We start from the raw sequence: 60,948 nt of genomic DNA, 5'->3' as shown, positions 1-60,948 counted from the left end.
GATAATTGAGAGAAATCTTCAAACTATACCTTTATCCCACATTTCTTTGCAACTTCAGAAGTCATATTCAACGCTGCTTGATGTTTTTTTTGTTTTTTTTCCTCTAATGCATTACAGAGCTAAAATTAATGTGTCGTGAGCTGGTTTGGCAACACAAATGAATGTGGAAGCTTCCTCTGAGAGTAAAACTGAACAAAACTCTTTCCCTATGGACATTTTAGATGTTGTGCAGTTTATATATCTTGGAACTGAGTACTGAACCTGAAACAAACAGGAAAGAAAGTGTTGCTCGCCATATAAAAAAAAAACTACTAATAATGAATGAGTTTCACAGTACAGTCCACAAATGCATCATATTTTGATCACTGATGCACCACACGGTTTTGGCGGCACAGAACTCATATCCAAAACTGACCTTGATTTAATCATGAAACTCATCCTCCTGCTACTGTCTGTGGTCATCTTGGACTGTAGGTCTAGTTTAGATCTCCATGATGGGTCGTGGGTCTGTTCGGATGGTTTCTGGACAAAAGGAAAAAACAATGATGCACAATTTTGTCCATTTTAGACCGCGGTTAATATTTCACTTCATAGGAACGAAACTTGCTATTAAAACCACACAAAACAATATGAACATGATTGGAAAAGGTCTTGAAGTGAAATGGTCATATGAAATGGTATAGAACATTTTGGGGGGTACAATAATAATAAAAAAAATCAGCGCAGATGAAGAACAGTACCTAACAAAAGAAATTATGTCTGAAAATACTTTTATAAACAATATATACAAGCACTCTCTGTCGCTCACGGATATTTTCTCTTTTTCAGATCATTCTCTGTAATCCCTAAATCAAAAAAGATGATTGTGTGTGAAAATCCCAGTAGATCAGCAGTTTCTGAAATAGGTACTCAGTTTGTCACCACCAACCATGCCATTAAATCAGCTTTCTTCCTCATTATGATGCTCAGTGTGAACTTCAGCAGAATGTCTTGACCATGTCTATGCCTATGCATTAAGTTGCCGCCATGTGATTGGCTGATTAGAAATATTTGCATTGACAAGAAGCTGAAAGGTGGCCAGTGTGTGTGTATGTGTGTGTACTACACATGTCCCTTCATCCCACCAGTAAAGTATAAAACATTAAAGAAAAAAAATTATTGAAACAAAATACGGTAACACTTTACAATAAGGTTCATTAGTTAACATTAGTTAATGTATTTACTAACATGCACTAACCATGAGCAATACATTTGTTACTGCATTTGTTCATCTTTGTTATACAGCTGTTCATCATTTGTTCATGTTAGTTCACGGTGCATTAACTAATGTTAACAAGATTTTAATCAAGTATTAGTAAATGTTGAAAATAACATTAACAAAGATTAACAAATGCTGTATATGCTATTCATTATTAGTTCATATTAACTAATGTTAACTAATGTTAACTAACGAACCTTATTGTAAAGTGTTACCCAAAATACATTAGCCTACATTTATTTTATTCATTTAAAAATGTTTTGTTCATGTGTTTTTTTATTGCAATTTATATATAATTTCTGGGTTTATTAGTCTCTAAATTAACAGCTTGTGTTCTTTTGTTTTTATGCAGAAACAGTTTTAGGTTTTTTTCAATGTTTTTCGACACATCTGTTCATCCGCTAGCATCTAATCCAAGGGTTAAGGACATAGAAGAGAGTCGATACAATGTTTGCTCATCTCTGTCTCCTGAAGGAAAACCAGCTGAGAAATGAATAATTCTAGCAACAATCACATAATCAGAAGAGATCTTATAATGAAAAACCGTCTCGGGTCTCATTAAACTCCCCATATTAATTAAAAGTCTATTCCCAGAAAGAGACAGGACCAGGTACGAGGGCAAATGTGGTTAGCACATCCCATTAGGTGTGTAAACGCATTGATTAAGGTTGATGGGAGAGAAGCGGCTCTAATTGATGGAAGCAGATTGTTCTGGGACGTCCAGCCCCTGTGGACTCAGTCTGGAAGGTGAAATCTCTCACAGCATTAATCCTCCTCTCTGTCATTAATTCACATGCATTCACCGTGTCATGTTTGAGCGGACAGCCAGACTTAAAAGAAAACCCAACAGGCAACGCGCGCGCTGTGACATTAAACGAGTCATATAGACTAGTGTTTAGGGATTAGATTCGCTGTAGGAATGAAACACGAGGGAAAGTATTTGATGTATTACACTGTAGCGTCCTCTGCTGCTCGCACGAGGAACTGCACATAAACTAATGAAAAATGTTTGTTCTTGCAATAAATTGCGAAAAAGTTGAAATGTTTGAGCTGACGCCTTTAATACTCATTTTTATCCTAATGCTATATTAGTTAGTACCTAGACTAGTTAGCTATCACTTTTTATCAGACAAGTTCAAGTCTTATTCTGGACGTTTTAATTAGCCTATACATAAAGCGGCCAATCACACACTCAGGTTCTATATAGAACCTTAAAAGGTTCTATCAGCGCTACGTATTTAGAACCCCTAAAAAGGTTCTATACAAAATCATTTTTAAGGGTCCTTTGTAACCAGGAAAATGGTTCTGTATTGAACCTTTTGGGTTCATTCATTATCATTTGTTTTGTCCTTTCCAGATTAAATATTTCATATTATTGACAAACATCAAGATCCTAAAATGTATATATGAATGCATGTGAATGATCACAAAATTTAAGATATGGGGGTTAGAAAATGTCAATGTTTAAATCATTTTATGTAGTTAATCAATATCACACGAAGAGGGACGTTTCAGTTTTTCTCCTCCAAAAATCAGCATGATTAAAATAAGTTACTAAAACAGTTCAATAAACAATAATTTAATTACAACTACAAAATGTTGCAAAATAATGTAATATATGAATGAATGATAACCTATAAAGAACCTTTCTTGTCATTATAGAACCTTTACACTCTTAGAAGAAATGGTTCTATCTAATGGTCCCCCGCTTCATATATGGAACTCCAAATCTATATAGAACCATTTTTTTTTTTGGTAAAAGGTTTTATTGGCCAAGTACGGAACCCCAGGGTTCTATAACCCAGAGGAACCCTTTTTTTAAGAGTGTATAGAACCTTTTAGGGGTTCCAAATACGTAGCGCTGATATAACCTTTTCTTCTAAGAGTGTAGGTTCTTTGGAGTTGAGTAAAGATCCCTAAGCTTCATATATAGAACCCCAATGAACCCTTTTTTCTAGTTCAATCCACAGACAGGTTGGTTGGCAGTCTATTGTTAAAAATCAAAGCAAGTGGCTTTCATATAATTTCCAAGCATTTGAAACAATATTTAGCAACATTTGCTATCAGCCTTTGACACTATTGATGGATTGATATCATTCATTCAAGCCACATTCTGACCCATAGCCTACCATTTACATGGCAAAACAGATATTGAGTTACATCAGACCAGGTGACTTTAGTTTGCTGGTCTTACCCGACTCAGCTGCTGAACTCCATCCATGTTACACCTCGCTGTTTTCTCACACCATCTGCTATAAACTCTAGAGACCGCAGTGTGAGAAGATCCCAGAAGATCAGCGGTTCAAACTCAAAGCACTCAAGAGGCATATTTCTTAACAACTGAACATCTTACTTTCATGCATCCACCCGATTGGCTGATTAGACACTTGCATTAACGAGCAGATAAACAGGTGTGTCTAAACACGCGGAGTGCATATGGAAGAACACCTAAAACTGCATTAATAATCAGTTAGAGACATGTAATACCAAGTGCCATAATAAACACCAGCACAACACATTTTATATTTGGAGTTTATTTAAGGCTTTCAACAGTTGCATATATCAATCAGCATAACACATACTCAGCAAAAACAATAATGAGCACAGGTAGTGCGGTGTCTTATTGCATGCCATTCACATCCCATCATCTCCAGATGCTAAATCACATCATTTAAAGTCCGTGCAATAAAATTATGAAAATCATTTTCTAATAAGACCAGTTGCATGTTGATTTCAGCACTACTTTCATATTTTTTCAACAAAAAGAGTGACAAAATTATGAAAAAATATTATAAAAGGGGAAATAGATGCAACTTTTAACCATCTAATCTAGTGTATGATCACATTTAGTGTTTGGTATTTGATTCAAGCTTTAAAAAAGAAAGCTCACAGCCGTAACGTTCGTCATCCAGATTTAATAACTCTTAGAAAACGTTTCGTTTGCAGTCCTCACGCCTCATATGATTGTCAAACCAAAAACATGCACCCGTGTAAAACCTTGTCCGCAGGCCATGGAAAACATGCAAATAAAACATGAAGCCAAAAACATCGGTAGCTGCCTTGGATTCACAGAGGGAAATGAAGTGAAAGCAGGAGCATACTGACATATACATGACAGATTCAAACTGAAGATTATACAGCAAACACAGGAATCATTCATATTCACATCCCTCCATTACATTAGCCTGTGAACTATTATAACGATTTTAGAAATGCTGACTAAGGATATCTATAGTTTTTTGGCTATTGGCTGACATTTTTTTTTGCCTCGATGATGTCAGCTAAAAGGAAAGTCACTTTCTTAGGAAAGACAAACATTTTCTTATTTGGAATAACATTTATGAATCATTTACAGACCTAAAGCACGTACACTATTGTTCAAAAGGTTTGGAAAACTTATAAATATTATTGCAATATAAAATAACTGTTTTCTGTGTGAATATATTTTAAACTGTAATTTATTCCTGTGATCAAAGCTGAATTTATCTTCATATTATTGTGTCACATATGATGATTTGATGCTCAAGAAACATTTTTTATTATTAATGTTGAAAACAGTTTATATTTTTGTGAAAACCGTTATGCACTACTAGTCCAAAAATTTTAATTTACAAATTTAAAAAGACTTTTTTTCAGCAAGGGCCTTTATATTGTTACAAAATATTTACATTTAAAACAAATGCTGTTCTTAAAACTTTCAAGCCATCAAAAGAATCCTGAAGAAAATGTACAGTTTCCACAAAAATACGAAGATTGATAATAATCAGAAACGTTTCTTGAGCAGCAAATGATCATATTAGAGTGATTAGAGGATCATGTGACACTGAAGGCTGGAGTAATAATTTGATCACAGGAATACATCACATTTTACAATATAATCAGATAGAAAACCGCTCTGGTATATTGTAACAATCACAACATAAATGTTTTTACCGTATCAAATAAAAGCAGCCTTGGCTTTTGAATGGTAGTGTATTAAGAAAGTAAACAAGGTGGATTTTGATAAATGCAGTGAAATATGTAGATGTAAACGACGAACCAACGAGTAGTGTTCGCTTCATCATGAGGAATTCAATAAATAAATATATAAATAGATTTCTATTGGATTATCGTCACAGTTACTCAAGCCTGTTGCGTCGTCGTAATCCTCCAGTCAGATCTTCTGGAAGTTTCTGAGTGACGGTGACATCATCTACCCCGACGTCACCCGAGTCCTCGAGAGAGGGCATACTAGAGTCACTCTCAGCACCCACGTCTTCCTCTCCCGCTCTCTCCTCGTCCTCATCTTCCTCCACCTCAGAATCAGGTCTGAGCGCTCGGTGATCGAGTGGCTGCGTTTCATCGTGTGTTTGTGATTCCAGACGAGTTTCTGGAAGAGCTTCGGCTGAAGTCAAAGTCTCGATGAGTCGGTCTAGATTGCGTTCACATGACGGCTCTGAAAGAAATAACCAAGAGATTCGCGTTACTCAGCGGCACAACCAATCAGAAGCAGGAGCAGCAGCCCTAAAACCACACTGTGTGGATGTCATGGCATTACATAAAGCTCTTTTTCTCCTTTTGTGTGTGTGTGTGTGCTTTACACATTGCTCTTAAATGGGTGTATATCATATTACATTTGTGTGTATTATGTTAAATGTGTGTATTTAGATTTAGTATTCGTGGCTGTGTTTAAATGTGCTTTATAAATGAATTAAACTTGAAACTTAAGATTCCAACATGCACATAATCCCATATTCAGCATGATTTATTAACACATGATCTTCACCGCTCAACTCGACTGACAGGAATAACAGCATGACCTGCGTGATGTTGGCCGATTCAGTGCTTCTTTGTTTATCCCAATAATTTGCTTATGATATATATTATTTTCAAAGAGCTGCTTCATTGATTGTGGTCGTCTGCATTAGTTATGCATAACTAGAATTTGCATTTGCACAATACAACACAATGAGATACACCAGCAGCACTTACTCACGGTCATGAATGTAAACCTATATATAAAAGATTTACACATACATCCAATTAAGATTTTTTTTTTTTTTAAATGGAGCAAAATACCAGAACAATTTGATTTATAAATATGTTCAAAATACAGATTAATAAAATCCCATTCCCAGTGCTGTAATGCAAAAAATATATTGGCAACACTTTACAATAAGGTTCATTAGGTAACATTAGTAAATGCATTAACTAACATGAGCAATGCATTAGTTACAGCGTTTATTAATCTTTGGTAATGTTAGTTAATACAAATACAGCTGTTCATTGTGCGTTCATGTTAGTTCACAGTCCATTAACAAATGTTAACTAATACTACCTTTGATTTTAATAACGTATTAGTAAATGTTGGAATTAATATTAACTAAGATTAATAAATGATGAAGAAGTATTGCTCACATATTGTACATGTTAACTAATGAACCTTATTGTAAAGTGTTACCAATATATTTACTAATTAAATAAAGATAAAAACCTATAAATAATAGATACATATATTGCAGAATTTGAGTAGCTGATTTAAATAAAACAAAACATTAGCCTACTGCTTTGAACTCAAAAGTGTAATTTTGTAATGAGTTGCATTATGGTATTGAGATTGAGTGGGAAATAATAAAAAACATTCCTTAAATGTTGCAGGTCAATTTGACCCACATCTTTTAAAGCTCTGAAGCAGCTCTGAAATAACTTTTTGGGGGATTTTGGGACATTTAACATGCTGACGTCAACCTGTGTGTGTTAATTGTGCGGGTTTGTACACGGGAGCAGATGTGTTTACCTTCTATCCTGATGTTTGGAAACTCCATGCCTCTCTTCTTCATTAGCTGGCGAATGCACTGCAGCTGCGACATGATCTCGTTCTTCTGCTCCATGGCAACAGACTTCACACTGCAGCACGACAGAACGAATAAACAGCAGGTGGAAAAACAAGCCCACACGGAAGAAGCCCGACAACCAACCGGTCGCTATGAGCGTGCAAGCATGTTTCCATTTGCAAGCCGCAAACCCGCTCTGTTTGTTTTTGCATTACCACGAACAAAAGTCTGTGAATATGGTTTATATGCTCAATATCTCACATTTATTTCAAACGAAGGGGTTCAAACATGTGTTAGCTTGAGCTGCACAATTCTGGAGACAATGAAGAAGAATGGAGAATTACAATTTTTCTGGTTAAGTTGGAGATCATGAGTCTTCCACACTTCTGAATGGACCACTAAACAAAATAACGTGTCATTTACTGGAGGTTCTTACAAAATGTTCATTGCTGAAGTCTATTTAAAGGTGCATTGCGCATGTTTCATGTTAAAAATAGCCGTTTTTCAAACCCAACAATTGCCTGATGGGCTGAATGAGCCCTTCTCTGATCACTGCGATTGCCTCTATAATCCTGTACAGTAAAATAAATAAATAAATGAGTTTGAGACTGGGTGGGACGTCATGTGTGTTCACACTCGCCTGGCGCGTTTGTGTATTCGCCGCCGTTCTCCGTATCAGCGAAGACAACTCGAGCGACAAAACTTTAGTCAACTTTTGACAAAAGTAGACGATGGATTCAAAGAGACATGCTTGTAGTTCATTTCAAACCCCAACGCAAACTCCACGTAAGACAAAGAAAATAAAACTTGTGTCTAGTGCCAGGCGTCGGAATGAGACTAGAGTCGACATCGGGAAGTTTTCACCAAATTGAGAGATCTCCGGTCTGCTCTAGGGCTCAAACGGGATACAAAGTAATGACTTATATTGTTCATGAACGTGTTTCCGTAATAATACAATCATAAGTGGATACAATAAACACATAAAACAGTTCAACATGGAGTAAGATGCAAACAAAAACCGAAGTTTTCTACTACCCCCGTTTTCCCCTCACACACAATTTACACAAACGCCTTTCCTTTCATATATTTAAAATGACTTGCAGATTTATAACTGTATTACCTCTGAAGACATTATGACTGTAACGAAAAATTTGTGCGACTGGTTATGAACAACTCGTGTGTGTTGTCTGTGAACAGGTTGCAGTTTCGCTTGTCGCCAGAGGTGGCGTAGTTCTGCAAAAACTCAGACACTTGTGCAATGCACCTTTAAATATATTTTTAAATGAAAAATAGTATTTAAAAATATTTTTGAATTAATGATTCAATGACTCACTCATAGACTTATTTCACTACTGGATGAATCAGATGTTTTTAAACGAATCTCTTGAATGAACGATTCAATGACAAATTCATTTTTAACAGCCGTATGTCGCCACCAACTGGTGTAACGGTGTAATTGTTCAAAAGGTGATTTACTTCTGTAGACAGTGTTTATATCAGAACTATAAACTTTCATCCTAGTACTTCTGTGACAATTTGAATTATTGTGGTTGAAAAGACTAACCTATACATGACTGCTTTCTGAATCAGTGTGATCATATTTACTGTCACGATAAGTAGCTCTTACCAGTTTGTAAGCGGGTCCAGCTGGGTCAGTATGGAGTTGAGCATCTTCTCGGTCTGAGCTAACCTCTGCTCCAGCTCATTCAGCTGATTCTCTGGAAACAATGACAAACAATGCACTTTCTGAGTATATTAAATAAATGGTGGGATATTACAAACACAAATTTCAGCATTTTCATTCATGCACACAAACCTGTCTCCTCTGATTTCTTCACTCCTCGCGTTGTTTTGGCTTTTTGAGCTTCAGAATCACTTGCAGACTTTATCTGCAAACACAAAGCCTATTTTTAGGACCATTCATTTTTTATGCATTGTGCCATAATTTCTTTGACCTTTCGTGAATGCAGAAGAAAAATTGCTGTGTTATGCATAACAACAAAAGTCACCACCTTTAGAAACTTATAAGCGGCAAAGAGCCCGACTCCGATGGCGTAGATGGGCATGAGAGTGAAGACGTAGCCCTTCGTGTTGCTGTTGGATTTGTATTTGTCGCTTTTCATCTCCTGCTCCATGAGTTTCTTCATCTGATGCATGTTCTCCACATTGTGGGACATTTGAGGCGCTGCGTTCTTGTGGAACTGCTGCTGACTTTTCACGCTACCAGGACCCACACCAGAACCAGGACCTGCAGAACCACACACAGACTCACAATCCCTAAAATATACAACAGATTCTCCAGAGAGACAATGCAAAAACTATTGTGAACATTAAAATGATATCAAACACTGGGGTTTGATTGCTTGGTGCACAACACAAAATATAAATGATATCAAAAAATAAAACAAAAGTTTCCCAAATATAAGTTATATAAGTTTACAGAATGCAATATTTACATTTAAGTTTAGCATCTTTAAAAGCAGATATGCATAAAAGCAAATTACACTTTTACTAAAAAATGAAAATGATATTAAACATTAGGATTTAATTACTGGGACAAAAAATACATATCTAAAAATAAAATAAAAGTCACTCAAATGTATTTATGTACGTTTTTTTAAAGAACAGAATATCAAACATCAATATCAAACATTCAGATATAAGTTTAGTACGTTTGAATGTAAATACAGATAAATGCAAATGACAGCTTCCTCTGCTCTTTTACTAAACAAATTTTGAACATGAAAATGACCTTAAACATATGGGATATTTAAGAACTGGAACAACATACATATCTAAAAATAAAATAAAAGTTAGTCAAACGTGTTTTAGGATTTTAAGGGACAGGCTGCATCCTAAATTAATATATGAATATGTAAAATATCAATAAAAACAGATATGGATACGCGCAATGGATAAAAAAAAGCAAATATGGATAAGCGCAAATGACAGCTTGCTCTGCACTTTCACTAAAAATTATTTTGAATAGAATAATCATTGTGATTTGTTTGCTTGGTGCACGAGACAAAATGTAAACATCTAAAGAATAAAATAAGTGAATCAAATCTATTTTATGATTAAGATTTTTAACATATTTACCAGTAGATACAACTTTAGCATGTATGAATGCAAATATGGACAAATGCAAATGACCGCGTCCTCTGCACTTTTACTAAAATAATTCTGAACATGAAAATGATATTAAATATCGACTATAAATATACATACGATAACAAGAAACATTTTCTGAAGTAAACTAAAGGTGTTAATACAAACTTCACAAACCAGAGACGTAGTAAAATGTGCAGCAAATCAGCAAAGACAGTCAAAAGGCCACAATAAAGAGAGTAAACAAACACAGGTGTGCTCGTGCTCGCGCCCGCACCTCTCCTGCTGATCCGCGGGTCGAAGGACTGCGCGTCTCTGGCGCTGCCGCTGAACATGCGAGGAAACAGCACAAACACCAGCAGCACTGCGGTGAACGCCATCACGAGCTGCTGCGAAGACGACAACACCATCTCTGTATGGGAACGAATGCTGATCAATGATCCACCAAAATAATGTCTTCTTCTGTTTGTGTGTGACGAGTGCGCCATCACTGACCTCTACAGGACTGGCGTGACATTACAGCTTCACTCTGTTAGATTTTTTTAAATGTTAAAATCATAAACATGATTGTTTTTTCTCCGTTACCTTTGTATGTAAATATCAACATTGATTGTTGGACATTGTAACTACATAGGTGTCAGATCCGTTAGTCGCAGAACCACTTTTATTGGCACATTTTGCGTTTTGATCATGAAACCGACCAAATTCCAACGCTAGAGGGCACCACCAACTATATTGTTAAAGTCGTTATATTAATCAATTATGAAACATGACTAGCCTACTATAAATTATTAATACGTGATATTTTGATTATTGTATATTTTGTAGATTCAGTTATAAGTCATTTACAATTGATAAAAAGTAACATCATTTATTAAACATTTATGAAACGCATAGTTATGTTTAGTAAATGATTAGTTAATCATTAGCTAACCACAAATGACTTACAACTAAAGTGTTACCATATATGTTTCTGCACTCTAAAGCCTTTTCTGAAGGTCTAATTTCAGAGGCGTTATTTCTCATTTCTAGTTCAGAGAACAAGAATGAACATTCACAGTTTCGTTGGATCCACCTAACAAGTAAACAAACTCATTTCTGTATTAACTGAGTAACCGTTTATCTAATGCTATTTTGTTAAAATGCAGTTTATAAAATATAAAATAGGTTGTTAAATCAATAGCATTAGCATTTAACTTTCCCATGGCTTTATTAGCATTAGCATACAATGTTCCCATGGCTTTATTAACACTAGCATTTAGTGTTCTTTGCATTAACATGTAGCATTCCCATGGCTTAATTAGTAATTTCATGTTTCTTTTATTTGATGTATGCCTTTAGTTTTAGTTAATCATAATAACACACCTTTGCAGACACAGACAGAGTGGATTACATATGATACAGTCACAATGTAAATGAATCTGATGAGTGAAAATTGGTAGATGGCCTGACCTCTGATTTAGGACTGACATGTAAAAAAAAAAAAAAAAAAATTTTGACAAGCAAGATCCAATCAGGTGCTAGTTGGAAAAAAATCCACGCCCACTGTTTTGCCTTATTTAGTGTTTTGTTTCTCTGGAAATATGTCACAACACTGGAGAAAATTAGTTAGCAACTTTCGATTCACGAGACTTTAAATTCTTCATCCATTAACTTCTTCACCCACTAACCCGAAGTTAACCTGGTGAAAACCAGTTTTGAGGGTGAGAAGGGAGAAGTGGTTTAACACAGTGCAGTATGAAACCGAGAAAAAAAAAAAAAAAAAAAAGCAGAAGTGAGTTAGGGCAATGTTCAATAACAGGAAACTTCTCAATGGACTTTAAGCCCAGCTGCACTACTTCCTGAACTTCAGCCAGCTTCTTGTTTTCTGTCTGCCATTATTGGCCAAACTTGATTAATTCAGGTGTGTCTGATTATTGTTGCCATGACTACTGAGGTCAAGCACACCTGAATTAATCAATTTGGCCAATAATGGCAGACAGGAAACTGGAAGCTGGCTGAAGTTCAGGAAGAATTGCAGCTGTGCATAAAGCCCATTGTCTGTCAAACTCAGTTATGAGTGACTTGTTTCCAGCGAGCCCTTCTTTGAGGTCTCACATATCCCCTATCCTAAAAGAACTTCATTGGCTACCAGTGTCTTACTCAGCATCTTCTACTTTCAGTTTATATAGTGACATAAATGTTTAATAGTATTAAAGTGTAAAGTAAATTGTAAATTTAAAAAAAAAAAATAGACAAGAAACTTTTGCGTTCACTCGAGAAACCCAGAAGATATTGAGTGCAAATTGTTACATTTTGAGTGGATTCATTGAGTCGAAGTTTGTTTTTGCAGTGTGGCAATAGGGTTATGTTGCTTAACACCATGAGTAAGTTCTGTACTTATGTCAGCTGAGCAGTGTCATGGAATGTCATACTTTTTCATGTTCAGGTTTTTTGGCAGTTGAATACGCTCAAAAACAAAAAGTCACTCATAAGACGGGATGGTTGCCGCCCCATCCCTTAAACGCCCTGATAAAGTCTCCAGAGATTCACGGGCTGCAGCACAAGTCTCTCTGAACTGCAGAAGCCGTTGCCTTCAATAAAGGTAATGTTCCACCATTTATAACTGTGCATATAAAAAAACTGTGAAATTATTACAAATCTTTTATTTAGTATAGTATTTGAAAACTTTAGGCAAGAAATAACCAGCAAGACCTTTGTTTTATTCATGCACTGGTCCATTTTGACATTTTGCTTCGGTAACCTTTCCTCTTTTAGACTACTGGGAAAAAAAATCATCTAAAATATACTTTATTGTATAACACTTTATGATTTGAATTTGTAGATTTCAATTTTAATACTTATTTTTAACAGTATTTTCTTGATAAATAAATGAGTGATAAAAACAGATATTTAAAATTACCTCGGCAAAAACACTCATGTCAACAAAATCAAACAACAGCTTTATCCAATGCAGAGTAATACAGAGCTCTGTTACCATTTTGCAAGATGTAAACAACACCGGTCCAGAAACATTTCCTGTTTCAGTTTGTAAATGTTTTCTTTATTTCACATGTAAAGAAAAAAATCTTAAATATGTTTGTTTAACTTTTTGATTCAGTTTTATATGTTCTGTTGGTTGTATTTTTTTCCAGCTTTTATCTAGTGTTAAAAAACTGAAGTGCTTCTGGACCAGTTTTGTTTAAATCTTGCAAAATGGTCTATACAGTAATGCATTGACCAGAGAATGGTCACTTTCACACGCCCTCACACACTCACATCCTTTTTCTCAAACAGAGAAAAATAGCGAGGCATAGAGGACCCTGACCGACAGACAAGACCGAGAAGGTTAATTTAATATGGAACAAATTCTCAGATCTCAGATTCTGCCAATTTTATTACGAAATTCAAACAATAAATGCTTTTAAATGTGACAGATCGCCTTAGTTCAAACGGTTCAAACAGTTCATCTCTCTTTACTAGTAAATAAACACGAATGAGGTTAAAAAGAGGTCAATAGGTTAGCTGGAGTAGACTACAGTCTCAATACCTCAGGAAAGACATTTGACTGTTTGGGAATAAAACCTAACGAATTAAATTAAAATTGTAAAATTTGTATCAAGCAATAATAAAAGCAGAAGCCTATAGACAACCAATTATTGCACCATGCTGTCACTAAACTTGATAAAAAATTATGTGTACGCCTAATAAATGATTGTGATGCAAGTTTTTAAAACTGTATCCTAAAGTAAAAGTAGGCTACTAAATAAAATATTTAGCCTACTCAAGTAAAAGTTATCATAAACAATATTAATTATTAGACAATGTCAAAATAAAGAAAACCTGCCTAGTGTTGCGTTCAAGACAGGCATGCACTGACACCCGAGGGAGAAAACGGTTCACACGTGCTCGCGACTTACAAAGTGATCGAATTCGTTCTCAAAAATTTAATCAAATGTGCATTTGTGGAGTCGCGTAATTAAGTTATGTCTGTTTGTATATTGCCAGTAAGAAATGAAACCGCATGTAGATGTCCTACCTGTGGAATCGTTCACATGAATGACGCAGATGTCCAACTAATAAAGAGATCAACAGGCAAACAATACGATGCACATTTGCTTTCAACTGACTGTCATGCACTTCATTCAATGCATTCAATTCCCGTTTAAGACGATTCAGTGCGTGCAGGGAACTGATAATTCAAACTGATTCGCGAACCAATTTACACAGTTTTGCAAAATTGTTTGATCAAGTCTTTGAACAGAATCGACTCTAAAGAGTTATTCATTTGTGAAAGGCGCGCGCTCCAAAAGAGACAGAGCGCGCTTGGAATTAACAACGCAACATGTTTCTTAACATGTAGCCTATTGCATGTAAATGAAATAACGAGAGGCTACTAGAGTTAAAGTAAAAGTACACACATTTAAATATACTGTTAAAATGACTTGTGTCGTTATCACCCACATCTGCTGCAAGATTGAAACGCTATCATCCAACCTGGAATCTCACCCGAGGACTTTTTACTTATTTAATTTCCCCTAAAGACAACACTGATACACTAACTGGAAATGAGCAAGAGGCGTAGATATAAAAATACATATGTTATTAAAAAAAAAAAAAATATGCAAGACAACACCTAAAACTGTGTTAATCGTGTTACAATGAGCTTGTGCTCAAACTTAAATGTAGGAACGAACATCATCACAAAATCCTCTTCTCTTGTTCTACCCATAAGGGGTTCAACCTACCCACAGATAAAAGGCTATCTAACCCCCTTGCACATCCCCAGATCATATAGCTTCCTCTGCTGGCCCCATTAAGTATTACAGTTGATTCATTGCGTATAAATTTTTTACAATGATATCAACACATCCCCCTTTCTTTGAGATGGTTGAATTAGCCAAAAACAACCGGGCATGTGCTTGCACTCAAAACAAGAGACAAGTACATGACATAACCTCCTCCATATGGAGCAGATACCATGACGCTCCACACATGGGACATAACAGACTGTAAACTAGACATAAACCAACGAAACATAACCATCAACAGTGGAAAACAAGAAAACATAATAGTAGGATCAAGATGACACAATAAAAATAACAACTGATAAAACAACTGACATGGAAACGAGGTAAAGACAAGACAATACAAACACATGGCCAAAAAATACTCTCTCTCTCTCTCTCTCTCTCTCTCTCTCTCTCTCTCTCTCTCTCTCTCTCTCTCTATATATATATATATATATATATATATAAAACTGCACAAGTTATAACAAAAAAGATTCATAATTTCAGAATAGCCTACTTAAAACTGTAGAGAATAAATTACAGGCAAAACGTTTGTTTTATTCATGCAGGTCAATTTTGAGTTTTTGCTTTTGTAAGCTCTCTTTTAGACGATTGGGAAAAAAATCACCTAAAATACAATTTCAAGTGTTATTTTTATCAAACTTTATGTATTTGCATCTGCAGATTTCAATTTGAAAACTGCTAGATTTAAGTCAGAAATATGGTCGACATATAATTGGTAAAAAAAATAAAAAATCTGGCTGTTGACAGTATTTTCTTATTTATGGAGTGATAAAATTAGATATATTTTAAAATCACCTCTGTAAAAGTATCTAGGCCTAATGTCAACAAAAATCAAAAGAATTTTGAACCCCTTTATTCAATGCTCATAACTTCTGCAAATTATTTTGCTTAAAATTTGGTTGTATTCTAATTTTAATGCATTATTATAATTAACACATTATAATAATGATTATTTCCTAAGCAGAGGAACCGCTACGACATCTGAACTCAAACCACGATCAACTGCATGTTCACAATCTATTTCAGGCGGGTTTAAACTGTTTGGCGGGTGTTTATTTTATACTCAGTGAACAACGGTTGCTTATCTTAGGTAGGCCTATATGTCCAAAAACTGGTTATGTCAGCCTACTTTGCATCGTGTAGCATAATTTTGCGTAATGATTTGTTTGGAAAATGTATGGCCTGTTTGAAATGAAATCGCGTTTCCAAGCGCGCTGTCTCGTTTGGAGCGATGCCTCATTCACAAATGAATCGCTCTTTTTGAATAGGTGGAAATTTTATCAACAAACAATACATTATGATCAACAATCTGCTTCTGAGCTTGAAATCTAAGAACTTGTAATACTTCTTATATATAAGACCTTAAAAAAAATCTGCTAATGAACTGACAATCCGCTCATCTCTAGCTGGAGCACAATGATTGCGCCTGCAGCCTGGGGATGTCCAGGCACTGAAAGAGGGAATTAACTTCAAGAAAAACCCACAGGATGACAAATGTTACATCATTTGCAAAGTCAAAGACAAACCACGAGCGTTTAGAAACCAGTGCAAACACCAGGGTGAACTAAAGGACATGGATGGCAGGTGAGTGAACCTAAACTCATTCAAACAGAAATAATAATAATAATAATAATAATAATAATAACACATGAAAAGAAATTTGCTGGGAAAAAGCATGTGCGAGGACGTTCTTTCGCCTATAGGCTACACATAGTGTAACAGCCTAACTACGTAATTGTTTAATTGTGCAATAATTGGTTATGAAAGAATCATGTGAAAGATCAGTGTTGGGAAAGTTCAATTTCTACATGAACTAGTTCAAAGTTCAGTTCACAAAATTTTAAATTAACTTGTTCAGTTCATAGTTCATATCACAATTTCGAACTATAAGTTAGTTTCAAAAAAATTAACTAGTTCACAGTTCTTTTTTTCCCATATCATGCTGCGAACAATTTTTTTTTTAATTATTGTCACAGCCCACATACAATCACAGACAGCAATTATTTTAAATTATCGGAGGGCAAAGTTTGCACAGAAATGTAAGATTTTTCCCATCCTCACCGACCTTGACTTAAATCTGACAGGAATGGTGCAACACACGGACCGGGTCGAATCATTCCGGTTGCCATTTTACAACATTGGACGTTTTCAAAATAATTTCCCCCAAGTGCATCAACCAGTGAGTTGAAACTCATTATCATATGCAAAACTGTTATCCACTCACAGCAGTGGGCGTTATGGACCTTTGTGTCTTGAATAAAGATAATGCATCAAGATTAATCAAGATAATGCATTCTTTCTCTCAAGGATAGCTAAACTTTAGTCTAACTGGAAAATAAGGCCTTAACAAAGAAATAATCCCTTAAACTATTGGCTTCAATGATGTTTTAACTCGTTCTCAAACCCCAAACAAGTCCCTGTTTCATTTCTGGAAGCTGGGCTAAATGATCGAGCACTTTTACTGCATTCAGATATCAAATACAAGATATTAAAAAGTAGCCTACATGAAAAGAACATTTCAGTAATCACACTGGTAACTTCTATAACAAAGTAAAATCTCACAAGCCTAGGGAAGTCATTCCACTCATTTAACATTTAGAAGGAAAACTCGTGATTAATACCTTGATTATAATTACTTTATCAGAGCCGGACAGTATCGGAGTACTAAAGTACAGCACTTAAGTACAATTTTGAGGGATCTGTACTTTACTCGAGTATCATTTTTTATTCAGTATTCATGGCTCAAGTTGCCTACATTTGAGAGGGAAATATTGTACTCTTTACTCCACTGCATTTCTATCCATAACTGTGAGTACCCGTTACTTCTAAAAAAAATGAAAGAAATGGAAAAAAGAAAAATCTCTGAAACCCTCAATTTGTTGTTTCCGTCTCAAATGTGACAGCCTATCAGCAATCACCTTCAGCTTTCCGCCAAAGTCAACTCCATCGTCAGATTTAGATAAGAGACGAAACAATAGATGGAGAATGTGGCCACATCTCGCCAGACTATTTCAATTTTCTGAATTTTCTGAAATGTTCTTAAATGTTAAATAAAGCAACAATTCCTTTTAAATTCTCCACGGTATTGACATTAACATTTTTCATAACGCCATAGACGTTTCTGTCCATAAGTGTAAGCACTGTGGCAGAAGTAATGCAATATTGAGAAAATGTAGGCTACTCTTGATACTCAAGTGCTTTTAAAAACAAGCACTTCAAGTAGACATCTGACTGTAGTACTTTTACTTGTACTTGAGTCAAATTTAGCAAAGGGTATCTGTACTTTTCCTCAAGTAATAAATCTGTATACACTCTTCCGCATCTTCTCATCATTACATTGAAGCAGCAGTGGATTCCAATCCACCCTCTTTATAACGAAGTATTTTCACTTCATTACCTACCAACACTGGTATTTCTCTAGAAGCTATTTGAACAGTATCTGTCCTCCTGAGGAGGGTTTTGGTATGATGACAGCCGGATCCGCCCTGGTCGCCTGAGGGGTCATCTCCGCCCTTGGAATAAATGTCACCTGCGCATATATTTTAGCATATATTTTTAGTATTTAGTTACATATATAATAGATGTAGCCAAAGGGAGAATAGCCTAGTGTTGATGCTTTTCCTTGGATATGAGCGAGAGTGAGCCTGCAGTTCGTGCATAGCGTGGGAATCAGGACAACAAATTTGGAAATCCACTGTCTCCTCAAAAAAGTGTGTTTGCAAGCAGCGGAAAACCACCTTATGCATTAGTTGGCCTACACACACGCACAGTAAACCTGCGCATAATAGGCTAGCACCGAATTAATAAAGAACACAATATATTGACTCGTGTTGTTTTCTATCATGTGCCGTGCCTGTTAGTATGGAAAAGCTTTCCGCCACAGAATGAAAAACAAGAAAGGTAATTGCGACTTTTTATCTCACAATTCGGACTTTTTTTCTCACAATTGCGAGTTTACATCTCGCAATTTTGACTTTATTTCTTAGAATTGTGAGATATGAGGTCAGAATTGCGTAATAAAGTCGCAATTGCATGTTATAAAGTCAGAATTTCGAGATATAACGTCAGAATTGCGAGATATAATGTTAGAATTGCGAGATATAAAGTCGCAATTGCGTGTTGACTTTATGCACAGCTGCACTACTTCCTGAACTTAAGCCAGCTCCTTGTTTCCTGTCTGCCATTATTGGCCAAACTTGATTAATTCAGGTGTGACTGACCTCAGTAGTCACAGCAACAATAATTAGACACACCTGAATTAATCAAGTTTGGCCAATAATGGCATACAGGAAACAAGGAGCTGGCTTAAGTTCAGGAAGTAGTGCAGCTGTGCATAAAGTCAATTGCAAGATATAAAGTAAGAATAGTGAGATAAAGTCGCAATTGCGTGTTATAAAGTCAAAAATGCATGATATAAAGTCAGAATGAGATAAACTATTCTGAGGGGAAAAAAGTTTGTCTTTTTCCCCCTTAGAAATGGCCAGATAACTTGCAATTGCGAGTATATATATATCACAACTCTGAGATAAGATGTCAGAATTTTGAGTTTAATTATTGAGACATAATTAAACTCACAATTATGTTTTATAAAGTCAGAATTGCGAGATGTAAACTCGCAATTGTGAGGAAAAAAGTCAGAATTGTGAGATAAAAAGTTGCAATTCTGTCTTTTTTCTGTCTTCTTACTTAATAGCACGCAATTGTGAGATAAAAAAAGTCTCAATTATTATTATTATTTATTCAATGGCCCAGTGTTAAAGCAGCCAATATTGCAGACAGAGTTTAACTCCAACCTGATTTAAAGGATTAGTTTACTTTTGAAAAAACTTTTGCTGATAATTTACTCACTCCCATGTCATCCAAGATGTCCATGTCTTTCTTTCCTCAGTCGAAAAGAAATTAAGGTTTTTGATGAAAACATTCCAGGATTTTTCTCCATATAATGGACTTCAATGGGAACCAGACGGTCCAAGGTCCAAAAGACAGTTAATAACAGTTTCAGATGCAGCTTCAAATGTCTTTAAACGACACCAGACGATGAATAAGGGTCTTATCATGCGAAACGATCGGTTATTTCAAAGCTTATTCCAAAAATGTAACTTTTCTAAGGACAAATGCTAGCCTTGCTCTATTCTGTGAGGCGCGTTTGTAACGTCACGTAATACGTAATTACGTTCAAAAGGTCACGGGCGACGTAGCCAGAAGTACAGAGTCAGTGTTTACTAGTTGAACGCATAGGTTGAACGTGCAAACTAACTCAAACGCCGTTTACAAAAAAATGAATTAAAAGGTAAAACAACGATGTTGGACGATTTTGATTCTGTACTTCCGGCTCCGTGACCTTTTGAACGTAATTACGTATTACAAACGCGCCTCACAGAATAGAGCAAGGCTAGCATTTGTCCTTAGAAAAGTTACATTTTTGGAATAAGTTTTGAAATAACCGATCGTTTCGCATGATAAGACCCTTATTCATCGTCTGGTGTCGTTTAAAGACATTTGAAGCTGCATCTGAAACTGTTATTAACTGTCTTTTGGACCTTGAACCATCCGGTTCCCATTGAAGTCCATTATATGCAGAAAAATCCTGGAATGTTTTCATCAAAAACCTAAATTTCTTTTCGACTGAGGAAAGAAAGACATGGACATCTTGGATGACATGGGGGTGAGTAAATTATCAGCAAAAGTTTTTTCAAAAGTGAACTACTCCTTTAACACACCTGCCCGTAGGTTTGTAGTAATCCTGAACATATTGATTAGCTGGTTCAGTTTAATTTGGGTTGAAGCTAAACTCCGCAGGATGTTACTCCCTAGGATTAGACACCCCTGCCTTTTAAATTCATTGGGGTTGTAAAAATACGTTAAATTATTCAAGGGATTAAAGGATTAAAGGATAAGTTGCCAAAGATGATACTTGTCATTTTCTCACCAACATCCCAGTCCAAACACATGCAAACATAGGCTGGTTATTCATAACAATGAAAATGAACAAAGTTTGTGTAATGAACTGACCATATCAGTTTTGATGTTACAGCATACTACAACAAAATCAAACCTCATTAGTTCTTGTGTCATGACATTTGATCAAAAGACTTGCAAGAACCAATTAGGTTATTAGGATATCATGTAGTAGCCTAGCTAATACAATATAACATAATTGTAAACAAAGACTGACATTTTTATGTTTTCATCATACAAAGACATTGTATGATTTCAGAAGACCACATGCACATGCATAACAAATTCTTTCAGATCTAGTAAAAATTTCAGATCTAGTAAGAATAACATTATGGTAAGTCATTTAAAAAAAAAATGACAACAACGTGGCAGGACATGTTGACAGTTGACAGGACATGATTTTATTTGCCCACCTGACTAAAACTCAGAATCACTTTTCACAGTGAGCTGTAGTGTTATGTTGCTTAACCCGATGAGTACGTTCAGTGCACATGTCAGCAGAGCAGAGAAATGTCATACTTGTCATTTCAGACTTTGTAATTTTCAGGTTTTTTGTTGTTGAATACTCAAAAACAAAAAGTCCCTCAGGAGACATGATGGTTACGGGGCGCACCCATCACGTCTCATGAGGGACTCTTTGTTTTAAAAAAGTATAAAAAATGCAGATGCAGAACATTCCTCTTGTCTGTTAACACTGAATTTGTTTTTGTTTTTCTTTATTATCTTAATTTTTTTAATGTATGGATTTTAACTTTATATTACTTCAATATTACTTCCTATTACAGCAAGCATGCACGCACAAGAATCTTGAGCAGAAAAACAATCACATGCACATCTAGCTCCAATATTTCTGGCCAATGGAGAGGATCTAATATAGTCAAATATAATTCTGGGAATCCAAACAGCAGTTAGACAGGCAATAATGAAATTTTTAAAAATTCTTCAAGTTTTAAATTAAAAAGTCTTCTTAAAGTCCATGTAAAGTCAAAATGTATGTGTTCTGAGTTTGTCACACCACAGAAAAATGTGTTATTAGCCACCCAGGCAAATTTGAATAATAAAAAATCCACCAAGTAAATAAAACAAGCTATCAAAATCTTGAGAAAAAAAATGAGCAGTATACACTCTAAAAGTGCTGGGTTGTTTTAACCCAAATATGGGTTATTTGGGTCAAATATGGACAAACCCAGCAATTGGGCTAATTATTGGGCTAATTAATTATTATTTAATTACATTTTTAACCCAATGTATGAGTTTGTCCAAATTTGACCCACAATTATTGGCTAATCATTGGGCTAATTAATTATTATTTAATTACATTTTTAACCCAATGTATGAGTTTGTCCAAATTTGACCCACAATTATTGGCTAATCATTGGGCTAATTAATTATTATTTAATTACATTTTTAACCCAATGTATGAGTTTGTCCAAATTTGACCCACAATTATTGGCTAATCATTGGGCTAATTAATTATTATTTAATTACATTTTTAACCCAATGTATGAGTTTGTCCAAATTTGACCCACAATTGGGTTAAAAGAACCCATCATTGTTTTAGAGTGCTCTCAAACGCCTAGGGGCGTGTCCGCCGGCTGCGCTGAAACCACGCCCACTCGTGGGAAAGCTTTTAGCACTTACCTGTTTTATAGCACTTTGGGATTTACTTAAATATAAAGTGCATTACAAATTAAATGTATTAATGTTATTTATTATTGTTACATTAATATAGGCCTATTAATGTAGCATATATGCTTATAGGCTTAATGTAGCATATAGACTTTCGCGTTTGTGTCTATTTTTGATTTGACAACAATCACACCGGAAAACACAGCCATACAGTATAGTTCAAAACAAAATAATAATCAATAATTTCTGAAAATTGACTCTCAGTCTTGTTTCTCATGTCTTCTCAATAGAATTCATAAAAGTATAGAATATAATAGCACATTTCCAATAGGGGCACATTAACGCAATGTGACAATATGCCCCAACTGCACAACTGAGGTTTAAAGTTAGCGAAGTAATAACTATCAACTGTTAAACAACAGATTGGAGATTAAAATAGTATCAGATTTGTCAAATTTTAAATAAACACAAAAAATAGAGATGATAAAGTAACTTAGGCTACAGTAAGAAATGTTCTTTTGTAATGTTTTAATAAATCATATCTTACAAAGATATTGGAATTTTGGTGCAATTTTTCTCTATATATTGTTGAAATGGCAGCTAAATAGGCTACACAAGTTTCGTTATGTAAGCATGTGGAAAAACAGGTGTGTTACAACTATCCCCACTCGCCCCTATAGCTTGCTTAACTCGATGAGCAAATTCTCCTGTCACAGCAGTGACAAGAAATGTCATAATTGTCTTTTTTTTTTTTTTTTTTTTTTTGACGTTAAGGTTTGATGTTTGTTTTTGCATAAACTCAAGAAGAAGAAAATGCCCCGGTTACGCCCCGTTTAACATTTCAAGTCTCTCTGAACTGATAAAAGCCGCTGCCTAAACTCACTTTTACAGCAGAATCCAAGACACAGCAAAGGTAATGTTCCATCATAACTGTGTAGCCTATATACAAAAAAAAAAAAACTGTTCAAATTATAGCCCTAAAAGATTTTGAATAATTTCAGAGTAGCCACAACTTTAGGCAAGACATTACGCAAAACGTTTGTTTAATTCATGCACAGGTCAATTTTGAGTTTTTGCTTTTGTAACCTTTCTTCTTTTAGACTATATTGGAAAGAAATCACCTAAAATACAATTTCAAGTGTTATTTTTTTATCAAACTTTATGTATTTGCATCTGTAGATTTCAATTTGAAAACTGCTTGATTTAAATCTGAAAACGTTCGCGGAAGGGTTTTACAAAGGGATTTGTATATTATTTGCCGCATACATATATTTAGGTTTATTCCTTAAAATATGGTAAAAAATATTATTGGTTAAAAAAAAATTTCTGGATGTTGACAGTATTTTCTTATGCAGCGATAAAAGAGATATTTAAAAGCACCTCTGTAAAAGTAGGCTATTAAATGTCAACAAAATCAAACAAAAATTTTGAACCCATGCAGTTTTTCCAATGCTCATAATTTCTGCAAATTATTTTGCTTAAAATCTGTGTTCTAATTTTGATACATTATATGACATCTGAACTCAAACCACGATCATGTTCGCATCTGTTCTACAAAAAAGTGTGTTTCTACAGGCGCTTGTTTAAACTGCTGTTTGGCGGGTGTTTATTTTATACTCAGTGAACAACTGTTGCTTAGTAGGCTATGTATGTCCAAAAACTGGTTATGTCATAGGCTATAGCGTGTAGCCTACTCTATGTTTGGAAAATGTATATTGCCTGTAGGCTATGAAATAAAATCGCGTTTCCAAGCGCGCTGTCTATCAACAAACAATACATCAAAAATCTTATGCTGAGCTTGAAACTGAATCTAACTTGTATACTTTTTATAAGACCTTTTTATAAAAAGATCTGCCATTGAACTGACGATCCGCTCATCTCTAGCAGGAGCACAATGACATCCCAGGTCTCAAAAACAGTCCTGCGCCTGCAGCCTGAGGATGTCCAGGCACTGAAAGAGGGAATTAACTTCAAGAAAAACTCACAGGATGGCAAATGTTACATCATTTACAAAGTCAAAGACAAACTACGAGCGTGTAGAAACCAGTGCAAACACCAGGGTGGACTCTTCATTAAAGACATAGAGGACATGGATGGCAGGTGAGTGAACCTAAACTCATTTAAACAAAATTAATAATAATAATAAGAAGAAGAAGAGGAACACATAAAAAAAATTTGCTGGAAAAAAAAACAGGTGCGATGACGTTTCTTTCGTTAAAAAGAAACTGGAACTGACATTAATTTTCTTTCGCCTATAGCCTAACTAAGCTAATACCTAAATAATTGTATAATTGTGCAATAATTGTTTATGAAAGAATCATTTGACACTTAGTGTTGATAAAGTTCACTTTCGCAAATTTTAAAATGGACTAGCTTAGTTCATAGAATACATCACAATTTTTAATTAAGTTCACAGTTCCAAAAATGAACTAGTTTAGTTCTTTTTTCCATATGTTGCTGCGAGCTATTATTATTATTTTTTTTTAATTAGCCTATTGGTACAGCCCAATCACAGACAGCAATTATTTTATCGGTGGGAAATTTTTGAAAAGAAATTTAAGATTTTTCCGGTCCGTGTAACGACCAAGAATTCAATTTTCAGACCATATATGCAAATGAAAAGAAAAAAAATGATAAACGAAAACAGACATTCATTTTTCTTGTTTTTCCAGTTAGGCCTATACATTATCTGGATAGTTGCCCTTTTCTCCATTTTTTTTTCAGTTTTACTTTGTAACTTGAATTGTGACTTCAGAAACAAACATTTGAATAAATGAAATATAACCGAATTTCTAATTTTCGTCTTGTGGGCGGTATACGGGGGTGTGGCCGCGGACTAACTTAACTATCATTTCACTGACGCAACTGCTTTATTTACACTGCATGAACGTTGAGGAGAAGTTAAAAGACCAGACGACATTTTTCACCCGAAATGACAGTTTTAATTAATAGTAACTGAACTGAACAGTGCAGGTGAGGTTTAGTTCACTTCGGGTGAAAAATGTCGTCCTCCTGCGTGTTAACCCTTGCTGTAAAAAAAGGCCAAATTCTGACAATACCAAACCACCTGAAGGCACCGAGGTGGCGGTGCAGCAGGTGTTCTGACATTCCATCCTACCCGTCAGATTGTCCTACCAAGGCTTACTGCGCATGCGCACATCAATAATACGTCATTTTTTGTCACGCTGAACAACACGCCCGGCTTTGGCCCTTTCATCGTCCTTTCAAACATAGCCACTCCGTCCTTTTGTTCAAACAGGACATTATTCAAACTGGAATATACACTCGCAATATAACACAACATTTGTGCTTTTGTCAAGCTATAAACTCTTGTCAATCTATAAACTGTCACGCAACCAAAATCTCTCTCTCTCTCTTTCATACACGCGCACATCACAAACGAACACACAGTTTAAAAGCAAAAAAAAAAAATCATCATGTCGCATTGGTTTTAATTTCTTGTCCTCGAACAGAGCCCTAATCTGTTTATTTTTCCGTTACACATTCTTTGATTAAAAAAAGGAAAATCAAATGTTTTTTTTTATTTCATACAGAAATAAATTATTTATAATTCAGCTGAGAATAAAGTTAATGTTAGTTCAAATAAAAAATAAAAAAAAAATATGATCTGAAATATAGCACATTCATTTTAAAATATTTTAGGTCTAATTACCAAAAATACAATCTTGATTTAATTAAAAGCAAATAATACATTTAAAACGTATGGGTTGTATGCATTTTTGTAGGAAAAAAAGATATATATATCCAAAAAGACAAGGCCTTAAACTTTAACAAGGGTGCATCACTGGGGTGCATCATCTTATCACTGTAACAAACAGACACACACAGTTCTAGTTCATTCTCTCCGTTTCTTTCTGTTACTGTTCAGTTTTGTTCATGTGTGTAATTAGCCTTCTCTTGTGTTCTTCTGTCTATTAAACCCTGTGTTTCCTTCAATTCATGTTAAGTTGGTTGTTCTGTTCCTGTGATTCTGTTTTGTGAAGACTTGAGTTGCTTTCTAAATGAAGACTGCTGCACTTATCCTGTTTCATCTCTTCTGCAACCAACACTGACAGACAGTGCAGGAAGATTTACAGGAAGATATAGGATTCCCATTAGACTGTGCTTGTGTGTTTGTGTAACAGGACAGTGCGCTGCACTAAACACTACTGGAAACTTAACGTGGCCACCATGGAGTACGTCAACCCTCCAGATAGCTTCATGCAAGATGAACTCGGTAAAATCATTGTTATTTATGGAATCTTTCCATTCCACAAAAGGTTCTTTATAGTGGAAAAGGTCTTTTAGATTTTTAAAAAGAAAATGTTCTTTTTAGAACTGTTCACCGATTGGTTCTTTAATGACATCGCTGTGAAAACCCCATTTTGGAACCTTTAATTTCTAAGAGTTTATAAAAATTTGATGTCATTTTAATTCCCGTTAATAATTTAATACTGATGGGTGTATATACTATGGAAGTTCATACGTTTGTTCATAACTTGCCAGAACGTTAAGCCGCATTACTCAGTCAGAGTCAAACTGCTTTCATGTTAGCAGGAACTGTTATCATCGTATCAGTATTTGTCCGTGTGTGTGTGTGTGTGTGTGTGTGTGTAGAGGCAGTGCTGTCAGACACTGATGGTAGTTTAGAGCTGGTTGAGTTGAATCCTCCAGACCCCTGGACCGCAGAGCCGAGAGAAGCACAAGAGCTACACGCCGGAGAGATCACGGTAAATAAAAGTAGGGGGCTGGGTAAAGTTTAAGACGGCCTTTTTGAAAAAGTTTGCATTTTGCTTGAGGATATTTTGTACACTCCCAGTGACTGTTGCTGGAGGGGGACGTGCTTTCAGTAAATGTAAACTTCTAAAGAAATATTTTAAATGTCAACAATGCACCAGGATAGACTGAACATTCTTGCCATACTATCTGTAGAAAGTCAGTTGGCCAAAAAACTGGATTTTAAAGACCTTGGGCCAGTTTCAGAAAGACATAAATATTGGATGACTAACTTGTAAGACTAGTCTTAGCAGTTTATGCAACTCGCCCCTGATCAGCAAAGTTGCGCATGCAAAGACCCGTCAATGGGCATTTAGAAAAAACTGACATTATTTAGTTTGTGTTTATTAATGTTCAGACCGAAGTTTTTCTCATTTGGTATGGTTATTGTTCAGAACTGCTTTACTGTATATTTGATTTAGTCCAGGATTGGACATACTAGAGCTTTTGTCATCTCAGTAAGTAGTACCTTTGACAATAAAACAAAATTTACATGAATCAAAGTGTGGCTTATTTTGTTTCAATTTTAAGTGTTTTTATGATAAAAATGCAATACCCCACCCATTGGTATCATGGTATTTGGTATGGGGGCCCAGCAAGAAGGTTTGTAATTTTGGTGCTATAGGCTACGCCCCTGCTTGCAAAAAATAAAAGAACTCAATTCTAACGCGCTAAGGGTCAAATACACATGCAATTATGTCAAAATGTTCATCATGGGAGTATTCATGCTAACACAGCCGGTTATGTCTGTAATGCAAGCAAATATTTGGGTGTAAACCAGGTGTGTATCAGTATAATGGATCCATGCGTTTGGCCTTCAAAGGGATTCTCCACCGTTTTTTCATATTCCAACCAAGTGTTATTGGTGGTATATGATATTATCATCATTCTATATATATCAGTGGGGGAGAGGACTTTTCACGAGTGATGATATTACTGCGCCGAGTCGAAGTCGACTGTGGTATTCCGCCATACATTATCGTTATCCACTTTACACGCTTAGAAAAGCGCAACGTTTTATTTTGTCATTTTCACAAACATTGATAACATTAAACATTGATAATTGATAATAATCAGAAATGTTTCATGAGCAGCAAATCATGATGGAGTGATTTCTGCAGGATCATGTGACACTGAAAATTCAGCTTTGATCACAGGATTAAGTTACATTTTATAATATATTACAATAAAAAACAGCTATTTTAAATTGAAAGTTAAGTTCAATTTATCATGATTCTAACATGTTTTACCACATTGTTGGTATTCGATCCATAAATACTCTCTGTGTGTGTTCGTTTCAGCTGACATACATCACGCACGCGTGTATGGAGCTGAAAGCGGGGGAAAAGACGATGATGTTTGACCCGTGGCTCACTGGACCAGCGTTTGCGAGAGGCTGGTGGCTCCTTCATGAACCTCCATCTGATGCCATAGACAGACTCAGTCAGGCAGATCTCATTTACATCAGCCACATGCATTCAGATCACCTGAGGTACCAGTGTGCATAATTATATTCATTATATTAAATTATATCATACAAAAATATATATACATTTTGCATCTTTTTTTCTATCAGCTACCCAACTTTGCGACGTCTTTCCAAAAAGCGTCCAGATATTCCCATTTATGTCGGAGACACTTCACGGCCGGTGTTCTGGTGAGACTCAACTCTTCAGCTAATAATATTAATAATAATATTTTGTGTATGTAAAAATTGTAACGTGTAGGTCGGTTTAGTTTCATCATGTAGTTCCCTGTGCTTAAAAGGGCACGTCTACACGACAACGATATGCTTAAAAGAGTTTCTCCTTTGAGTTTTCCGTGTACAGATCATAGACAGTAAAAGAAAGGTACAGACGATCCCCATCCACACAGATCAGCAAAATTGACTAAAAACACTCTATTCTGTTGTCATGCCATTAGATGCTGATGAAAAACTATAGACTGAACACGTAATACGCATGTGCTTCACATCACTGTCTTCAGAGAATGGAGACCATTTTTAAAAACCATTTTTAATGGAGACCGGTTTTCATAAGTTTGCGTTTTCAGGCACTAAAAACACTGTTGATGTGTAAATGAACGGCCAAATTACGCATAAAAATTTCACGTTTTTAGTTGAAAACGGTGTCGGCCCTCAGTTTCCATTGTTCCTAGTTTACGCACCAGTTCTGCTTTAATTAATGATTAATCATATAATATGTGCTTTATTATGACATGTATAATATTACATTATATTATATTTTGCATGATATTCTACATCCTAATACCTAAACTTAACAACTACCAAACTATTAGTTAGCAGTGATTAGGCATTTATTAAGGTCATAGTTAGTTAATAGTGAGAATTGGACCCTAAACTAAAGCGTGCCCTTAGTTTTTAATGAACCCGTTCAGGAAATCCTGCGATCCGGACACCATCTGACTTGCAGAAAAACAGTTTGTTTGTGTTTTGTTGCAGGTATCTGGAGAAAAGCGGAGTGAAGTTAACAAACATCAACGTGGTGCCGTTCGGTGTATGGCAGAATGTAAATGATACGGTTTTTCCCTTTTGCTCTTTTTTACTTGTTCTACTTTTCTTGATCTCGGCTTTTGAATCATTTGACAGGTCGATGATCACCTGAGATTTATGATTCTGATGGACGGAGTTCATCCTGAGATGGACACCTGCTTGATTGTGGAGTATAAAGGTATTTTGCTACTCATTCAGACTGATTGTTCCTGGTTCTCCCCATAAAGCTGCTTTGAAACAATCGTTATTGTATAAAGCACCAGAGGTGTGTACTTTCTGAACCTTTAGATCTCTGTAAAGCACTATATAAATAATACATTCTTCCTCTGTTTGATGAAGGACTAAGAGCTTATATGTTACTAATTATCTTAAGTATGAAAAATAAGATTGAAGACAAATTAACGATGAGATGAATGGAGCGAGGTCATCTTCTGCCTTTATCAGAAGTTCAATAAACACTTTCTTTCGTTCAAGGGTGTGAAAGTGTCGCCCTCCATAATTATGTAAAGAGTAAGATAATGTGGAAATTGTTTCATGTAAATAGAAATGATGAATCGTCTACAAACAGATTATCTTCAATGGATAGTTTTTCTACTCAATAAAGCGGCTAAAGCTCCTCAGAAATGCACAGCATTGCTAATAGATTGGATAAACTCTAAAAAAAAAAATAATAAAAACACACACCTTCCAAGGTCACATGATCCTGAATACGGTGGACTGCACCAGACCAAACAATGGACGTCTTCCTCACGGTGTTGACCTGATGATGAGCGACTTCGCTGGCGGCGCCTCCGGTTTCCCCATGACCTTCCATGGCGGCAAGTACACTGGTGAGTTACACACACCGAACTCCCTTAAGTAGAGCCATTTCACTCGGCGGCCATCTTTGAAACGCTGTTTCAGTCATGCAAGCACAGCTCCTATCTCTCTTTGGGGAAACATTAACTTTTCCAAAATATGAATACATTTTATACTTGAAATCACCAATTCAATCTGACAACATCTGTCTCATGACATTTTGTTTCTAAACTCTCAAATCATGACAAAAAACTGCATATTTTAAGTGGAGCAGCCAATGCACATGTGCAATCATAAGCATGCTTCTCAAAACACTGACAGTTTGTATAGCAGGAGCTTTCTGACGGCAGCTGCAGTGGTGCGATGACTTTACCAATACAGCATCACAGTCCGGCCCACAGCTGAGAGAGCGTTGGTGCCGGAAGTAAATTTCCCATTAATTTCTCTCATCGACGTTTTGTAAAATCCATATCTAAAGAGTATTAGAGCATGTCTGAGGATAACCAGCTACGGCTGAAATCATAAGCATACAACATATCATTTCGAGTGAAAAAACAAAGAGAAAGTCAAGGGTACAAGCCTGTGTACATATTTTTATTTCCGAGCAAAGGAACTACTCCTCCCATAAACCACCGCGCCTCACTAAACTCGACTGAAGCCACCGTGAAAGAGCCTTTTGAGCGACTTCCAAAACTGACGACGGCCACGTGAACTTTTTCCTCCAGTAAATTTTATATAGTGAATGTGCAGGGAAACTCCTTTTCCTTGATTTACCGAAGCTTATATGTAAAACGCATTTGCAGGTCCACATGCTAAAACATTGAGCATCTGGCTCGCTCATAGCCCGTGTGTCCACCAAAGAGTTTTTCCACGTGCCTGGCGTATGATTTCAATTGTTTTCAATGGGAGCGCCGCATTTTTTAAACGCCATGAGCGTACCGAGGCGCTGAGCGTTTTTTTCACGCTGAAGCGCCGAGCGCCCAGCGTTTTTACTTGTCGCTGGGAGTTGAAAAATGTTCAACTTTGGATAAAACACAGCGCTCATCACTGTCACTTTTTACCCAGCCGTCCAATCACAGTGGAGGAAGGGCGGGACTAATACCACACCGACCCACTGTCAACATTCAAACCTCTGCGGATATTCTGTATCATAGCAACGAAACGTCTCAACGGAAAAAACGCTGCGCTGCCAAAACGCTCTCAAGCGCCCAAAGCACGGCGTCTTCAGCAGAGCGTCTAGCGTTTTCAGCTGACTAAAAACGCTTTGGTGGACACACGGCCATAGGCTGCGCTGCGGCAACTGCACATCCAATGGCGCGGGGGCGCCTCTGAGGTGCGACCAATGAACTAGCCCTACATCATTACGCGATCTTCAGTTACGCGGACCTTCGCGGGGTTTAACCTGATAGTTACACAACTTCCACCAATCAGATGCATCACTGATTGTGGGATTGTTCAGGATTGTGGGTAATGAAGTACTTATCCAAGACATCGCGAATTAAAGGCATTTATCTTAAAACAAGGTTAGTGCCCCATTAACTTTTGGTGTTTATATGAGCATATACAATCACTTAGTAGTACAGCCGTTGCTGGTTTTAAGTCTGTGATGTATGGTTACGTTTTTATCTCAACTGTCAACGGAGAAATTATATTGAATTTTTACTTCCGGCACCGGCTGTGGGCGGGACTGTGATGCTCTATTGGCTCTTTTATTTAGAAGGCGGGACTTATTCTGCCATATTGTTCTCCCATTTATAGTAATGACTGCTATATCTAAAGTCTGTGTTACACATGCAGGTTTATTTCTTCAAAATGTGCATTAAGACAACTCTCTAATTCTAATTTTCGGACTTTGACAGAAAGCTGGAAGGCGGATTTCATCAAGAATGAGAGGAAGAAACTGCTAAACTATAAGACTCAGCTGGTGAAATCCCTGCAGCCCAAGATCTACTGCCCATTTGCTGGATACTTCACTGAAGCTCATCCTTCTGACTGGTGGATATTAACGCATCTCTCGTCACAAAACCTTCCAGATAGTTAGTTACTAATGTATTTTCACTAACGAAAACATTAGTCAACACAAAACAACATTCACAAGCTATTTATGCATGTAGTGTGATGTCTGACTCAAACACATTACTATTACAATACTGTTCAAAGATATTTTTTTTGGAAAGTAATTAATACTTTTATTCAACAAGGGCGCTTTAAATTGATCAAAACTAACAGTGAAGATGTTTATAATAGAGACTTCTTTCAAAAACATAAAAAAAATATTAATTATGTACATAACAGTCATCAAAGTGAATTGTGAATTAACTCTCGAACATGATTAACAGGTACATAAAGGAGACGAATATCAAGAACAGCGCAGAGGACCTGAACGAATCCGTCAGGAAGAGCTGTCCAAACACCTTAACCTGGACACCGTTACCCGGTGCTGTCCTGGATCTGGCCCTCGCGCTAAATTACACATCTGACACATCTAAAGGGTATCATGGCTTAATTAGCATTAGCATGCAACTTTCCCATGCCTTTATTAGCATTAGCATGTAATGTTCCCATTGCTTTATTAGCATTAGCATGCAACTTTCCCATGCCTTTATTAGCATTAGCATGTAATGTTCCCATTGCTTTATTAGCATTAGCATGCAACTTTCCCATGCCTTTATTAGCATTCGCATTTAGTGTTCTTTGTATTAACGTGTAGCATTCCCGTGGCTTAATTAGTAATTTCATGTTTCCTTTATTTGATGATCTGTAAACTATTTTTTGTAAACATAATGACTGTAGTCTCTGACATTGTTTTTTACGTTTATTGTTTATAGTTTTTGAGCATGCATCTGTTTAATTTTGATTTGAGAATTATGTTATGATCATATTTATATATGCATGTAGCATGAGCCTCTGTAAATATGCCTGCCTGTTTTTCATTTTCTTTTCTGGTTTTAATATCATATCATACCCATAGGAGTGCCATCACTGAACCGCCCAGCACTGCGAAGATCTATAAGGACAGTTGGGACTTTGACTTGTATGTGGATGAACTGAATGCTTCCATTTCAAATGAAATCTTTAAAAACAAAAGCTGGATCCAGTATTATTATAACTGGGCAGGATTTAAAGGCTACAATCTGGTCATTCGGGTAAAAAATTTTTTTTTTTAGGTGGATCTCACACATACACAAAGAAACACAGATGAACTCTAACACTGAGTGTTCCCCATCAGGTCATAGAGACGGATGATGATTTCAAGCCCCGACACGAAGGTTACGACTATCTGGTGGACTTTCTGGACCTTTCTTTCCCAGACACGCGCCCGGAGAGAGATCACGCGTACGAGGAGGTGACCTGACTCAAGTCCTCGACCACAGGCTGTGTTGATGAGATATGCACTGTTTCTAATACATGAACCGTGTGTGTTTAGATCAAGAACAGAGTGGGCGTGATGAGACACGTGGTTTTGAACGGGCTGCTATGGGACGACCTGTACATCGGCTTCAATAACAGAATGAGTCGAGATCCTGATGTTTACCACCACAAGTAAAATAAAATCATCACAATATGAAATGGAAAAATACATAAGAGTGTATATATAAATATATGTGTGTGTGTGTGAGAGAGAGAGACCGTGTGCGTCTGAGTCTTCCTCGGTCACAAGCATTAGGCAAATCCAATGGTGGTTTACAGGTATCAATATGACAAGATAGGGGTGTGTATGTGTGTGTAGGTGTGGTTATCTGAAACATAAAATACAATAAAATGTATTAATAGACACATAGGCTTTGGTTAAATATAGTTGCATAAAGTTACGACCCGTAGTACAACCAAAAATCTACTAGTAGGAGCTCAACAACACTATAAATGATCCTGCATTAATGCCACAAATCTCCACACGACGAAAAGCACCAAAAACAGGCAACCTATGTATTAAATATAATATTTGCGGTTATTTGCAAAGCAATAATTAAAGTATATACAGTAAATGGCTACTTTATAGCTAATTAACTTATTTTCATTTATGAAATGTATATTTTAATTTCAAATAATATAAAAAGTGTTAGTGTTTACACTAGATTGTTTTACTTGTTAAAATGAGAACTGCATTAGTTAACATTGAGAATGAACAATAGCATTTATCAATCAGTTCATGTTAATCTCAATATTTACTACTATATTTAACCAACATTAACATTAACAAATGTTACTAAATGCTGTTATTTAGTTTCTGCTAGTTTTATTAGTTTATGTTAGTTAATGCATTCAGCGATGTTAACAAATGAAAGTTTATTTTAAAGTTTTACCATTTTAGTTTAAGTTAACTACAACAACACTGACGACCACTTTGCTAACATGACGACAAAAACATTTCAGATCAGAGAAAAACAAGCAGTGTCATTCATGACTATTAATGGCATTTGTTTTCCACTGGCAGGTTCTGGAATCACTTTCAGACAGAACTGCCACTATCAGCGCCAGACTGGCATCATTTCCTTCAGACGGCCAGTGAAACGAGATGGATCCCGCTCTCAAACATCGGGATACATCTGTTAGGTTTTACTATATTTGGCCAAGCAGTGGTTTGGGTGGCTCGCCAATGTATGAGATTTCTGCAATACATAAAATAAGTAGGTTTGACCAGAGTTCATGTGGGGAGAAGAAGGTCTGTAGTGTAGCAGTCCTTCAGCAGTGATGTTCGCATGTCGCCATTCAACAATCTTAAACCAAGAAACCTGTTAGGACCTCCCACAGGAGATCGATCTAACTTGCTAATTCACTCTGAGCAATGTTGATTATTTTTATTCATTCACACCAATCAGTTTCTATGGGCTATTCATCTGTATGGGAGTGGATTACATAGTTACAATGTAAATGAATCTGATGACTGAAAATTGGTAGATGTCCTGACCGCTGATTTAGGACCTCTGAAAGCCAATATTTGCACTCGAGTGTCGTTGTCGACTCTGAGTTAAAGTTTGACAAGCAAATTTATGTTGTCAGAGTTAATATAATCAAGAAATAGAGGATGGTTATTTTATTATTTTTTAATTTATTTTTTTATTTCTATGTCGATATGTTAGAAAATTCATTTATTTGTAAATGTTTGAAAATGTATGGGTTTGGTGAAACTTTTTGTAATATTAATAAGTAATAGGGCAGGCTTGATGCATGGATGCAAAGGGATTTGTCTATATTTGGAAGGATTTATTTAACTAAAATGGAAAGTCTCTCTAGGTGTTTCTATTTCTAATAGAGCTATTAAGACCATTAATCAAATTATTTTTCGATAATATATGGAGAAAACGTGTGCACTATATAAAGAGGGTACAAGATTATGAAAACGGTGGATTACAAGCCTTTGACTTCTATTGTATAAATGGTATGTTGATTATTGAAGGTAAAATGGCTTAAAAAAAATTATAACAAATTTTGCATTTCCAGAGGGATATTAATTTAGAATATTTTGCTTCATTGGAAGTTATTATATAACCACAACTTTTCTCCACACAAAATTCCTATATGGAACAATAGAGATTGTTAACTTTTAAAGACTTTTGTACTAAATATAATAAATATAACAATGTGAATGCAAACATTTTGAGCATGTCTTAAATGCCCTTCCATTGCATTACCCTGAGTTAACCTGGTGAAAACCTGGGGTGCTTCTCAATATCCCTCCTCGTCTCCTCGCTCCTCCGTCCTCCCTCCTATGACCCGGAAACCGATCGAGCTCAGCCATCTTGAAGGACATCTCAATTCTCTAATTGCACCGTGAGGAGTCGAGGATCGAGGAGTGAGGAGGCTTCCTGAGGAGTCATAAGCGAGGATACACAGGTGCATCCTACGCGGAGCTGTTATATTGACTAAACGTGACGCACGTGTCAATTCTCCTCCCCCTTCACATCGGTCACAATCATTTTAATTTATACTTTACCTTTGCAGTTTATATAAACCACACATCTCATATATTTCAACAGTATAGTCTATCTTTATTATTATTTATTATGAATTTATTAAATAACCAAACTTCAACATCATGAGGGCAGATCCTTTTAGCGCTGCTGATGACACTGTGGAGTGACGCTCGAGTGATCAAGTATTCCAATGGATATAAAAAAGCTTTTATTCGATTCCTCTGTCCTCCTTTCCTTTCCTCGCTTCCTTCCCTCGTGTCCTACAGGGGGTGGAGCTGAGACGCAAGGAAAGGAAGCAAGGAAAGGAAACGAGGATGCACAAATAAGAAATGAGAAGCACCCCTGGGTTCAAAGGGTGAGAAGGGGGAAGTGGTTCAACCCACAATGCAGTGCGGTATGAAACCGATGTGAGGTTTTGCTCTTTAAAAAAAAGCAGAAGTGTGTTGATGTCGCGATGTTCACGCCATTAACAGGAAACTTCTCTATCGTCTGTCAAACTCAGTCATGAGTGACTTTATTCACGTCCTTCTGATTTGTGTCACCGTTCTGCTGAAAGCGGTTTCCAGCGAGCCCTTCTTTGATATCACGGATCCAGAGTTTATTAAGGAATGTGTGACAGAACACAATATGGCCCGCACCAACGTCAATCCATCAGCCAGCATCATGCGCTACATGGTAGGTTAAATATGAGAAGCTAAACATGCTACAACAGACATCAGTTTTGTTTTAATATTATTTTTTTAAGTATAGTATTATTGACCATTTTTAGTTTCAGACTCCTAGTATCAGCGTTGTTTTAGTATTATTACAGTATTTACTAATATTTTGAATTATCAATTTAGCTTTTCAGTATCCAACCAATTCCTCATAAAACCTGTTCTACGTTTTTTTTCTCATGCGATTTCCTGTTTCATGCACTGTAAAAAATATTTTCAAGATTTGTTATCACAACATATTTTCTTTTATAATAATTTATTTAGTTGAGATAACTTATTATTTTGAGTTTCTGATGGTTAAATGAATCTCCTTCATTGTATTAACTCACTTTTTCCAGTTCAATCAACTTTAAATTTTAAGGCAACCCAGGTTACTTACTTTAAGTTAAACCAACAACAAAAAAATACAGTGTAGTAATCACAACATTTTTTCTTTTGTCAAATCAACTTAAATAATTTATTTAGTTCAGATAACATATAATTTTGAGTTTCTGATGGTTAAATTAATCTCCTTCATTGTATTAACTTTTCAATGAACTTAAAATTTTAAGGGAACCAGGTTACTTACTTTTTTAAGTTAAACCATCAATATTTTTATTGTGTGCATTACAGTGTGCATGTACTGGTGGTAAAGAAAAGCATATGTTGATTTGTTGATTTAAGTTCTCCCAGCCTTAAAGTACAAACATTAAACCAGCAAACCATTTTGAGATGTGTGTACAGTGCAGATTGCATGTGGGTCTACGGATCTGTCATAAGCCTACAACGTTAATCACAATGTGTGTGTGTGTGCAGACGTGGGATGAAGGGCTGGCGGTGACGGCGCGGGCCTGGGCGAGATTCTGTGTCTTTGAACATAACATTTACCTACGGGATGAGGGAAGAATGCACCCTACGTTCACTTCTGTGGGTGAAAACATCTGGGTAGGAGCGCCATACACACATTTTAAAGTGAAATCTGCAATTAAGTCATGGGTGGACGAGGTCAAAGATTACAATTACCATCAGAACCAGTGCACAAAAGTGTGCGGCCACTACACACAGGTACACACTCAGATCTCACGCTCAACCAAACACTCATGTGTTCAAACATAAGTGAATAAGCCCTCTCTGAATCTCCTGTTTTCTGCACGTATAGATTGTTTGGGCAGACACGTACAAGGTCGGTTGTGCCGCGCAGGCCTGTCCAAACGGTGTGGCTAAAACGTCTTTCTCAACAACGGCTGGAATCATATTTGTGTGCAACTATGCAACAGCGTAAGTATGAAAACCACGTTTGCAGGTGAATTATGTTTCAGTAAAGCAATAAAACTTCTTTTCAACAGGGGAAATTATCACGGTGTAGCTCCGTACAGAACAGGGTCACCGTGCAGCGGATGTGGCCAGGAAACGTGTGAAAACAAACTCTGTCGTAAGTGTCAGAAATAAACATATACCTCCTTTCCAACAACCGCTTTACTTCATGCCTCTCTCGTTCTTTCACAGGAAACTCAACACGTGATTCACTGCAGAGTAAGACAAGCCCTCAATCTCTCTCAATCTGAATACAGAAAACATGTTCACCTCAAACACACGATTATGCACAAATGTTTTTGATGGCGGGAGCTGATTATGTGGCATTAAACCACAAAAAAACTACACAATATTTCATAAATATGCATTAAATGTACACTCTTAAAGATAAAGAATCCATGGGTGTTTCCATGAACCTTTATATGACCTTTGAGAAAATGAAAGCACTGAAACAACTAATATTTGGAGACACTAAAACTAGACTGTGGATAATATTTCCAATGTTTTTGGATTTACAAATATTTAAAAATTGTTATTTCTGTTAACAATTCTGGTTCACTACCAAAATCTTGGTTCTGAAGCAGAACTAGTTGAGAAACAACATTGCAAATGCAACGGCTTTCAGACATTTGTAAGAGCGACTGGAGTGTTTTGGGCGTGTCTTGCTATTCAATTCCCCTAGTTAATAAGTGTGTTTGTGTAGGTTATAGGTGGACTCCTGACTGGGACCCTGCGCTGTCGTCCTGCGGATCCTTCTGCCTGTCGGTTTTGATAATCAGACTCATATCTGTCCCGATTATATTTGCCAGCGTTTACTGTCTGAATTGCCGACATAATCTGTTTGCATACGAGTGAAACTTGCGAAAACATTGCACTGTGTATAATTATTTTATATTTATAAATACACACACATGCTTGTATATTTTGAAGAAATATTTTCATGTATAGACTGTATATAGATTTATATATAATTTATATTGTATATAAATATGAATCTTTTATATATAAATAATATTTTTTCTTAAATATACATGCATGTGTGTGTATTTATATATATAAAATAATTATACACAGTGCACCCGAATATATTATGTAAACACAAACTTTAATCATTTGACAGTCCTAATATATATATATATATATATATACTACGTTTTAATATTTTAAATTGTAAAAATTATTAACAATAAATTAACAATGGACAAACTGCAAAAAAGTATGCTTAAAACAAGAAAAAAATATCTGTCAGTTGGGTCATTTGAAATACTCTTAATTCAAAGTATGATTCAATTTTGATACTAATTTCCAATTACTTATTTTCTCAAGTCATTTTGCTTCTCAAATAAATGTATCATGGCTAAAGAATGTGTAGCTGTGGCTCATGTTTGCCTGTGTTTATTGCCATCATATCCTGTTTGCATATGAGTGAAGCTTCAAAAACTGAAAGTTCACATTCAGACAAAGCCACATTTCTACTGGGACATGGAGGGACAACAACTTGTTGAAGCTAATTTTATGCAAAGAATAAGTTAGAAGAAAATAATAAGTGAATTTACATTCACATTTTCTCAACAATTAAGCACATTTACTACACAAATTCTAATTTCTGCAATGCAAAATCTCCTCCTCATGAACTTTCAAGTATCTGTAGATCACAGTAATATTTAATGGGTTTGATTTGGGCTACCAATTTAGTCCATCTATTCCCCTCAGTTTATACAAGTGAGACTGATATATGACAAAAATATCATTCGATTTATTGCCATACATCAGAGAAATTAAAAAAAGCATTTAAGCCAAGCATTCTGGGTAGCAAAAAAGAATCTTGAAAAATGAACACAGATGCACTTTGCTCATGACGAACGGCACGAGAGCATCACAGATTCAGCTGTTACAAAAGACATGTCGATTTATAGGTCATCTAATAGCCTTCGAATGCACATACTGTATATACTATTATTATAACTCAAGTGTGTAACACGATCAACGCGCATCTGTCGCCTGCCTCAAACAGAAGCAGCGTTTAACAGTTTCAAACTCATGTGGTCTACAGTTTTGTGTTTCATATTTTCCCGTCTCTTATTCCTCATCTCCGACAAGCCAAAATCTTAAAATATTGTGATATTAAGGTTTTATAATGCAGTTGACGAAGCATAACACCAAACAACACAATATTACAAGCGCTGAACAGTGTGGTGTGAGTGTGTGTCTCCAGGATCAGAGTTCGGATCGACCGACGCGAGTTAGCTTTTGAGTTTCTTCCGCTTGCCGTCTTTCGCTGAAGGCGTCTCGGGGTTTACAGGAGGAGCTCCAAGCTTTTTACTTTTTGCTTTCTTCACTTTTTCTTTAATGGCTTGTATATCAATTTTGTTTTCTGTGGTTGCTATAAAGAAGAGAATAATAAATATTATATCATGAGTTCACATGCTTATTCATTTGCATTATTTACACAATTTAAAGTCATATTACCAGGAATGTTACTAGTCTTCTGACCAAGATCACATTCAGAACATGCAGATAACATAAGTTGCTCTGGATAAATGCACAAGCTAAACATATTATATTTACATATTAGTTTATTTTATATATTTTGATGATTTACCTTTTTATATAATTAATTATTATTAATAATACTTTATCTTGATTTTTTTTATTATTATTATTATATTTTTTGGTACGGTATGAGATGCCATCCTGCACCAGGGTTATTATCATTAACCATATATATACACACGGGTATATACTGTGTGTGTGTGTGTGTGTGTGTGTGTGTATATATATATATATATATATATATATATATATACTTTTTTTTTACCTTTTTAGGTTTAATTTATTCTTATTTCAGTGTTAGTTTATTTATTTCCTGTATATCCGTATATAGTTTTTATTTATTTTATTTCAGTTTATTGGCAACACTTCTAATTTTTGTTTACTTAAAAAACTTGTACTTAACAAAAATCAGAAATGTTGCCAATAAACCGAGATAAAATTACTAACTGGAAATAAATAAAAAAACAAACTAAAACTGAAATAAAAATAAATTAAAAACCCTAAAAAGCAATATTGAAAAAAATTAAAGTTTAAATGGCAAAAGCTCGTTTTATTTTATATCTCAGCTACTAAAATCAACATATATATTTTAAAATATCAATAAAAACTCGCATGTGTCTCAGTGTCTCAAACTGTACCTGGTTTGGTCTTCTTCACGACGGGCTTCTCTTTCGGGGGAATGAAATCCTTCTGCCGCTGCTCTTGTCTCTTGGATAAAGCTTCAGCCTGTTTCACCTTCAGTCAAAGAAATTAACAAGCGGTTACCAGTGAACTAGCTCAGCGCCAGTCAGTCCCTGCATCTGTCAAACACTCATAAAAATGCTCACCTTAATCTCAGTCATCTTCTTGCGCCTCTTCTCGCTCTCTAGCAGGAAGAACTCGCCGGTCGCCAGTTGCTTATCAATCTGTGCAGAGGAATATTTCACTTAGGCAAATAAGAACTGTCAAAAACAGCTTATTTATTTATTTATTTATTTAAATACCTGATTATTATTGTAATTTATATGTGCGGGATGTCCTCAAAAATACATTAATTCAATTAAAAACTCAACAAATATATTTATTCATGAACAAAGTATTTATAGATTTGATATTATATCAAAGAGTGTATATAAGAGAATATTATTATTTAACTAAGCAGTTGTTCTCAGGTTCAAGTCTATTTTTTGATACCCATCTGATTATTATTTTAATAATCATTATTAATTTCGCATTGAACTGTGCAGATTGACTATGTAAAAAACAATAAAAACAAATTGCAACACTTTACAATAAGGTTCCATTAGTTAATGTTAAGCCAATGCATTAACTAACAAGTAATACAGTATTTATTAAAGTAACAGATACAACTTCTGATTTTAATACGATATTAGTAAATAATTAAGATTAATAAAAGCATTAAAAGTACTTTTCATGGTTAGTTCATGTTAACTAATGTAGATAACTAATGTTGACAAACAAATAAGCTATTAACTGGCTTACATTACATTTGTATCTTTTATCATATTGCTGTTGTCGCCATGTTAAAAATGAAAATGTGATTTTATCATGTTTATGCGGGTGCATAGCTGTCAATAATTTGTTTTTCAAAATCCGGAAGATTTTCCGCAACTGCGTTACAGGTTGCCAGGTTGAGATGACAAATGGGTTGAAATTGTATGATTGTGTGAATATAATGCATTTAATACAAGATCTGGCAACTTGTCAACATTAGACAAACATATTGGTTTGATTATTCATAAATGAGTTTGGGCCATGCAAATTACAGGAGTTTCCCTGGAGAAATAACAAACCGGGAGGGGTCCGGGAGATACGGCTAAAAAACAGGAAAACCCGGGAAAAACGGGAATGTTGACAGGTGTGTTGGGGTGTGGGTGTGTAAAAGCACCCTGTACTCGCGCACACCTCGAGTGGCTTATTGCTACCGTATCACATGATTCCTCTGGGGAAGTGTCGCTCGTACCTTGCTCTCGGGTTGAGGCGGAGGGAACGGCGTGTACTCCTTCTTCTTGATCGTCTTCTTCTTGGGCTGCTTGCGTTTGGAGAGACTCTTATGGCGGAAGTTGGGCAGGAATCTCTCCCAGTTCTGAGTGCGCAGATCCGGGTCGCTCGCCAGCTCCCGCTTGATCATTAGTGTCTGGAGAGGATTGAATCACAAGCACACTTACTGTTAGAGTCACTCATGACGGCAGTAAGACCTTTTTAAAGGGATACTCCACCTCTGGAAAGATGAATGTGTATTTAAAATGGGTCATTTATGTAGATGAAATGTGAAATTATTTTTGAATTTGGAGCTTTCTAGAAAAGCCAGAAAATGTATTTTTGTATGTGAATGAAATCACCTTTTGAAAGTAACATGATGCATTAAAATTAAAATTATATTAATTACATTATTTCACCAGTAGGTGGTGACACTTGACTGTTAAAAATGTATTTGTCATTGAATCATTTATTCAAGAGATTCGTTCAAAAATGTTGATTCTTCCAGTAATGAAAGTCTTTGAGTGAGTCATTGAATAATTCATTGAGCGGATTTGAAAAAAAAAATTTTAATCAAAAAAATTAAACATTTTGTCAGAACCTCGTGTAAATTACATTATTTTGTTTTGATTGTCATGGGAGAATCTTAAATCTCTTTTACACTAAATCTTTCGTTCTTAGAAAAATCTTAGTAACATCACACAGTCTTCTATGTACCTTTATGTTGTAAATGGGGTGAATGTTCTTCATCGTCTCAAGCACGACTTTCCGTACCTGCAGAAACAAGCGAGAAGCACAAACTCATTCAAATACATTCATGTAATTATGACTGAACAAAAGTATGGTTTTGAATGATTTAAATTAGGCCACTGTATGTCTCACCTCCTTCAAGCCACTGAACGGGCCGAGAGCCGACACTGTGTTGCCCTGAACCATCACGTAACAGTTGGTCAGAAGCTCTAGTGCCTGAAACAGAACAACATGAGATTTGATCACATTTACTGTAACGAAAAGACAAAACATAAAGCAGCAAAAGCAATAAAACAACAATACAACAATCAAAAGAACTTACTTCATCTCTTAAAAGTTAACAACAAAAGTGCAACGAACATTAAAAAGAGGAATCCAAAGTCAGCTAGTGAAAATGCAACTGTTTTTTTTTAGCTTTCTAGATTAACTAAAAAAAATAATGTATTAAAAAATGTCTATCAAAACTATTTGAGAGAACAGTTGAATTGGAAAATGTACATTAATTTATGCATTTATATATGAATCATTTTAAATCCCAGATTTTCAATGTGTTCTGAGACTTTTGGACCTCACTGTCTGGGAATTAAAAAATGACGACAAGTGAAGTGTAAAATGAAGGGAGACTGCTGTGAACTGAGCATTATCTGTGCCCACCTTCAGCGTGGAGCCCTTGGGGCCGATCAGCCTCTGGCGTCTCTTCACAAAGCGCTCTCTGTTTCGCACAAGAGTCCCGATTTTTATGATGTCACAAGCCATGTCGTCTTCAAGTATCCGTACAGCCTGAAATGAACAGGAAGGTTCAGCGAAAGACTTTAAGCTAAATTATATATATATTTATATATATATAAAGATATTTGTTTTAAATTTTAAAAAGGCCTCTAATGCTCACCAAGCCTGCATTCATTTATTCAAAAACTGTAAAATATTACAATAATTTTCTACTTGAATACATTTTAAAATGTAATTTATTAATGAAATCAAAGCTGAATTTTCAGCATCATTACTCCAGTTTTTGGTGTCACAGAAATATTTTGTAACATTATTAACACTTGTAAACATCAAGTGTTTGTATTGACACTTTTGATAAACAATGATAATGCATTGTTTTCTTCTGTCCTTATGCACAGAATTCACTGATGTTTTATATATACACACACACACACACACACACACTCACATACACACACAAAATAGCATATTAGAAGGATCATGTGACACTGAAGACTGGAGAAATGGCTGATGAAAATTCAGCTTTGCATCACATAAATAAATTATCATCTAAAATATATTAAGATACAATAATATTATTTGAAATTGTAATAATATTTAGCAAATTACAGTTTTTTATTTTTGATCAAATAAATGCAGGCTTGATGAGCAGAAGAGACTTCTTTCAAAAAAGTTGTTTTTTTATTCAGTGTTGCCCGGTACTGAATAACTGTATATATATATATATATATATATTTATTTTTTTTAAATCAGTGAATTATATCGATTGTAAAGCAGTACCTGTTCAAATGGTACACTTCTGGCCAATAACTTGATGAGATCCCTTGCTCTGAGGATTGCATACGGGTCAAATGTTTTCTTTGTTGTGTGCACCGTCATACTGCCTTCAATCAGGTCCAGTGTGGCATTGATGAACTACAGAACAGCAGGAGATGTCAAAAGAAAATAGACAAACAAATTCAGCGAGCTTACAAGCATTTATAAAAAACAAATGAAGAGTTTCCTGACACGCACCACATCTCCAAGCGCTTTCTGCACCAGCGGCCAGCACTCTTTCAGGTACGCCTCCCTGTACTTGGGGAAAAGTGTGGCGAAGCTGCTCTCCTCCAGCAAACCTTTGGGGTTGTCCTCTCGGGTGAACTTGGGCTCTTTCCAGCCGTCTGGTACCGTCAGCAGCTCGCTCTCATCCACTACGTTTCAGACAAAAGGCCAGAGATTAATAAGTCATTGGGAATCTTACAGTAATCTGGGGATGTGTGTTTATTCCCCAAAATGTGCATGTAATACTATGTTCCACCTTGGGGTAGCTTGTTATAAATACCATTGTATACAAACATAAAAATCACTACAGGACTGTAGTATATATGTATAATACCACGATATTGACATTAAATGTCATGTCACACTGAGCCTGTACTAGTACATCTACAGAGCTGTAAAATCAACATTCAGATATTTAAACACTACGTCACACCACCTTTAAAGTTTATTTACTATTCCTACTGACATCAGTTGTTTATTAGAGAAATAACGTTACAACCGAACAGGTGGAAGACAAGAAATGCACAATAACTGAATGTTTTGGGGAAAACAGTAATGAAATGCACACACTAACGAGGTAGTACATCATTGTAGCTACAGAAAAACAGAACTTTAATTCTACGTGAGCTGCATTAACATGTCATTTAACTTCACTAATATGGAATTATACGCGCGATGTCATAAAACACTGTTTGGGTAAAACTGTGTATAATTAAGTGTAGTTGTACCTGTGTTTTTGCTCTTTTTCTGTTTTTTATTTGTTGGCGTTTCACTCGTGCTTTCCGTGGGCGCCGCCATTGCTGCTGTTAGCAGTGACGTCAGACGCTGCGCCTGGTCGTCATGAGCACGAGGCAAACAGCGCGCGTACTGCCGCCTGTCGGCGTGGAAGAATTATCATGTACTTACCTGTTTACAATTATTATTTATTCCATTTCACAAAACTAGAATAACTATATATTTGAATGTTTGATATATTTGAAAATTGATTAATCGCATCAAAAAAGTTTTTTGATTATGTGTGAGTGTGTTTGTGTGTATATGCACACAGAGAGAGAGAGAGAGAAAGAGGCAGACACGCACACACACACACATAAATATAATAAAATACACACAGTCACACACACAAACAAACTGTTAGATGCAATTAATCACAATTAATTTGACAGCACTATTTGTGTGTGTGTGTGTGTGTGTTTTCATGGACTATTATAATAACACAAGTTATGAATAGATTTCTTATGTATGTGGTACACTAAGGTACTCATTTTATTTAAATATTTAGATATAATTTTACTAATATCATTAAATCACTATTTATTATGAAATTTCATCTTATCTGAATGCTTTTTTTAATAGTCCAAATCACCAACTCAACTTGTAGTATCCGACGAAGAACGTCAAGGAAGGGAGTCAATGTGATTTAATTTTCTAAAGTACAGACAGTCTGCTTGTCATTACACACACACACACACACACACACAACACAGTCCCAGTGTGCAACATAATAAGAGTCACAAGTGCTCAAACCGAGGACGCATCAGTCGGTCCCGAGCGTACAGGAGTGCAGAAGCGGGTGTAGTATGATGTCGTACAGGTGTGTGTTGTGTCTGTGTGTGCTGGGGTGTGTGTGGCTCAGCACTGGATCCAGCACAGAGGAGCGGATGAAGCTGGTGGCTTTACTGCGCAGTGTGTCTCCAGCGGCACTGATCTCAGATCAGCCCCTCATCAACGACCAACACGCTTCTGCTGGGCCCAAACTGCTCCTTAAAGACGGGATCATCCAGGGCCTGACGCTGGACAAATCTCATGTTTTTTATGGTATCCCGTTCGCGGACCCGCCTGTGGCAGCGTCCCGCTGGAAGGCCCCCCGGCCCGTCACACCGTGGAGAGGGGTGCGAGACGCCACCTATCCCAGAGCGCCGTGCATGCAGGCCTGCGTCGGACCCATCGCTGACGAGTGTCAAAAGAAGGTGAGCGGGACACGGCGACGGGCGGGACGTCACTGACTCTGGGGATCAGAAGAGCAGCAAAACCATCTCAGCTGTTTAAAATCAAGAGCTTTTACGATATAGTTTTACCGTGAGAACTTTGGGTGAACTTAATTTTCACCCCAAAAACCGAACAAAGTAGTCACTTCTAAACCGTATATTTATTGATTAGATTGCTATTTAACTATTGTTATTATTTTGCATAAAGACAATTAAGGCTATTTTTAGTACTATTTAGATTCACATTACATTTTGACATAATGGCAATTAAAGCACATTTTCACACCAATATCCTTATTAATAAACTTCCCATTAGATAGATAGATAGATAGATAGATAGATAGATAGATAGATAGATAGATAGATAGATAGATAGATAGATAGATAGATAGATAGATAGATAATTGCCTTACATTTATGTACATTAAATTTCCATTAATTTCATTCAGTGTTTTTTTTTCATTAAATGACACAATTGTTCTTATATATATATATATATATATATATATATATATATAATATGAACAATTGTATATATAATGTGTGTATATATATACATGTATATATATATATATATATATATATATATATATATATATATATATATATATATATGTATATATGAAATTTTGGTCCCACTTTATATTAAGTGGCTTTAAGTACTATGTACTTACATTGAAGTTACTACTTTGATACATTGGACTTATTGTGTACATACATGTTTTTACATTTTACTTATCTTTTGAAAATACCTGCATGTAATTACAACTGTAATTAATTCATGTAATTACATTTGTAATTACACAGTTGATCCTTCCCTTACACCTCAGCCCACCATGATACCTACCCATACCAGCACACATGTCCCTAACCATACCCATATCACACCTCAATAGCAGCAAAAGTGTTTTACAATACAACCTGAACACAATAAGTACATTGTACTTATTTTCCTATGTAAGTACATAGTACTTAAAGCCACTTAATATAAAGTGGGACCGAAATTTTTACATATATTATATATAAAAATAACTTTATTTTAATATATATATATTATGTACAGTATATGTATATATATATATATATATATATAAAGAAGCTATTTTTAATAAATAAAAAATAATTAACAGTAATTGCAAATTACTGTAAATAAAAATAAATGCAAAATAAAAATAAAATTTAATTTAAATAAAATTTCTAAAAAAGATAAAAAAATAAAATTTCTCAAAAAGATAAAAAAATACAATGTATGCTCATATTAGAATAAGAAATTAGTATGAAAATACATTAAATTGTCAATAATTCTCATTAAATTTTTAAATAAATATGAATTAAATATTTCTTTTTGCATTACAATTCATATATATATATATATATATATATATATATAGTATATATTGCATTACAATTACGTTTGAACTGTGACGCCCCTGCTGGTAAAACAGAATGACTAAACTCATTTTTAATTCAATGAGACCATTTAAAATATATTAAATATATATAAATATATTTCTTTAAGGACTATATTGTTCATTAGGATGTGACAATATTTCACTTGTATGTGTCTCAGTGTCGGCATGCGTCACATGTCTACTTGTAGCAACTATTATTTGGAATAGCGCAGGCGTCATAAGGACGACATATAGAGTAAAAGACGACAGAATAATTGTTTTTTGAACAGTGTTTTCCCTCATCAGGTGAGTGAGGACTGTCTGTACCTGAACGTGTTTGTTCCTCTGAGCGGGAACTCCTCGGCTCCTCTCCCAGTGATGGTGTGGATCCACGGCGGAGACTTCATCGCGGGATCTGCCTCGAAAGCGCTTTACGACGGACGATTCATCAGCAACTTCACTCGGACTGTGGTCGTGAGCATCGCCTACCGCCTCGGTGAGACACTCTGACTGTAAAATAAGTAACGATACCCTCATGTCACGATTCGATACATTTCACGATACGATATTATTGCGATACTGTGATACTTGACAAAAAATGTACTGTTGTTGATTACAATGCTAAACTTGGTGTTACATTGTGGAAATGAAAAGTCTTGGACCTGATGCCGGGTTTTACAATGATAGGCTACATATTTTTAAAATAATGTAGGCAACTTTTTACAGTTGACATCAAATATTTGGCATTATCAGGACCCACAAACAGGCATTATTATACATTATATTTAACATTATGTAGGCCTATAGTAGTTTAATGTAGTCCAAACTCTGAAAACTTGAATTTTTTACTCACGCAGAAATGTTATTTTGGGGGAACTATACACAATACATATTGTTGCATTTGTGTATTGCGATATATTGTGACATGATATATTGTTACACCCCTAAAAATAAGTCATGAACAGACAGCTGTCTCTCTGCAGGGGCTTTCGGCTTTCTAGTGTCGGGAAAAGACCCGGGAACGTCAGCGGTGGGGAATTATGGGATTCTGGATCAGCAAGCGGCTTTGCTCTGGGTGCAACAGAACATCGCTGTGTTTGGAGGAGACCCAAGCAAAGTGAGGACAGAAACTTGTTTATAAAGGGTTAAATGCTGAATGACTGAGCACAAAAAGGACAATAACTATACAAATTTAGTTCACTGTAAATATAAAAGAATATCGGAGGCCATTTTAGGGATGCATTGATATCCGATAATTCTTTATATTTGCAAGCCGATAACCAATATATTGGCAAATAAATCTAAATACACATTTTTAGACAATTTTTGAGAGCCTGATTATAAAAAAAGTCTCCTCATTAAAAGCCATGATACAAACACAATTATGATGTTGTTTTAATGTTGTGTAGCCGATATGACAGACATTTGCACTTTAACTGGATTTTCAATTGTATTTCAAGCAGTTTAAAAGCATCATGTTGAACAGTGCACATCTAAAATGCCTCAGCTGAAGGAAATAATACATTATTTATCGTTTTTTTATATATCGTCTAAATGTTCTTGTTGGGCAGATAACGATAACATTAAAAATGATCATATATCGGCCGATACGGATAATGTGGCCGATATATCGTGCATCCTTAGTATATTCATTAGTTTAGTTTGCATTTATTGTCACTGAATGTGAGATACAATAAAATTTGATATCTCTCATAAAAAAAATATTTTATATTTCATTTAAATAATTTTATTTATATTATTATATCAAAAAATATATTATATTTATAATTGTGCACAACATTAAATCACAGTAATTGCAATGCAAAAGAAAAAGGCAATAGAAATCAAAATATAAAAAAAATCGAAATGTCACTAAAATGTGTGGAAGCGTATTGCATGAGGAAACAAAATCTACTCTGTTTTTAATAATTAACGAGTTAATTATCTCAGAATTACGAGATCATTTGTCATGGAAAAAAGTTTTTGCTCTGTTTTTCGGAATTATGAGATATATTTTTCTTAAAAAAAACAATTTCACTCTGTTTTTATGAATTAATGACTTACTCTTAATTTTTTAGATCAAGTCATTAATTCAGAAAAACAGAGTAGATTTTTTCTTCAAGTGAATGCAATACTCTTCCGTAAAAATCCCATTGATTTCCTTTATGCAAAATAATTTAATAATTTTTGCAAAATATTTTTTTTAATTTATTTTGTTAATTTGATGTTTGGGTAAAAATAGGCATGACTACATGAAATTGACTCAAAGATTAAATAAAATAACATGTTCTCATGAGTTTGTGAAACAATAATGCAAGTTCCTGATCCAGTCAGAAGTGTGTGTCTGTGTGTGTTCAGGTGACTGTTTTCGGCGAGAGCGCAGGCGCTCAGTCAGTCAGTCTACATCTGATGATCCAGAGCAGCAAACCACTCTTCAGACAGGCCGTTCTCCAGAGTTTACCCTTCTCCATTCCTCTGAAAACACGGTAAACACACACATAAGTGACACCCAAACACAAAACCAGTCAAAAGGGTACATTTTTTGAAATTGAGTAGTAGGCATCACCTGAAAGCTGAATAAATAAGCTTTCCATTGATGTGTTGTTTGTTAGGATGAAATATTTGACCGAATAACGACAATCTGAGGGTGCAAAAAAATCGAAATATTGAGATAATTGCCTTTAAACTTGTCCATTTTTGTTCGCGATATTGCTGCATCCACTCACAAAAATACATTTTTGATATAATTGCGGTAAGAAATCTACAAAATATCTTCATGGAGCATGATCTTTACTAATATCCTAATGATTTTTGGCATAAAATCACAATGTATTGTATACTCAAATATAACTGTGTGACTGGTTTTAGTGGTCCATGGTCAAACATAGACATGCATCATACCTTCAAACACTGATGCGTCTCCTCAGGCACGAGTCTCTGAAGCTGGGGAAGAACTTTGCAAAGCTGGCCAACTGCTCGCTCGTGGACTTGCAGTGTCTTCTGTCTCTCAGTTCTCAGGCGGTGCTGGACGCACAGATCAAATCCAGTAATCCTGCATTTCACGTCTCAGAGATCATCCGCCTAGTGCACAGATTTCACACACATCATATGACCCGTCGGTTGTGTTCTCAGGCTCAAAGGTGGTGAATCCCTTCCGCTTTCTGGAGGTGTTTGAGAGCTGGGGGCCGTATATCGACGGAGAACTGATCCGGGAACAGTTCGTCAGCGCCTTTCAGAAAGGACACTGGCAGAAGGAGAAACCCGTGCTGCTCGGTACAATCAGAATAGCAATTCAAAGTCAACATCAAATCAGAATCGAACAGCTCGGGCTCATGTGTGTGTGTGTTTCAGGGAGCACCTCAGAAGAAGGTGTGATCTTTGTGTACGGTGTGTTCACCAAGCCTGTGTCACCGGTCGAATGCACTGTCTACACGACGGCCATCTTCAAACATCACGCCATCAAAATCCTGCGCAAATACCTGCCGCTCTACACACACGCAGACCGCAGGGACATGCTAGCACAGGTTAGCCACACACACTGATGTGATCAAAATCTCTCTCTTCACTTTCCTTTTCAGATGACATCATCAATCCCTCTTCATTTTGCAACACTTTGTCCCCATGCAATCTAATATTTACAGAATTTTGCGGCCGACGGCCTTACAAGAGGATCTTTGTATGATGACATCATCATATTACAGCCTATATATGGTATTATAGCATCATATATATATTTTTGGAGGCTATTAAAAGCGTGAAGTGCATATACTTCCGGCCTTTCTCAGTTTTTTCGATTATTTATAATTATAACTTTCAACAGTTTTGGAAATTTTGACATTTTAATCTCCATAATGATGATTTAGTCATAATTCCATTTTTATATGTGAATTAGTATGACATAAAAGTATGGCTTTTTCTCATAATTTTGTATTTATCTTATAATTTTAACTTCGTATGTCCTAGCTTTTTATCTCGTAATTTTGACTTATGTCATATAGAGAATTGCAATTTTGCTCTGTTTATATTTTAAAAATAATTATGACATACTAAGTCATAAATATGAGATGAAGGTATATAAGGTATTTTTTCTAAATCTGTTTTGAGGATGTGAAACGAAGACAAAAGCTGGATTCGAAAGCACACTTCTCTCACGGTCTCTGCCATAGACATCTATGGTTAAGCTATAGTAGTAAAAATATTATGCTAATGTGCAGTTATGAATTATGCAAAAGATTCAAATTGAGAAGCCTTTTAAATGCTGCTCCACAAGGTGGCGCTGTGACCCAGTGCTGGATTCATCTGAGGGGTCAGTTAACATGGACACTCATTACACAAGACTGCTGAAATAATACATGTAAATATGAGGCTACATGAAGAAAAAAATATTTTGTCAAATAACTGAAATAAAATAAGTTTCAGTACTGAAATTACTAAAAATTAATTGCTTGAAATGCTACTATAAGGCATAAAGATATTATTAATATATTATGTGTACCGTGAAAAGCGCTATAGAAAAAAAACTGACTGGATCTAAACTCAGCTAACTGAAATAAAATCAGTTGAAGCTGAAGTACTAAAACTACTAAAGCTAAATAGAAATCAATTGAAATAATAATAAAACAAAAACTAAAGAAAATTATGAAGTGACAAGAAAATAACTTATAAAATAAAGATAATTACATAAAAACATAATATCTGAATAATAAATATTACAAACTATAATGTATAAAATATTGATAAATTAATAACTAATTTAATACAAAATAATATTAATAAATATGATAATAGTATAAACTAATACTAAAGTAACTCTGTTGGTTAAAAGGCTGCACTGTTCAGCCAAGATACAGAAAGTCAGTGTGTTTGTTTTTGTGTGTGTCCTGAAAGTGAGTGTCCGTGAATAGAGTTTTAGACCGCAGGCGCTGGATTCTGTGTGTGTGTGTGTGTGTGTGTGTGTGTGGGAGGGAACGGCTGCCTCCAAATGTGTGTGTGTGTGTGTGTGTGTGTGGGGGGGAGGGAACGCTGCCGCCAAATGTGTATGTGTGTGTGTGTGTGTATGTGTGTGTGTGTGTGTGAGCTGATGAGTGTTTGGTTACCAGGTAACAGATAGAGATATTTAACCTACAGAGACTGAGAAGCTCTACAACAAGCACCGACAAATAAACACATCATGTCAACAACACACTGAATGTTTAGCCTATCTTTGCCCTTCACATCTGTCTGAACTCATCATATTCAACATGCTGATGTTCAAGAGTGTGTTCACACACACAGAGCTCCTTTTAAAGCAGAATCAGTGATGTGTGTGAACACAGTCTCTCAGGGCCAGACTTCAGTGATCAGAGTCTAGTTCATCGGCTCAGTTCAGTTCAGTACACCTGGAGAAACTGATATCTGTTAGCCTTCGCATTCACGCTGTCAGTGTCATGTGACTTGCTGTATCTCCAGAGCCTCATGATGATGATGACATAATTATGCTTTTATTCAGCAGGTAGGCGTTAAATTGATTAAAAGTGACAGTAAATAATGTTTTCTATTTCAAATAAATGCTGTTCTTTCCACAAAATAGGAAGCAGCACAAACTGTTTTTCAACTGATAATAATGTATTATGTATGTATATGTAATAATGATGTAACTGATAATAATCAAAAATGTTTTTTGAGCATCAAATCATCATATTAGAATGATTTCTGAAGGATCATGTGACACTGAAGACCGGAGTAATGATGCTGAAAATACAGCTCTGATCACAGGAACAAATAACAGTCGCCAGATAAGAAAAAAAAAATATTTTTGGTAAATAATTGACTTTTCATGTCACAATCATATCTTTTTAAGTCATAGTTTTGACTTAGCAAGTCATAATTTTGACTTTTTAAATCATAACTTCAGCTTTTTGTCATAATTATTTGTCTAATAATAATAATGATTTACAAAAATATGCTTTTTTCTTGTATGTTGGAAAATGGGCTTCCAAGCAGCTGTTTTAAAGGGATAGTTCACTTTGAAATTAATTTTTGATATGTTTTAGCTTACCTCCAGAGCATCCAAGATGTAGGTGTCTTTGTTTACACAGTAGTTTCAATTTTGATATTTTTAGGTCAAACTGTTCTTGTCTGTCAGTCATATAATGCAGGTCTATGGTCACCACCTCAGACAAGAACGGTTTGACCTAAATATATCAAAATTAAAAAAACTGTGGAAACAAAGAGACCTACATCTTGGATGCCCTGGAGGTAAGCTAAAACATATCAAAAATTAATTTCAAAGTGAAACCATCCCTTTAAACTGATATTTCACAACGTTTACTGTACGTTTGATCAATATAAATGCCTGCCTTTGTCCTTTCAGATAGTGACTGACTACATCTTCCTGTGTCCGTCCCGGAGAGTGGCCCGTGCCGGTGTGTTGTCCGGGAGCTCTGTGTGGATGTATGTATTCGATCACGTGGCGAGTGACCATCGCGTGTGGTCGGGCCTGTCGTTCTGTTATCATCACGTGTGTCACGGAGCAGAGCTGCCGTTCCTGTTTGGCTCGGCCGCGGTGGCAAACTTCACAATGACTCGACCCGAGCGACTGCTGTCCAATCGCATGCTGTGTTCCTGGGGTGCGTTCGCCCACGCGGCTGACCCCGGGTCACACACCCACGCGACCGCCTTCTGCCAGCAGCAACGGCCACCGGCATGGCCTCGCTACACGGCTAACAGCGGCTGGCTGATCATGAACCTCACGACACACACACACTCAGCCAGGGTCACGCGACGACATCTGCGACTTCTGGGACACACTGGGAATATACCCGTGATACTGTTTCTCCTAGACTGCAGAGAAATCATTTTCTTACTCAGTAGTTTTGTGTTCTTTGCCAGTACAAACATCGAAAAATTCAACACATTTACTTTAAAATGACTCGTTTTATGTAAGATGAATCAAAATTAAGTGAACTAGTTTGAACTAGTTGTGTTTCTGACCCTTTTTTCTTGATTTTGGTACATTAGTGGTTCTATATAGAATGATCTCATATTAATATCAATTTTAAAGAACATTTAATGCCCAAAATAATCTATATAAGGAGAAATGTCTTTGATTGCATAATACTTTCATGTTCAACAGGCTATTTAAATTTGTCTAGTGATAATGTTTGTTTATGAGCTGTTTAATTCATAAAATTGAATTAAAACTAAATGCATAAAATGATCACATGATTGGAACCCCTAAAAGGTTCTATGTATTTATATATGAAGCGCCTGATGGAACCCTTGAAGGTTCTATAGAACCTTTTCTTCTAAGAGTGAACATTCTGAACATCTGAATTACATCTGTTTTTATTTCTTCTAAGCGATTTAAGTAGAATAGTCAAAGACTATTATAGTCAATAGTCAACTCTACTAAGTCTGTAATACTTGTTTCTAAGAATTTTTACTATGCTCAATTTTATTTGATGTAAAAACAATTAAAGAAACGTTTTTATAATTTAAAAAAAATCACACACACACACACACACATATATATATATATATATATATATATACTGTATATATATATATTAGAGCTGTCAAATGATTAATCGCGATTAATCGCATCCAAAATAAAAGTTTGTGTTTGTATATATATATAAATACACACACATGCATGTATATTTAAGAAAAAATATTATTTATATATAAAATATTCATATTTATATGTAATATGAATTATACACAAATCGAGATACACTATATACATGAAAATATTTATTTAATATATACAAGCATGTGTGTGTATTTATATATATAAAATAGTTATACACAGTGCACCCACATATATTATGTAAACAAAAAGTTTTATTTTGGATGCGATTAATCACGATTAATCATTTGACAGCCCTAATATACTGTATATATATATATATATATATATAAAACTCAAGTTTAAATATATATATCAGATGTACTGTATATATATATATATATATATATATATATATATATATATATATATATGGATGGTACACATACTGCAAAAACAGTATGACATTGTGTAATGCACTATCAAATGAAATGCATAATGGCTGAAATGGGAATAGTACATTAGTGTTACTACTTCTGTCACATAAAGCTATGGAAGAAATACGAGTAGTATGCAAGTATTTTACTCTGAACTCAGCTTATGTCTTTACAAGGATTCAATCTCGTTCAGGCATAGCAGCTCCAGTAAAATACCTGTCTTTTATACCTGTCTGGTATTTAAATGAACATATTTGCCCATAATAACCAGCAAAGAGCATTAAAAGCACTCGGAGGTCTGTAACTGCGGATGAGAGAACGAGGCGGAGTGGGATCATATCGATTGCTGTACGTGAAGAGCCTGAGTAATATCGAAAAACTCAGCAACGAATCTGAGGAGACCAGATGAACAACAGGACATCCTTTTCACTCATGCAAAGCGCCTAGACTCTAGAGTTTATGGGTGGATTACAGTCTTATTTGTATTTGTAAGCTCACAGTGTTTGTTTGCTAGGCTGAATGGTTATGCTGGTTGACTCAAACATGTCTGGACCTGACCTGACCTTCAGCAGGGTAACTCACACCAAATAACCTTCCCATAAATTCACAGACAAACCAACAAAACGCAGCGAAATGAGGTTATGAGAAACCATAAAACACACAGTCCGGCCCTGACATCAGTGTGTGGTGTGTTTACCGGCCTGATGATTTCTCTGCGGACCCGCCGGATAAGTGATGTCTTCCATATCGCAGAGTCCCTCGGGCACAGATCACATCAGACAGTGAACGGATCCTCTGCCAGGATCTCGCACTCGGATTCCTGCCCGGTTTACTCTGCCCAAACGTCCTCTGAGAACTGTGAACTGAGAGCTATAATGAAAAATAACGATCCGATCTTTAATAATCACCACCATAAAAACCTCTGAATCTGATCTTCACACAGTCGTGGCTCGCTGACTCAAATCTTTGCACTTTGAATATCAAAAAGGTCATGATTGTGTTCGAGCCATTTCACTCCAGGGTGCTTTAGAAATTAAATGTTTAGGTAAAATATTAGCCAATGGCCAATATTACTGTGTTGTAATATTGGTGCATTTCAATTATTATAAATATAAAAATAATAATATTAAAAACGAATAATAAATGGAACACAAAATCTATATCATTTAAATTAATTTCAATGCACATTATTCCAAATACACAACACATTTGATCAAACCTCCCCTCCAAATGAATGAATAAACATAGACACGCTGCACGGTTAGCATTAGCAGTCATTGTCCTTGCTATGTCACATGAGAAATAATTCAGACGTGTCATTTTTTGCTGCATCATGGGAAACAGGGGTGAAGTGTCTCTAGAGGACGCACGTGTGTCCTACAGCACAGCTTCAGTCTTGGACAGGACGATCCCTGATGAATTAACAATGAAATACCTGTCTTTTAGAGCTGATCGACCCCTGTCAGACGTTTCCCATCATGCATCAGTTCCACGTTGTCCTTCATGAGGCCATTAGGACTGAAACAGCATCTCTGCTGCGACACCAGCGCTGAGCACAGCAGGATTGTGGGTCTGTGAAAGATTACACACACGTGTTTCAAATGGAAATGCACAAGCTAGCATGCTCTCTGATCACTTCTGAACACTTCACACCAAATAATCTGTCACTACGCACATGCTTTCACAACCTTAATTCAGTGAAAAATGTACCATTAAAGTTAGTAGACGTGACCAGAAGTTGATGTTATAGCTTCAGGATGACAGAGATGTTAGTGTAGGAAAGACAAAATCTCAAAAAAAATGTTAAAATAATCTTATTGACCTTGTATACTGGTTCCAAAACATGCAGGTTAATCTATTATAGGCACTGAACAATACAAATAAATCAGACACAAACAAATGTTTGAAGAAGGAAGTTCAACATTTTTCAACATTAACCGTCAGTGTAACGATGGCTGTTAAAGACAGGTGTGGATGTACACAAACACACCTTCATCATGGCAGATTTCAGTTATTTTGTGTCTACATGGTTTGGTGCTCAAACACGCCTCAGTTCCAGCGAAATGTTTACAGACAAACACTGGAAGGTCCTGTCGGGAAACGGGGATTGAAAACAGTGTCAGTTGAGAGGAGAAATGATGCCAATGCTTTTGCGTTCCCTCGAAAAAACTTCGCATTCGGTAGCAAAACTTTTAGTTCTTTGCAATAATTATACACTGTAAAAATGAATATGCTTGATCTAATCAATAAAATTGTGGCAACAGATTACAAGCAATATTATTTATTAAATTGAACAAATCAGAATTGAGTAATAGTTAATCAAATTAACATTCTAATTAAGTCTAATTTGTACAATTTAATTAATAATATTTCTTGTAATATGTTGCCACAATTTTATTGATTAGATAAAGCATATTATTTGTTTCAGTGTGCACAGTAGACACACATATATTATGTGAACACAAACTTTTATTTTGGATGCAATTAATTGCGATTAAAATAAATAATTAAAATACATTTTGTTCTTGTGACAGTCGAATTATTAATTTATATTACCGTATACAATTATTTACTCATGAAGCAGATTTACTTCCTTATAATAACCAATTATTATAGATATACTAAACTACTATTATAACTCTATTATTCTTGTATTATAGATCATATCTTGTTTTTATTATTATAATGCAATTATTACATACAACATTGACGATTGTGATGTTTAATATAATATACTAATATCTCATGGTATATTTTTAGTTAAAAGGAAATTTAGAGACTTTGAGCCAAGTCTCTTTTAAATCTTTAAAACAAGTGAACAAATCTGGCGACGCATGGCTGATTTTGTGTGCCGACAATGTACACGAGTGTGAACGTGTGTGTCGGTCAGACTAATTAAAACTCAGTCCAGCGCTGGAACGACACACACACACACACACACTGCTGGATGAATACTAATGACCCGCATCGGCTCTTACACGCCTCTGATCCAGGGTCAGATCCTGCATGAGAACACCTCATTACAGTCATCATTGCAGCTTCAGAGGAACTGATCCCAGAACATGAGTCCAGCAGGTCATTATCAGTCCACGAGGATTTGATATAGAGCTTATTTATGCGGCTGTACTTTATGGGCAATAATTATATTCTGAAGCCCCACCAGGAATAATAATATCTCTCGCCTCTTCTCTTCCCTTCACTGCATAGATTTCAATCTGAGTGATCTTCATCATGCACACATCTTTAATACGCAGCATAGCCTTGTATTTTGTGACAAATTCCCTGAAAACACTCTTAAGAGAGAGAGATCCCTCTCTGAGACTCACAGGCACAATGGCATCAGCGCTTCAGAGGCACTTCAGAAAGAAACACGTATTAAACTCTCCACTCTGCAATTAGATAGCCACTTAACCACGGGTTCAGGCCCAATTAAGTAATTAAGCCACTCGGTGTTGTCATAAAGGGCGTTAATGACTGTGAACTTCCTCCATTCCCACCGGGCCATTAACACAGGCTATTCACTGTCCCCACACACACGATGAGTCACACACAAACACACATGCTCAAGTTCAGTCCTGCAGACCTCAAATGGTGTGTAAGCAACATGACGAGCAAGAGCACTCCCTTTACAGTGCATAAATGTGCACAGGTTTAACTACGCATCACGTCACACATTAAACGCTGTATTTATCCAAGTATTCATTTTACAGAAATAGATTAAAATATATTTGTGGAATTCTATTATTTATTATAGACCATTTCACAAGATGTAAACAACACTGGTCCAGAAACACTTCCTGTTTCAGTTTGTAACTGTTTTCTTTATTTCACATGTAAAGAAAACATCTTAAAGGTGTTTGTTTAACTTTTTGATTCAGTTTTAAATGTTCTGTTGGTTGTATTTTATCCCAGCTTTTATGTAGTGTTAAAAAACTGAAACAGGAAGTGCTTCTGGACCAGT

The 60,948-nt window shown here is 35.7% G+C and overlaps 5 protein-coding genes across 12 annotated transcripts; 3 read left to right on the top strand and 2 right to left on the bottom strand.

The window, feature by feature from the left end:
* Positions 1 to 3,782: 3,782 nt before the first annotated feature.
* On the bottom strand, positions 3,783 to 10,680 carry LOC120471055 (uncharacterized). Its single transcript, XM_039660805.2, has 6 exons — positions 10,457 to 10,680; positions 9,084 to 9,319; positions 8,888 to 8,960; positions 8,699 to 8,789; positions 7,035 to 7,144; positions 3,783 to 5,693 (listed from the first exon to the last, which is right to left on the bottom strand). The coding sequence occupies exons 1-6, from the start codon at positions 10,665 to 10,667 to the stop codon at positions 5,377 to 5,379; spliced, it is 1,038 nt and encodes a 345-aa protein (XP_039516739.2). The 5' UTR covers positions 10,668 to 10,680; the 3' UTR covers positions 3,783 to 5,376.
* A 1,904-nt stretch (positions 10,681 to 12,584) lies between these two features.
* cmah (cytidine monophospho-N-acetylneuraminic acid hydroxylase) lies at positions 12,585 to 35,587 on the top strand. 7 transcript variants are annotated; one of them, XM_089127118.1, is made up of 16 exons: positions 12,585 to 12,763; positions 16,379 to 16,556; positions 24,447 to 24,659; positions 26,705 to 26,796; positions 27,177 to 27,289; positions 28,637 to 28,827; positions 28,912 to 28,992; positions 29,797 to 29,863; positions 29,944 to 30,025; positions 30,540 to 30,677; positions 32,505 to 32,640; positions 32,985 to 33,137; positions 33,617 to 33,791; positions 33,875 to 33,991; positions 34,073 to 34,188; positions 35,081 to 35,587. In XM_089127118.1, exons 2-16 carry the CDS (start codon positions 16,546 to 16,548, stop codon positions 35,271 to 35,273), a joined length of 1,878 nt encoding a protein of 625 aa, XP_088983244.1. In that variant the 5' UTR covers positions 12,585 to 12,763; positions 16,379 to 16,545; the 3' UTR covers positions 35,274 to 35,587. The 7 variants fall into 7 exon arrangements, with proteins under 7 accessions (XP_088983244.1, XP_088983243.1, XP_088983245.1 ...); XM_089127117.1 differs by having other exon boundaries at positions 24,444 to 24,659; XM_089127119.1 differs by lacking the exon at positions 16,379 to 16,556.
* A 1,371-nt stretch (positions 35,588 to 36,958) lies between these two features.
* On the top strand, positions 36,959 to 40,992 carry glipr1a (GLI pathogenesis-related 1a). Of its 2 annotated transcripts, none has more exons than XM_089127123.1 (6): positions 36,959 to 37,235; positions 38,072 to 38,200; positions 38,415 to 38,533; positions 38,602 to 38,687; positions 38,762 to 38,788; positions 39,273 to 40,992. In XM_089127123.1, the coding sequence occupies exons 1-6, from the start codon at positions 37,065 to 37,067 to the stop codon at positions 39,422 to 39,424; spliced, it is 684 nt and encodes a 227-aa protein (XP_088983249.1). In that variant the 5' UTR covers positions 36,959 to 37,064; the 3' UTR covers positions 39,425 to 40,992. The 2 variants fall into 2 exon arrangements, with proteins under 2 accessions (XP_088983249.1, XP_039516740.2); XM_039660806.2 differs by having other exon boundaries at positions 36,964 to 37,235; positions 38,072 to 38,320.
* krr1 (KRR1 small subunit processome component homolog) lies at positions 40,304 to 50,211 on the bottom strand. Its single transcript, XM_089127124.1, has 11 exons — positions 49,329 to 50,211; positions 46,351 to 46,496; positions 45,596 to 45,771; positions 45,362 to 45,496; positions 44,507 to 44,632; positions 43,985 to 44,068; positions 43,820 to 43,876; positions 43,086 to 43,259; positions 41,950 to 42,027; positions 41,761 to 41,857; positions 40,304 to 40,952 (listed from the first exon to the last, which is right to left on the bottom strand). The coding sequence occupies exons 1-11, from the start codon at positions 49,406 to 49,408 to the stop codon at positions 40,813 to 40,815; spliced, it is 1,293 nt and encodes a 430-aa protein (XP_088983250.1). The 5' UTR covers positions 49,409 to 50,211; the 3' UTR covers positions 40,304 to 40,812.
* LOC120471033 (crystal protein) lies at positions 49,667 to 55,911 on the top strand. The gene is made up of 7 exons (XM_089127310.1): positions 49,667 to 49,673; positions 49,985 to 50,118; positions 51,360 to 51,487; positions 51,929 to 52,047; positions 52,134 to 52,274; positions 52,353 to 52,525; positions 55,354 to 55,911. Exons 1-7 carry the CDS (start codon positions 49,667 to 49,669, stop codon positions 55,909 to 55,911), a joined length of 1,260 nt encoding a protein of 419 aa, XP_088983436.1.
* Positions 55,912 to 60,948: the final 5,037 nt, after the last annotated feature.

Source organism: Pimephales promelas, chromosome 24 (assembly GCF_988280905.1).
Source record: "Pimephales promelas chromosome 24, fPimPro1.hap1.1, whole genome shotgun sequence".
Taxonomy (NCBI): Eukaryota; Metazoa; Chordata; class Actinopteri; order Cypriniformes; family Leuciscidae; genus Pimephales; species Pimephales promelas.
Note: the sequence above shows the minus strand (reverse complement) of the source record. Positions and strands in the feature narration are given on the sequence as shown.

Coding starts and splice junctions, on each gene's coding strand:
- LOC120471055 (XM_039660805.2), bottom strand. CDS start 10,667: ATGGCGCACTCGTCACACACAAACAGAAGAAGACATTATTTTGGTGGA. Junction 8,961..9,083: donor CCGCTTATAAGTTTCTAAAG/GTGGTGACTTTT, acceptor TTGTGTTTGCAG/ATAAAGTCTGCAAGTGATTC. Junction 8,790..8,887: donor GAAGAAATCAGAGGAGACAG/GTTTGTGTGCAT, acceptor CATTGTTTCCAG/AGAATCAGCTGAATGAGCTG.
- cmah (XM_089127117.1), top strand. Junction 24,660..26,704: donor ATAGAGGACATGGATGGCAG/GTGAGTGAACCT, acceptor TTTGTGTAACAG/GACAGTGCGCTGCACTAAAC. Junction 26,797..27,176: donor CTTCATGCAAGATGAACTCG/GTAAAATCATTG, acceptor GTGTGTGTGTAG/AGGCAGTGCTGTCAGACACT.
- glipr1a (XM_039660806.2), top strand. CDS start 37,065: ATGAGTGACTTTATTCACGTCCTTCTGATTTGTGTCACCGTTCTGCTG. Junction 37,236..38,071: donor CCAGCATCATGCGCTACATG/GTAGGTTAAATA, acceptor GTGTGTGTGCAG/ACGTGGGATGAAGGGCTGGC. Junction 38,688..38,761: donor GTGTGAAAACAAACTCTGTC/GTAAGTGTCAGA, acceptor GTTCTTTCACAG/GAAACTCAACACGTGATTCA.
- krr1 (XM_089127124.1), bottom strand. CDS start 49,408: ATGAAGTCTCCGCCGTGGATCCACACCATCACTGGGAGAGGAGCCGAG. Junction 45,497..45,595: donor AGAAAGCGCTTGGAGATGTG/GTGCGTGTCAGG, acceptor GCTGTTCTGTAG/TTCATCAATGCCACACTGGA. Junction 43,877..43,984: donor CGTTCAGTGGCTTGAAGGAG/GTGAGACATACA, acceptor TTGTTTCTGCAG/GTACGGAAAGTCGTGCTTGA.
- LOC120471033 (XM_089127310.1), top strand. Junction 52,048..52,133: donor GGACGCACAGATCAAATCCA/GTAATCCTGCAT, acceptor TTGTGTTCTCAG/GCTCAAAGGTGGTGAATCCC. Junction 52,275..52,352: donor GGAGAAACCCGTGCTGCTCG/GTACAATCAGAA, acceptor TGTGTGTTTCAG/GGAGCACCTCAGAAGAAGGT.